The 72,089-nt window shown below is 37.6% G+C and overlaps 1 protein-coding gene across 2 annotated transcripts; it reads left to right on the top strand.

Moving 5' to 3' along the window:
- Positions 1-21,874: 21,874 nt before the first annotated feature.
- On the top strand, positions 21,875-59,506 carry VRK1 (VRK serine/threonine kinase 1). Of its 2 annotated transcripts, XM_059819422.1 has the most exons (13): positions 21,875-21,977; positions 28,595-28,756; positions 30,312-30,367; positions 34,768-34,837; positions 35,238-35,325; positions 36,732-36,840; positions 36,986-37,078; positions 38,045-38,177; positions 39,471-39,591; positions 40,637-40,695; positions 41,880-42,058; positions 47,329-47,422; positions 58,187-59,506. In XM_059819422.1, exons 2-13 carry the CDS (start codon positions 28,600-28,602, stop codon positions 58,267-58,269), a joined length of 1,242 nt encoding a protein of 413 aa, XP_059675405.1. In that variant the 5' UTR covers positions 21,875-21,977; positions 28,595-28,599; the 3' UTR covers positions 58,270-59,506. The 2 variants fall into 2 exon arrangements, with proteins under 2 accessions (XP_059675405.1, XP_059675406.1); XM_059819423.1 differs by lacking the exons at positions 30,312-30,367; positions 34,768-34,837.
- Positions 59,507-72,089: the final 12,583 nt, after the last annotated feature.

Here is a 72,089-nt window from a genome sequence, read left to right as displayed (position 1 = left end):
GCTGGGGGAAACAGGAATTTTCCATTATGCTGTGAATTTTGTTCCTAAAACTTCTTATGTTTCCTAATGCTGTGTAGGACACAGCTGTCTCTCATGTATATATTGGTCATAGTTATCAGTCTGTTTTAATAATGATACAGGAGAAAGGACAACACTCAACTTCTTTCCAGGACTGGTCCTCGTGTTAAAACACCTTACAGTGTTCAGGCTATATACCTGTTTTTTCCTAACTAGAAAGATTATTTCTCACGCTATGTATTTATGTTATTTCTGTGACATTATACGAGTAACACTATTCTTTTGTACTTGTACAACAATTATGGCAACAAACCCCTTACTAAGCACAACCCTCTTTGGAGTAAATTTGCTGTAGCGAACAAAAGGAAATCAAAATAAAAGAAGATATTTATGTAATCAGTGCTAACGTGATCAGATCTGTGCCTCTGTGGTTTTAGGCTTATATTTGACACTTTCTTACGGAACAGTAGGATCACTTGTAATACCATCTTTGCCTAGCCATATTTGTATTGATATGTATAGAACAGCATGTTGAAATTCCCCTCTAAGAAGATCCTTGAGGTCACATAAAACAAACAAACAGACAGACTTTCCTTCCTTAAGCTTGTCTTGTTATGATCATGGAAGGTGGGGCATCCTTCTCCTGTTTGATTATCCTTGTTGACTATTAAAATCAAAAGCTTGATATGAAAGTACACATGGACATTTAAAAACGTGGGTTTTTTCCTTGTAAGCAAGATGCTTTCGGCAAATTATCCTTTTACTGTATACGGTTTTCATTTCCTTGTTAAAAAAATATATTGGGGTGAGGGATGGGGGGGCGGGAGAGAGAGAACCTTTTTGTTAATCCTCTGCAGGAAACAACAACAATCAATCCCCCTTCGGCAGCTGTTTTGTTCTTCAAATATACTATCACTTTTTAAACTGATGGTGAAGGAAAAAATGCATTAATTTTCAACCAGATCGGGCTACAGGAAAAAAGCAAGTTCTAATGCTGAAGAACAACATGGCATAATGTTGTTTTTCAAAACACCCCCAGATTTGTCTGTCTTTTTAATGTTCTTCACTTTGCTTCTTAGAAAAGGGGTTAAAATTAGTAGGCACATTTCATATTAGCGTATTTCATGCAATAAAGCATAAATTATTTAAAATAACACGACCTTTTATCTTGCACCTTTTGAAGGAAGCAAATTAAAAATGTAAATTGGGAGCTAATTAATATGCAAATGTATTCATTCGCAGTTAACAATTAGCAATTAAACCTGCAGTGTCTACAAAGAGCACGGACAAAATTAGTAACTTAATTTATCATTAAAAAATGAAAACGTACACAAAATTTTAATTGACTTTCAAAATATTTCCCCTGCTTTTTCCTTTATTTTTAATACAAAAAATCATATTGAGCCTTAGATATACAGATGAAACTTGCTACCAACAGCTTTCTGGGGAAGTTCATTACAAAAGACCGAGAAGGAATCATGTTAGGAAAAGTTTGTCTTTTACATGAGATGAATTAAAAAGACTACTGATTTGTGTTAGTCACTGTACAAAATGTAGGTATTTCAGGATATATAAACACCTACCCTTAGCATCTAGCTAGCTACGTAAGCATATAGAAAGAGTGTGTGTATGTATTTATTAAACATGCAGAGCCAGTTTGAAGGTTTGTGCTTTGGTGTTTGATGCTTCAATAGAAAAACAGGAACACAGGAAATTAACAGACAATAAATAGCTGAAAAATCTAAATAAGATACTCTAGATAGATAGTCACGCATGTTTATATTTAATGCTTGGTTTATTCCCCTTTTAGCATTTTTTCATTCCTTTTACTTTTAGAGGAGTTAAAAAAACCCTCTGCATGTATTACTGCATTTTATGTCCATTTTCTGTGTTTTCTCATAATTAGCGCTGCTCTTTCTGCAGATGGGAGCCTGTATTTTTAAATATTCTCTTTCTAATGTCATGCAGTGTATTACAAACAAGATGTGGTTAGTTTTATAGAAATACTCACAAACATTTGTTTGCATAAGAACCACGATGCTACGATCACTCGCATTTTTGCCCTCTTCCACACATTTTTCACAAATGCTTTCTCCCAAAATTTTGTTTGAAAATGTTGCTCTAAAATGGATATATTGTGATATCTCTAGAGGTATATGCATGGAAATCTTCAGCTCCAGCAAGTCGAAGTGCACAGATCTTTGTGTGGCCATTTTGGAAGGTCTTTGTGGTCGAGGACGTTATCCAACCGAGGGGCAGAAATAACAGCATATGGCCTAGGTGGCCAAGCACGCAGCGTAGCAGCGCAGCTTCAAAGCCAGGCATTGTTTGCCAGGACCTTGGTTCAGGCTCTTTGTGAAGTACAACTAGCACATAATCAAATCAGCAATTGCAATAACTAGTTTGCAAGCAAGTCAAAAGCTAAAATATGTACATGCAAATTAATCATCATAGCATTTTAAATATCAATCAAAACACAACTTTGAGTTTGTCAATCCGTATACGACAAGGAGGTAAAATAATCCAATAAATTAACTGGGAATGTGTAACTTTTCATTTCTTCCTAATCCCGACAAGATCTGTATTTGCTCCTTGTTTGCAACCTTTTTAAAAAGTTATTTAAATAGCAACTGCTAAATTCCATTTGCAAGTCATTCTGGTTTAATCAGTTTAGAATTAACTTTTTTACTGAACTCTCTCTTTTTTCAGCAAAGCCCTTTGGTTGTTCCCGTCTTCTTGTTCTGTTGTTTCTTTTTAAAATATTCAGATTACAGTGTTTGTACTTCTGTTTGGCCTCTCATTTGATGAAGCCAGATTTTGCTGCCAACAGGACACCTTTGTGTGCCAGTGTAAAGCTGAGAAAGAATTGTTGTTACTGGGGTTTGTTCTGAGGCTGCTTGGTAAGTTCTGCCTCCAGAGCTGGGAAGTGGGGAAGGCAGCAAGTGGGCGAGCTTTGCGAGAACTGCCTAGTAATAAGCATGAGGAGAAATGCCCCTTTTCCTCCTCTCCTCTATACTCCAAAATGCTGCTTATGCAAGTTAATAACAAACTGGTTAATTTGGTTCGATGGGCAAAGGGATGTCTAATTCCACATAGATTTGTGCAGTTCAATGTGCTGAATGTTGTCACAGCTGACTTGAATTCTGAGATTGTTATTTTAACCCTTTACTCATTTCTGTGCTGGGATTTTACACATTAGAAGTTAATCTAAAGGAAATGGTAGCATCTTGTCTAATAATTTATACATACATATATGTATGTATGTATGCTTCTATATATGTATTTGTGAAATAAAAGACTGTCTAGGATGTGTGGGACAACTTTTTGCAGAAGATCTGCTTAACTGATTCCAGTCCTTTCTCATTAAAATGAACAAAACAATGGGAATTGGATATCCAGAAAAATTATTTGTAAGGACAAAATATTTCAAGAACAAAAGAGTTTTTAGCTTGTCTTGATAATTACTGGGGCTTTTAAATCTGTAAAACAAATCTATGTAGACTTCTAAGTTGGAACATTATTAAAATAAGAAACCGAGATTTAGGAATTAAATGAGATGCATTATACACACATGCAGCAATAGTTCAGGCATGCAGCAAGATTCCATGGTTATAGGCACTTCAGAGGCACATATGTGCACACACCTTCCTGTTCATCAGAAATACTACATTTGAATTTCATGTGTTTTCTATTGTCTTCTGAAATTTTTATGTTTCTGTGCTAGAAAAATACGAACAGAGCGGCGTACTGCTCTCTTTTAAAAATATTTAAATATGCCAGTGGACCTCTCCTGGGTCTTTACTTTGCAGCTTCTCTAACTATTAAATTAACAGGGATTTTTTCAGGATGCACTTGTAGGATTTTAACACATTTCTCCACTGAAAAAGTTATTTCATGGAAATAAAACCTGAAGATAGCTGCACCTTTTTATCCAGTGCTGTGTTTTAAAGAACTTAATAGCCTCTCAGTATTTTTAATGCCTCTGATATTACAGAGCTAACAAACAATTTCAGAATTCAGTTACCACAATTAGGAATTTGAAGCAGGTGGCACAATAATGGGGCTTTTTCATTTCATTTATTAGAAGGGGGAGGAAAAAGCCCAGCAACGCAGAGCTTCATTTATTTTCATCAGCTCCACAGTAAGAGCATGGCAATTTGCAACACCAGAATCATTTCAAGTACAGCTTTGCATACATCATTCATTTCTTTAGTTTTAAAAGCTTCTTATTGTTCAACCAAAATTTGAAAAGATAATTTCCTGTCTAAAGTCCAATCTGGTCTGAGCATCCTGCATGCTTTTTAACACTATGTTGGCTTTCTTGGTAAGCAGATGGAGTGTGGATGTTACTGTTGCGTGACCCCCAGGTGAGTGTGACTTTGCCTATGTGTGCCTGCGCGTAAAACACCCGTAGGCAAGGGCTTTGCCTGATCGCCAGTTCCCAGTTGAAAGTTTGCCTCACATTCCCCTCTGCTAGGAAGAGAGCTTTAATTTAATTTCGTTTCAGTCGCAAGCCTCATAGCAGAAGCAGCACAGTCCTGGCAGGAGGATGAAGCGTTTGCAGCAACGCAGCCACGGATTTCAGCCCTCCCGGCTGCCGCCGGCCCCGCACGGGCAGCGTGCCGGCTCGGTGCCGGCTCGCCGGCTGCCCCACAGCCCTGCCGCACGGCGGGCAGCGGCTCGGCAAGGCCGCAGGCAGAGCCGAGGTGTGCACCATTCCTCTTCCTACCGCTTTTTAAGTGCATTTTCTGTTGTGCGTGTGGATGCGAGTGGTTCGCGCCTCGCGGTGAGCCACGCTGCCTTCTCTGGGGACTGGGGCTCCTGGTGCCGGTGCCAGCAGCTCCGGATGCGCTGTTGGCCCAGGAGTCACTTGGCTGGCGTCTCTGCTAACATGACACCTTTATGCTGCTTTTAGAACAACAAAGCTTTGTTGTTCTCATGCCAAAATAAAGGTATTTTGCACTGTGTGAACCTGCCTCGATTTCTGCGTATATGGTGAGGGGTCTTGGCAATGGTGAAGAAAACCACCAAGGAAATGCAGTAGTAGTCTGCGGCCAGGAGACACGTTTTGCTGTGAGTTAGTAGGGTGCACAGGTTTAAGTAAAACAGAGGCTTTGAAACTAGTCCCTGGTGCTACTAGCAGTAGGCTTTGCACCCACAGGGTGTCTCACAATTCAGAAATCAATTCAATACTTCAACAGCAACTGCTGTCACAGAGCGTGAGCGAGCTACCGCTGCCCACCGTCCACTGGGAAATGCGCAGCCCCTTCTACCTGCTGGAAACTCTTGTTAGAAACTTTCCTCTGGTTCACAGTACAGCCAGAAACTTTGTTCGGAAGCAACTTTCTTATCTCAGCCCTTAGAAGCCCTCTCCTGCAAAGGCACAGGAGGACAACTCCTCTGCGCTGTTGTAGCCTTCAGGGTTATTTGTACCAGCAGCCCCAATGCAGCTCCACAAGCCCTTGCAGAAGGAGGGTGCTTCAGCCCCGATCTCAGGTGCTGCAACCCCAGGGAGCAGTTGCCCACCCATGAATCTCCTTCGTGCAGCCACCCCTCCCACTGCTGGCACTAGTATCTGCTTTTTGACATGAGCAAATACTCAATAACCTTTTGCAAAATTGTCCTTTCCTGTGCTGGAGGGAACATAAATCCCCCCGATGTTTCATTTTAGGCTGACACAGTCCACAGTTAACAGTATCCCAGCATACTGCATGCTGTTTCAGTGCAGTTCACTGCAATACTATGGGTTGGATTACACTAAAATGTGAAGTGCGTTTATGAAACTCAGCGACTGGCTCAGTCTGTTTACATTAAGGTATTTCTGTATATCTTATATGCTGAATAGCCTGAATTAACTGAATTAACGTGAAGACAGCAAACCACACCACTCTCTTTCTTCGTAAATCATCTCACTCTGTGAACACCCCACACAAAGGGGTAGGTAGGGAGCCTCAGGTAGGGAGAGATACTGTAGAGGATGAAGGAAAATTGTCCAGTGAGTGGGGCACTATCACAAAACAAATGGACGCTACAGACTTGAGCCCCAACCTGAAGGAGGACCCCAGGCCTCATTTCATTCTCCATGTATAAAATGATTTTATCAGTTGTCCAATGATATGATTTCTGAGTATTATTGAAATAGGGGAATCTGTGTCTATGAGAGATGAATGGACAGATGGTTTACAGTCTCATCCTGCCCACCTGCTGCAGAACACAGCTAAGCCTACTACAACTGTGTTGAATTATTTGCGAAGTATAGAAACTGCTGGACCAACAAACCCCCAGTGAAAAATGCACTGATACCAGTAATGAAGGTAGTTCACACATTTGCACAATAGTACATATTTCCAAGTAGCTAACAATTACTTCAAAAAGCTGTAGCTATGTTTATTTTTTGGTAGATAAAAACTTGAAACGCTGACATGCTCTATGTTGCTGGTCTCCTCCAAACCCTGGTTGCCTTGGTAAGAAAAAACCAGACATCAGGACAGTACATTGTAACACAGAGTACACCTGCTCCATCATCTGGACATTGAATTGACTTGCTGCAATTACTTTAGAGAGGGAAACATTGATTAGAGCTTAGTTTGTCCCCAGAACAGAACTATCAGCTTTTCTTTTGCGCTTTTCATTCTTTATGACACCCTAAATTAGCTGGATACTGCAATGATCTGTCTGACAACACTGCATTGGCAAGGAGTCCCATGAAGTCTACAATGGTTCTTACTGACCTATACGTTTGGGGTTTACAGTGTTGTATATAGAGCTTATAGTAGTTTCCTAGATAAGCTACAAAATTTGGTCAGATGAAGTTGACCCTAATGTTATTCAAAATCAGCTTTTTAAGGCAAAAGTTTTCTCTAAAATTATGGATCACTGTGTTTTACCAAAGAATGGCTCCTTTTCATTATTCTAAAATTAAGTTTACCTTTAATTTTTTGAAAAAAAGAAGTCTTGGGAAGACACGGTTCTACCTCCTTTGAAGAATGTCTCTTCAGAACAAAAAAGCCTACAAGTGTTTTGGGTTAAGCCAAAGCTTTGGTATGCCCTTATATGAATGGGCAGACAAGCAACACGTCGTTAAGGGTGGTCAAGCTATTCTGTAACTACAGCTTTACCTTCTTTTAGAGAAATTTTACTAGAATGATAGGAGGCTTTCACTGCTTTTGTGATCAATGAAGCATTTCCTTATTAACCAGAGATACCAGAGACCTTCAACCCTGTCCTTTGCTAGGTTAGTGCAAAATATTGTTGCTTCATATATACTTATAAAGCCTTGCTATTGCTTCCAGTGCTTCAGTGATGAGTTAAATATTGGTATTAACATTGTTTACTTTTGTTAGATGGTTTGTTAGGTTGCTGGAACCATGGATGACATTTCTGGCTATTCTTCTGTTGTTATTCTTTCCCCTCAAAATTTAGGAAGAGATATGTTGCTACAGCCTCAAATTTATCAGTGAAAGCTGATGCATGTTGACGCTATGCAAAGGGTCTGCTTTTATTTCGGCATTCAGAAATTGGTATCTAACTAAGTTTTGAAATGGAATGTTAAAACCACTGGGTGACAGACTGTCTGTAGGCATGTCCCCTGAGGTGCTCCCTATTTTATTTGTTAATGATCTTTTTCTTTGCCCATGCTAAGCCAAGCTCTACCCACTACTGCTATAGCACCATTATTCAGCATTTAATTTGCACACAATCTTTTAAAACAAAAAACCCACTCACACTATACTTATCGGCTCTTTTAAGCCCTCAATGGTTGGATCTCTGCTTTTGTGTATAATACTTATGTCTTCCTATTTCAAATACGAAAGTATTGTTTCGCAGTCACAAGACTCTAGTATTGACAAAAGCGAGGTGATCCGGGATAAATTAACTTAACTCAAACTATTATGACAAGAATTTGCAGGGGGTCAAAGACTGAGATCTGATGTTAACCACTGTTGTAGAAAAGCATGTATGTGCAAAGAGGTGAGTTCAGGGCAGATGTGCAGCCTAAACACTGAATTTGAAACTCTGCCTTTTGGGAATTTTCCATTGTTTTCTTTCTTTTCTCCCCACCCCTCTCTGCTCTATTAAATCAATGTCGAGAGGCCACTTCTATCTGACCTTAAATGATTAGAAATGTTCATCACCTTCAGTTCTGTTTGCAATAATCACTAAACAGATGTTTTATCACTTTTTTTTTTTGTAGTCACTAATATTTATCTCATGTAAGGAAAGGGACTGGAGAAATGCTACAAGTACATGTAGTAGCTTGTTTCAGGCTGTGCCACTGGATGGCTCAATGTGTTGTAAAAGAAATCTCTGTTAGCAGTAGAAGTTAATTTCAGTTTGTGAGGAAACTGTTCCTCAAGGAGGATCTGAACATATTCTGCTATAGGTACGAAGATCAGAGTGGCCATGATGGTCATGTTACTGAGGACTGTGAAGTTTTCTCTGGCTACAATTCTGTAACACCACTTTCAAAGACTCTCGTAAAAGATGGAAATAAATTCTTCTCTGTGGAAAGCAGAAATAACTTTGGGCAGCAGAGTTTGTTTCTTGATACTGAGAAATCAAGAACAATAGGGAAACACTAACTTGCCAACTCAGAATTTGCCTGCTCATTGACTTGTTAAGAAACAGTTACATGTTGTTGTGGCTACTCCTTACCATTGGCTTAAACAGACCAGGACCAAGGTAGGTGTATGCTGGAGCACGTGTCTCTGCATGAAATTAAACCTGGAAGTAGGTAGATGCTTCAGAATTAGAGACAACCAAACTGTTTGCAGTAGCTTACATAAGTTGGCAACCATTTGTTTCTTACCAGTCTTGACATAGGTCAACAGTTCAAATTCACCCTATGATTAGTAAGGAAAACTATTCACGCACCAGGTCCCTGTGTCCAGTCCTATGCGTTTTGGACAGTAATGATGACAGTAAAAAGCAACCAAGCTTCACCCCCTCCTGTCCTCCCCCATGGACCTTGAAAAACATGATGCAATTTTTTAATAATGCCGCCCTTTATTTAAGATGTAGTTATGTGTACCAGCCTGAAATTTCTACCTGCTCATTGAATGGTGATATATCAAATCATCTGCATTATAAATATGCTTTTCAAGTTGCTACGTTTTGTGTTGATTGCTGTGTTGGATTGTGAGTCATAAAGGTTATAAAACAGATACAATAGACTGTATTCTGCCACAGAGATGGCAGAGTTCAGCATGACTGAGTCACTGCTCTGAAGAGAGGCGGCACTGAAATTTTATACAGGGTATTGCAAGTCAAGCCTGAAGTGCATTGGCAGAGCTGCGTGGTAGCAAGCAAAAAACTGTTCTTCAGTACGAACCTAATTTTACTTGTACAATTCACTTTTTTCCAGATATGCATCTTCATCATATAACCTTCTAAACTACATATCGGGTGCAAGTGTCCCAGGATCATTTCATGCAGTGAAAAGGGAAGAAGTAAAATTCTGAACCATTGCAAATGGTCACTTGGCAGGTGCCAAGTCTAGCATGTGTGGCCACACTAAACAAACTTGGCTGGGAACTTGAAGTTGGCAAGTATCTTCTACCTGCTGCCTTGTCTGCTTCAGTTTCCCTCCTTCCTCAGCTGGAAAATGCTTACTTACTAGAGTAGTGGAAGACCTTTGGGACAGATATGTCTTCCTCTTCCTCCTCCTCCCCACCCCCCCCCGGCTTGTCCTTTTCTTTTCTAATCAGTGCTGATTTGAAAAGGCTTTCCAGGTGGCCAGGTCTTCTCTCCGGTAACTCCAGCTCAGTTCTCCTTGCCCTGTTCTGTCTGGACTCTCTGCCCTCTGTCAGCTTTACCTGCTTCCCAACAACTTTTGTGCCCAGAAACACCAGGTGCAATTCTTTTCTCCCTGCCACCAGACCAAACCCCTCAGCTGCCCACTTCTACCTGCTGTCATCTCTGTCACTCATCTGTTAAATCCCCAGGCCTCCTTTATTCTTAGGCAAATGTCCCTTCTGGTTCTTTCTTGGAACGTCTTCTATGGGTTTTGTGAGTGCTTCTGTCTGTATATTTTTCATGATGGTTTTGATTTTTTTTGTGTTATTTCCTCTGTGGGTACACAATAGGAAGCAAGACTATTTTAATGTTCTGACTGTTGTGTTTATTAGTATTGTGAAGGTTTTTGCAGCTTATTATTGATATGAGAGAGAAATTTGCAATGAATCAAAGTTGAATAAAACACTATTAGATCACACCTTTAATGATTCATGTTCACTCCAGGCTCACATTGCCTTGATAAAAATGACCACATTAGGGCAGACAGGATGATTTTTATTACGCTATGTTGTTAATTTGAAAAAAACTTCGTCTAAAAATGGTGTTTTGCAAGGAACTTTTCAGCTGTTTTATAATAACCTGCATCCCTTATCTTATGCTTGGCTTTCCATTAGGGGAAAAATAAACCAACAACCTTGAGGCTATGAGTTAAATATGTAATTTTACTAAGAAAATTATCCATATGTCCTTGCTGTGTTTTATGCTTTCCATATTTTGAATTTTTGGTAACTAAAGATTATTATACCTAATAAATTAGGATCTCGATAACTAATAAAAATTCAGATATTTCTACCCAAGTATAGTCTACCTGTTAGGTGAATTAATTGTTCACAAACTCTGGCTTGTTTGAAAGACCAGGTACAAATGTTGTTCAGGCTATAGGTACACACCTATACGTACATATTTCTTCCTTCCATGCACTTTTATAAGTCTAGGATGATATAATACAGTTAATATTTCCAGCAGAAGCTCTGGCAACCTAGAGATGTGACAAATAACATTTGCAGGAAAAGGTTATGTATCTTATTTGTCCAATTTCATACAGAGATGACAAACTTCATGCATCTGAATTCCTCTTTCAATTCTTTTTATAAGTGAAAATTTTCTTGCAACTCATTCTGAGCATTCCCAAACACAGCCTTTTCCTCTTCCATATGACACATAAAGTGGTCACTAAACAATTGCATTTTGAGCTTAATCCGCAGTACAGCACAAAGATATCAGTACTGAAGTGGATGAAAGTGTATATTTAGCTGATTATATAGGATATATTGTGATATTGGGGGGGGGGGGGTTGCTTTGTGGAATAGGTGTGTTTGTTTTTTGGGGCCTGGGGTTTGTGTGCTGGTCCTCTGTGCTGAGTACCATGCCATGGTGCCTTCTGATTAAGAATTAGAGGCAATGTAGCATCTATGATGAATAGGCACACAGTCATTGCTGACTACAGGGAGGGAGCATTTCGTCCCAGAACAAATGCTTGAATAACCGTCTATATGAGCAGGAGAGAGAGATGGCGTGTGCACTTTGAGCTAGTTCAGCTCTCTCTGAATGCAGGGTTGAGCAAACAGGACTGATGATTTCATGCCTGAGCCAGGCAGACCTGTCCCTCTGCTTAGAAGGCTGTCTCATGTGCAAACAATGTAAATCCAAGTAAACAGCAAACACTTAGGAAACATTTTCTACTTTAAAGAAATAACTTCATAAAAAGTGTAAAACACCTGATCATGCAATCAAATCCTTTTAAAAGTAGTTGTACCCTCTCGAGTTTTCTGAACTAGAAATGCAGGGAAAGCAGTCTCTATTTTGGGGTTCTGCAGATAAATTATGTATTAAAAATATGCTATTACTTTAATGATCATTCTCAAAAGACTCTTTGAAAACGACGGAAAAGCAACGTTTACATTGGTCAAGGAGATGGGACACAATTCTAAGAAATATTCAAGAATAAGTTATACAAAATTCATGAAACTGGAAGACTTACTCTTTTACCCATCAATTTTGGCCCAGCTCAGTTAATTTCATCAGGAGAGATGGAATGCTTTGTACTTATAGCCTTTCTAGCAGTCAATACAGTATTGACTGTATTGCAGCCAATGTAGACAGTGTGGTGATGAGATACTGTAGTTTTCACAAGGTTTCATTGGGTTTGCTGTGAAATGCCATATTCTCATATTAGTCATCCTCCCTGCTTTATATCTTAGAAGATGCATTTCAAACTGTTTTTAAAGTACATTATTATTCAGCTGTTCACCAAAATAGACCAATATACATTATAATATGTTTACAAGGTGGCAGTCTTACAATCCAACAGTTTAAAACTTGCATTCCATCTGAGATAGCTACAAAATTGTTTCAAATGGCTGTGCTTACTTTTTGGAGCAAGTAGTTCTAAATGAAAAGGTTCATGGCTGCAATTTGATTATTAGCAAGTAAAAGAACACAGATAGAAATATTGCAGTCAGTATGTTGATATTCCATGGAGAATGAAAAATGTTTAGTGGACAATTTAGAATATTGTCAGTATATGGTGTCATAAAAGCTGCTGAACTCGCTTCTTTATTTATATCATTGAGGCAGGTTTAATACCATTTAAATATCTTCAAAGCCATGTCTTTACTGAAAAAATTAGCTGTTTCAACAATAGATGGTAAACACTTTCCCCCTAGCATGTTTCACTTGAATACAAGCTATAGGCAACTGGGGAGGGACAAAGCTTGGCATCTCCTGTCAAAAAGCAGCCAGTCTGCAGGGAATGCAGAACTCATCACCTCCACCGTGAGATATGCAAGGTCGTCTTTTGTATGTGTGGATGGAGCCGGGTTCAAGTCTGTGAAGGGAAAGTAGGAGGTGGTGACATGAAAGGAAAAGGAAGAAATTTAACCTGTTCCCCAAGAACAAATGATAAAACAGAGAGCCCATCAGATTCTACACATCTTCTCTCAGTGCCCTGGTAAGTTCACTGTGAGAGAGGACAAAGCTGATTAACCATGTTTTCTTAGTTGCTACTACTACATTAATTAATTCAATGCTTTCAACAGATGTCTGCATGAAAATACGGCAACTCAACTAGAAAAAACAGATCTTATAAACAGAGGTCTTAGGAGCTGAGATAATACACAAGTAAAACAGTAGTTCTCTGAATAACAGGGCCAGTACCAGATATATGGAAAATAAGCATATGAGACCCTGAGGACAGAATGAAGATGGAGAGAAGGAGCACAGTTACAGTGCATCTCCTCAGGTCGAGGGTGGAAAAGTGCTGGGATTGTGTGTGAAGCTACATGTGTGTTTCTGTAACTTCTTAAAAGCCTTGCATATGTCTCCAGTAAAAAATGTGTCTGCAGTTTTCCTCACCCGCGATTGGAAAGGAAGAAATTAATTATTAATTTGCTATCGGACAAGAGATTGTGTTAAGTGATCCAAACATATTTAGATCAAGTTACTCTAGTGGAATACCTGTCCAGAAATATCCAAGTGGCTTTTAAAGCAAAGAGCATTGGTCACATAAAAGATGCCTGAATTAACAATATTGCACAATGAAAATGCATCACTTTCAGTGGTATTGCAAACATCCCCTGTCTTCACCTGCCTCCTCGTAGTGAGGAGGACACTCTCCTGCCTCCCGTCCATTCATCCTGAGCCTGTGCTGCTGCCAGCACTTTTGACAACTATTGCTAATCGTTGCAGTTGTTTTTGTGACATCTGTTTACATAAAATCAGGCTGGGGTCTGCAAACTCATTCACAGAGGCCATGAAATAGTCATCAGATGGTAAGAATTACCTTCTTAGTTAAAAGACAAACTATAGTCCCAAAAATGAGAAAGACTGTATCTGATAACACTCACCTGAGCCAGGCTGAAGTTTTTATTATATGTGTTCGGGAGAACCCCTGTAATTGCTGACAGATGAGTCTCCATCTAAACAGCCTTCCAACTCTAGATGCATCTCGAATGTTTTGAAGTGTTAACATAAAAATACACCTCTCACCATACACCAAAAAGCAGAAACATGAAATTTTTGAAAAAGATACCAATATGTACTATGGATGTCTCATCATGAGCTGTTTGCAAATGCTAATCAAATGGCCCACTAGTTTTGTGGCTTTCCATAGATGTGAATAACTCAGAGGAGTTTCAACATGAGCCCAACTCTCTCCTTGGCATCCCATTTCTCTGCTGATTGTTTCTCTAAATCTTTTGCTGTAAGCCTAAAAGCAAAAAACTCCTCCATACAGTTGGTTCCAATTAAGCAAATTAAAGCTATAGATTTTTAAACAAAAATAAAAATGACATGGACAACATTTAAGCATTTAAAGCACAACAAGAATGAGTATATTATTCAGTGAATGGGCAGGCTGTTATATTAACTCTTGACATTCTACCTGATGCAACATATTTGCAGGGTAAATGCATTAGCAGTTCAATGTTTCTTTAATTTTTGCACAGAAGCATCAATTTTTTTTTGTCAGATCACATTTTGTAACACAATATCAATCTTGCCATATCCATGTTCTAGATGGGCTGTAGGGATTCTGCTGTAATTATGTCAAAAAATGAAATATTTCAAAATCTGATTGACAGCTTGATTACAATAATGCATGTGATTAAATTCAGGGTGTGCTGGTGTAACAAAGGAGGGAATGTCAGTGGTAATTAACTGTATTTTTGTTAAATTTTGTTGAGCATTTCTTGCTCTTAGGTTGGAGTATATTGAAACTAATGAGACACCTAGTGGTTGCATTTTTTTAGAGTTTCTTAATGCCATTTGGGACTTGGAGAAAACCAGTTCTTATGCATATATTTTGTTACATGTCATGTAAATTTTATGTAGATTAGCATGGTCATGAACAACAAAACTATGTGATAGAGCAGCATGATGGGAAGGATTCCATGCTATGCTTGAGTACGGAAGAGCAGCAGTATTTTTTCTTCTCCAGACAGCTAGTTCTGGATAATAAAGCTTGCCAGAAGACAGAAAAGTGTGGATTATAATGAAATGCCATGGTTTATTTTTAATTTTCATTGTATGATATCTTCTCCCAAGGAAACAGTCAGTGACTTCTGCTCCTTCTACTTCCTCAAAGTTTGTATGAGACAATTAATCCACCAAATACCTATTTATATGAACATGGATTAACTTTTGATATGAAAAAGGATGCAATGTGTGCTGCTTTTCATTAGTGTTTTTTCTTCTCTGAACAATAAACTCCTTAGATAAAAACTGCTGTGTCCAATCTCATAAAAGATCTTAGGTATTTTAGGGTGTTGCTTGGTAATAAAAGAAAAATGTTACCTATATGATAAATTTTTAGTGCTCTCTCTCTGTAGTTCTGCTCTTCCTCCAAGTGTTAGTCAAACTGCTGGATAAAGGCAGAGATGGGAATCTGTTATTTCCTAGATTCAAATAATTCAAGGTGCTTTGCTACACAACATAATAGAGTCGAAATTGTGTTCCTTCACTGGTCTTCCGGTATCTGCTAACCTTGATGTTCTGCTTGCCCATCTCTTCCACAAGTTTTACTGCCCTCTTAAACGTCTCCCTTACAACTGGAACATCCATTCCAGGCCAGTACTCTTCCCCTGACCCAGTTTATATTCCCCTTTAGAAGTCTGCAGCAGCTGACTTGTCAGAAACCAGGTTACCTATATTTGTTCTATTTTTGGGAGTGAGGGGACAGGGTAGAACAACTAACAAACAGAAAGCTTTGGAATTTATTTGGTATTTACTGACTGTAATCTCTTTCAAGAAATGTTATGTTTTCCTCTGTATCTGGGTAACACTCAGTAAACTTTACTTGCTAGCAAGATATAGATGGTAAAAATGCATAAATAAAATGCAACATAATATAATAAAGTTAAATACAAATACATAAAGCTGACATCCTCATTTATTTTCTGCAAAAGGAAACCCCAAAGAGATTAATAGAGAAAGTAACAAATACATGGTAATTCTTTATTTTTCCCACCACATAAATACAGTTTCAAAAAGTGGGAGGAAAGATGCTTTTTTTGCTATTTACGAGCAACAGAGTTAATGCTGCATTGTTTAAAAATCCACTGTGAAACACCTACAACAGCCTGGTGACCTTGGAAGCGATGGTGATGTGTTTCAGCAGTGGGAAATATGGAATTGTAGATAGGCAGTAACTATACAAGGTCTTGCAAGGCACGGAGCTTTGCCTGTTTGTATCAAAAGGGGATTTAAAAATATATAACCTCATTATTCCTTGCATTTTGATAGAGCCTAATCACCTTAAGAAATCACTATTTGATCAGTAAGTCTATTGCTAACAGTAAGGTCACTTCATTCAAGAGATCTGCATCCTCAGAGCTACAAAGGATAGTAAATAAGTTTATAGATTCTTAGTTTCTTATTTTAATAGAGTGTAGTGAGAACGCCATTACTATTTAGCAAAGAAGTGTTTGGAGGTATGCTAATGACCACAAGAAAATTTCAAACCTCCATAATGTGCTTTAATCACCAGCTGGAGATCAAAAGCCACCATGTGATTTTATACAGCATGGGCAGCTTCCAGAACTGCCTTACATGGAAAGAGATCAATGGTAAAATTGGTAGATACAGCAAAGCTTTTGCAATAAAAGCGTTTTATGTATCTTGTTCAAAGCATTAAAGTGCCTTTTAGATCACTGATTGAACCATAGACGTTATAAAGTGGAACCTTTTAATACCAAAATAAATTTGCAGAGTAAAATTCCATTATAGGAAAAAGCATTGCACTGCAACAGGACAGATAATAATTCTTTCACATGTAATGGGATATATGAAATGTTTGATGATAAACAGAAGTTCTTTGTATTGCTATAGTTAGACTCCATGTACTGTTTTTTGTGTGCATGTGGATGTATCATCTACAGCATAGGATATACACTGCTCTCCAGATAAAATGTATGCATACCTATAAATACAGCTTCTAACTAAGATGGGTGAAGACACTTCACATCCAAGACAGTCCAGTCATTTATTTTTATGTAGAAAAAACTGCCCATGCACATGAGTTTGGACCTTGACCAAAGAAAACATACAAACCCTTTAGAAATTCATGAAAGTCCTTTAATTTGGATTAATTTAATGCACTTCAAACAAACTCTAGTCTTAGAAGCTTCAAGTTATTTAAAATGATTCCCTTTAACAGCTTCAAATCACGTCTGTTAGCATCACAAAACTTCCAGAAAAAGTGAAACTTCCAATAGATCTGACCTGTAGCTTTTCTTCCACAGCATTTTCATTAATTCTTCTAATACTCCATACCCGTTCCTTTAAATTATTGTGTACTCTGTAGATTTTGGACCTTTTCTTCCCCATATTCTGTTTCTTCATCTAACTATTTAACTGCTTAGCTTGGGGAATGAATACAGAGGATATTTTCAAAGATTTACAAAGACCTTTCCCGCCTCAGCATCTTGATTTTGAATTTAACATTTTGAACAGTACAATTAATAATGGTTTTGTAATTCATAATATAGAAAAAAGAGTCAAGAAATCCAGGTCTTACTTTGATATTTATTACAAATTTCCTTCATCACATCAAACTAAACAAACATTACTCAGCATCTCTGTGTCTGATTCTTCATTTGTAAAAAGGAGTAAATATTTATTTGCTGAAGTGATTTTTTATTAAGTTCTTTAAGAACTTGATCCTATTATGAAACAATATTGCACCTTCCTTTAGTGAGGAGAACTTAGCTGACAGCCTTATCTCATGAGTCATTTTCTAGACAGAGATGTAATAACTTTATTGAGCAAAAAAGTTGTCTCATCAAATGGATTGAATATTCAAAATAATAGTTGATTCTCTCTGGTTTCTTACTTACTGCATTCTGAAGGAATTAATAAACCAAAATTCAAATTCCTATCTAATCAAACACAAAAATTAGTCTAACTTGTAAAGTCACCTGGGAAGATCTTAAACATGTGGCAAAACCAATTTTGTTCCTAGCTACTGTTTAACTGCACTCAGACACAATATGATGTTGTACTGGTCTCTTAAAATACACACAAGCTCTGAGGTTACCAGGCAGATCATCTTAAATACTCTTAGAATGTGTATTAATGGATGAACAAAGACAACTCCAGAGCACCATGCTGCTATTCTTAGAGAACAGTGATTACCCTTTTAATGTTTAATAAAAATCCATTAGAGGAAAAAACCCACACCCTTCATTTAATTTATACACATCTTTCCACTGAGGAAAATAGTGTGAAATGTGAATGAGAGGAAAAAAAGAAAGAAAGTTTGCAGTAACATTTTTTCCCTAGTGTCAGTATACTCACACTGCAGGATAACACACAGATATGATGGGAAACGTAATTCTTTGTACACCACAGTAGGTACACTGTGGGCGGATGGTAACACAAGGCTACTGAGTCAAGAACTGCTTCTTGGCAGATCATACCACTGTTCCTTCTCAAAATGTTTATGACCTCTGACCACCAGGTTTTTAGCAAAACTTTTTTGGTCTAGCACTTCAGGTGGACTGTAATTTGAAGCAAATACTGTGATGATTTTTAGGAACAATAATCTCTAATTCCTACTCCCGTCTGTGGTCCTCATACCCCAGTTAGGACAGTTGAGTGCAGTGCATACATACTCTTTTATCAGCATTTGTGGCGGCACAGTCTCCCCATTCATTTTGGAATTATCTGTTTGTTCTTTTTTTAATCTTTTTTTTTTTTAATTATTTTTGCTTTTTTAAAGCATTGTGTGTAGTATGGCGAGGTGTTTGTGAAATGTATAGGGACTTTTCACATTTTGCAAAGTAGAAAAATAAAAAAGACTGCAGGAAGGAAATACATGCTGAAATTCTGAGACATTTAATTCAATAATTTTTGGAATAGTGGAAATGTGAAGAACATCATGTAAAAATACCACTGCATCATTTAAAACCAAACTTTTTAAATCCAAAGGTCATTTAATCTTTTTATAAAGAAATAAACAACAATCTTGTGAGGTTTTATGACTATAATTTTCAAGAACAAAACTTACGGGAAATGTATTACTTTTACATTTCTAAATTGTTGCTTGCTTACTTGCATCTGTATGTCGAAAAGCATGTGTGTATCTTTTACTCCAATATTCCCTTCTGATACCTTGCAGACCTTTAGTCCATGAATCGCAGCCTGAAAAACACTATGCTAAAGCAGAAATGAGCTTAACTGAAGTATAACACAGTATCTCACAACCTGCAGATATCTGGCATTCTCTTATTTGGTATTTTTACTGGAATCCTCACATTCATGCATTCCTGTGTTGCATTCTACCCAGCCTTGTGAGAAAGCACTGAACCCGCTTAAGAGATTTGGGCTACATTTCTAACCTTGCCTAATAATCCCTGAAGACCTTAAGCAAATATTTTAATCAATCTATGTCTCAGTTTTCTTACTGTAGAATGAAATTGTGAGGCTAAATAATTTGGAACATTTCATTTTTCTTTCCTTTTTTTTTTTTTTGTGAGGTAGGAGGATTCAAGTGTTCTTTGTGCTATTTTGAGTCTTTTGAGGAACATTCTTAATATTCTCCTAGCAATGAGGATGTAATTTGCAAGTCTTCTGGAATTGATGAGTACACGTAGCTCTCCTGAAAGAATAGCCATTTGTTAAATGGCTAGTCTCCATTTACTCTGGAGATTCACCAGTCTTCTGAAAATTTTCATGGTTAATCTAGGTTATTTTATGAGATGCTGGTTTAGAAGAATTCATACTGTAGTTTGATCACTATCTTTTCAGGCGTTCTTGTCAAGCCACATTAAAAATGTCATACTTATTACTAAATTGAAAGTATGTAACTACTTATATACTACAGTATAGTATATATTGCATATTTACTACTATTTAAAAGTAGCATTTGAACTCTTCTCAACAGCTATATCTGTAGCACACACACATTGATTGGATTGCCCATTTCATTTAAGATTAGAGAACTTTTAAGGAAAATATCTAAAGTCCTTTATCTGGATATGAATCAAACAAAGTTATCAAATATAAAATAATTTTTCAAGCATATTTGAAAGTTGTAGTCAGCACATTCCAGGAACGCTCTTACAGTGAAGGATGATAATAAGAAACCCATCCTATCCTTTTGATTGTTTGGTCAATACTTGCTTTTCTGAGATCTAGTCAAACAATTGACAGTATATAGGGAACATCTGCGAAAAGTTGTGGCCACTTTGGATTTGGTTAATACTTGAAGAAACTCCAGCTGTAGCAGTATTAAAACAAATGCATCCAGACAGGCTAAACAAAAACCCAGTCCTTCAGTGTATGGAAATACAATATATGAAAGTCTCTGCTCTGATACTTTATAGGCAGAATCTTATGGTTTTTTAAATAAGATGTAGGATGGGTATATTGAAACTGTACCTTTGGCTTAAAACAGAACTGATTATTCTGGCTCAACAGAGAAAAATCAGAGGCAGAATGAGGTCTGGGTTTCCCTCTTCATGCAAGAAAGGTAGTATTTTTGGCCAAACTTTTAGATGGGAGAGCAGAATTTACTTTAGGTCTCTATGGCCTCATTCTTAAGGCTGTTTTCAGACTGACAGCCTGAATATCAGCTTTTCACTAAAGGAATGAATGGAATATCTATTAAATTTTTCATTTTATTTTCTATATCAACATCTTAAATGTTTTCATGATCCCAGTAATCTCATATTAAAGGTGATGGTACTTCAAGTGAAATGCTATCACGTGTGGTAGTGTGCTCCACTTCTTTCAAACAATTTTTTGGTCCTTCCTATGAGCAGTAATACCCTAGAACATTCAGAACAGTTCAGATTCTTGAACATCTGTAGGAATACCTAGGATTTCTAGTCTACATATCTATTATTCCTAATGTAGCTCAAGTTTTCAAGGAAACCCTCTATATAAGTACTGTTATGATGAACATACTATGGAATGATAGTTCTTTATTTTAAGCTGTTTAGTACCTCTAAAATTGCAGCATGTGAAGATGGTGGCCATGAAAACATAATGCTTTTTTTAAAGGTTTAAAACCCCCAGCAAATTAACACCACGAAAACATTGTCCTTTTGTTTTCCTGCCTCACTCCCTAAATCCCCTGTTTTGGCATGTCTTTAGTCTTCCATGCCCGTCTCCCACTTCACAGCTTAGCAGAAGCAAGTGTGGGTGTGCATGCATTTGTACCTGACAACAAAAGAAGGAGATGTGGTGATACCGGATGACAAATGTATCAGACCTGCTAGGTGAACCAACACTGTATGATTTGACTCAGACCTGAAGAAAAGGAGATTGGGATGGGGAGGAAAGAGAATCAAAAGAGAAAAGAGTCAGAATCCATACTGACCTTTCAAAGGCATGGGTTCTTTTCCATAAAGCCTTCCCATTATTACTAATTTTGCACAACGTTCTTCAGCACTCAAAACAATTTAAGTATCACAGAACCTGTTAAAAAAAAAAAGTCAGGACTAAAGAAACAGAGGCTTTGTCAAAGCTGAGATAAAAAGCTTCTTCAGAGTAGGGAGAAGCTCCATTGCACAACTGTGTGAGACTGTAGTAGGTAAAACCAGAAGGGGTCTGACGGGTTAGTAGGAAAGTTGGTAAAATCATGAGGTATGTAATGGTATGTAATGCGGTAACGTGCAAGTGCAGGCTCTGGTGCACTGGAGGGGTTGGTTTTGGCTTGGGCATCAGTCATACAAGATGGAGAACTGCTGCATTGCCTTGTCCCCCACACAGCCGGAGACCTGTGTCTTGCCTGTTTCCCTGGACAGCGGTTATTGCCACACGGCATCAGCCTGACAAAGGCCTTTCCAAACTTATTTTGGCTTAAAACGCCTAAATTTCGTACAGCTCCCCCGTAAAACACTTCAGCTCTTGGCCGTGGCGGGCGCGGTGCCTGCTGCGAAGGGCAGTCGGTGACTTTCGCGGGCGGCTGCCCGCCGAGGCCACAGACTACACTTCCCAGCAGGCACCGCGCCCGAGGCGGGGCGAGGGCTGGCAGCCGTTGGACGGCGGTCCAATGGGCGCGGGCGGTGTTGGGAGGTGAACGCCGGAGCGGGCGGGCCGCCCCAGGGCTCCTCGCAGTGTGGGAATTTCGGACGGGGTGGAAGGAGCGGCGGCCGGGCCTGGGCACGGAGGAGGTATTTGAAGCCGGCGTCTGCTTTTTGGGTGTAGTTTTTTTTTAGGAGGTGAGTTTTGGGGCGCTGTTTCGCCTCACCTTTGGCCTGCCGTGCGTCCCCGGCCCTTCTGGCGGTTTGCGGCCGGGTTTTCCCGCTTCCCTCGCTAAGGAGGCTGGTGGTACCGCGGGGGCCCGCTCGAGCCCTGTTCCTCCCTCTCGTCCGCTACCGGTCGTAGGGGAAGGCACCTTTCCTGCCCCCCGCCCCCGTCCCACCCTGGGGCGCCGGAAGCATCTCCCTCGGCCGGCAGGGAGGAGGAGAATGGGGGCAGGTGGGCTCCCTCAGTTTCACCCCTGGGGTTGTGCGGCAACCCCCTTACCCCGCCTTCATGGGCTGTTGGTTCTAAAGCTGCTTTTGGTGCCAGCGGCCTAAGTTGTTTTCCTTCGTGTTGGTTTTTTTTTTTTTTTTTAGTACTAAGGCGAGGTGGGGGAGGCAGACTCAAAGCTATACTCAGTGCCGCTTAGAGGTTTGTCACCTTCAGAAACATCCCGGTGTGGCTAACAAACAAAACATCACCTTGGTTGGGAGGCATTCCTGAGTTTTGCTTTAAAGTAAACATTTTTTTTTATTTTTTAAAATACAAACCTACAAATCACAAATAAAAATCTGCAATTTTAGGATCAGTACAGGCCCGTTGTGTAAGAACTGGGCTAAGCTGGTTTCTGTCTGTCAGTGGTTGTGGTTTTTCTTCACTTCCTATCTCTCTGTTTGACTTCCTTGTTTAAGACTTATGCAGTTGAAGGCAGGGTGAACCCTATTGTTTTCTTTGTTTTTCTATTTGTGCTGAAAGCTTTTATTAATTCATAGGGAATCCATGGGCCCTTTTTATTATTAGCCAAAATATAAAAGCTGTTGTGAAGCTTCCTGTAGCTATTACTGTGTCAAAAGGCTTGTGCCTTCCTCTGCAGGAATAAGCTGTCCACTTAATTCTTGGGGATAATCCCCAAATGAGGTAGGATTTCCAATGAATTTTAGAGCTGTTGATTTTTATACAGTGTGCCAAACTATCAGAAAGCCTTTAAGCTCAGTGTCTCACTCATGTGCATAGGTACTTGCTGTTGGTTTGGTGGTGAGATGGAGTAACAGATGACTTGGCACCTTATAAAGCTTATTGTGTTCTTTATTGCAATAACTATCTGAGTGATGCTTAGGATTTGCAGGAGAACCTTAAATACTGTTCAGAGGAGGAAATGTATTCTTGAAAAGGCAATTTAACATTAGTTAGCAACACAGTAATTCCTCTTGTAAATGACTGTTTCCTATGTCTGAACAAGCTGCATTCTGAAATTTTAAAAAGTCACCTCAGTGTGTTTTTAAAAAAAAAAGGAAAAAAGTGTTCAGTTTGCCCAGTATGGTGCTATTGTGATGAAATGCTTCTCATCAGTTGTGGTCCACCAATGTACGTTTTTATTTCTTTTGTGTAAAAAGATGTTTTCTTATTTTTTGGGGAAAGAACCCTAGCGCCTCTTCCTCCATAAGTACCGTTATTTGTCAGATGTCTAAAGCACCAGGAAATGAAATTACAGTGGTACTCAGAAATGTAACACAATGCTAGATCAGTCACAGAATGTCCAATTTATGCAAGAAAGTCTTTGTTCACTATCTACCTCACTTGGTATTACAAGTCATTGATACTTCAGGTACTTTTTTTTTTTTTGGTGGTCCCTCCTATGAACCAGTTTTACAGTATTCAGAAGTCTTAAAGTGTCATGTTCTTTCCTTCCCAGTCCTTGAGCAAAAACTTGTTTTTTGCTCGTCTTTATTTTCTTTTTTGCAGGCAGACTTAGATGTCTTGCTATGACTGAAGAACAGTATTAATGACACATAGATTTCAGGTCTTGCTGGGTCTGCCTGTTCATGAAGAGGAGCACAGGTCACCAGCATGCCTTCTCTGTGTTGAGAATGAAAATAGGTCTTACTGAGATAAGCAACCATAAAAATGACAATTTCCAGAGAATAAAAGAAGAGGATCAGGAAGAAACCAGTCTGACTTGCCACACAGCAGAAATACTTCCTTCAAAATAAATTTGTTTTATATTAATTTTGGAGTTTTATTGAGAATGGATGCCAACAAAAATTGAGAAGTGGCTATTCATATTTATTCTAAGAGATCAAGTATCGCTGGAGTAGAAACCATTGCAGACAACATTTGTAAAGATAACACCACTAATAGCACTATTGATGCAAAATTGTCTGCATATCTCAAGTACAGTGTATTCAGTTTCTTCCAAGATGTTTTATTTGAGAGAAGCAGGAGAAATAGCCTTTGTAGTACTAAGAGGTTTTGGAGAGAGTTTAGACAAACAGACTTTTGTTATTCATACTTGTTAGTAGCAAAATCTTTGTTTTGAGCGTATTGTAGCCACATAAAATGCTGCTGTTTACAATCAGGCACCTTGAAAATCGTTCTTGTCAGATACGTTAGCTAAGTAGGGTCAGGTCTGTTTGATACTTGAATGATAGTATCGTACTTGACATCTATGACACTCTATTTCCAAGGACTTCAGCATGGTTGCCGGCACTAATGAATTAAGCTTCACGGTACCTGTGGGATAGAAAGTATTTCCATTTACTGATGGGGAGAGGTAATTGAGATGCAGGAAAGTTAAACGTGATTTTTTTTGTGTGTGTGTTTGTTAATTTTTAAAGGTGATTTTAGGGAGAAGTAGATTACTTTATTCCAGTTGTGCAATATATAGTGGGCAGCTCTACATCATATTTGCTGGTTCAGAAGTTTCCTGACAAACTCCTCATGTTTGGTGTATCATTGAGTTGAAAAGCACATAGAACGATACAATTTGCACTACGATGTCATTATCTTTTTTCATTATTTTTGTCTTTTTTTTTTCCCAGTTCAAATATTTTCATGTAGAAAATTTTTGCAGTTTCCAGGTGGTTTTGGTTTCAGTCAATAGAAGATCCTTGAATAGATTTATCCAAATAAATGTGAAAGCATGTACAGACATTGCTTAAATATTTCCATGGATAAAGCTTTTTTGCAAAAGAGTGGGTGCTTAGCATTGTGCATGCTGCCCATTGAAAGCGATCAGTGTTTGGCACCTCTGGCCTACTGATAGTTTGACCAACTTGTAAGTAGGCACAGTGCCATCTTAACAGATGGATATGAATATAGACAGCCAAGAAACCATGTATGTGTATCTAGCGTATTTGTTAAGGGCAGGGTTCCCAGCTGGGGACATTCAAACTTATGTCCATTTTGAATTTTTGCTTTTATGGATAAAGGGAAGTTGTCATTAATTTTTTTTTTTTTAACTAAATACATTCAGGCATACAATTATTGACCATGTTAAACAAAAAAAGGAAAAAAAGAGGGAAACACCAGCTCCTTCTTTAATACTCTTGAGGAGCTATTTTAAGTAAACTTAATTCCCTTTTAAGTGAGGCTACTATCAAGACACTGACTGTGAATGTCAAAGATGTGAAGCATATCAATAGTTTTATTTCACTGGCTTGCTAGCTTTGTTGAAAAAGAGGCTACAAATTTTTCTTTTACTGGACAGCAGTCTATCCAGCATTCAAGCACCTAAGTGTATCTGTCTAAGTCTCGCTGGAATTATTTGTAGTAACTCGGAGGTCAAGGGATGCAGTCCTTCAAGCCCTCTTCATGTCTCTTATGTTGTTCTTAACTTGAGGACAGTATGCTCATTTTGTATATGTTTTTGTACCCTTTAGATGACAGTTAGTGTGATCTTGTCCAACATCTGAGTCATTAGGCAACACTGCTGATTTTTGCGCTTTCTTTTTCTCCTATCTGAGTCAGTCTTGGGGCTCCAGACTTCTGGTTTATTTTCCATTACCACTTCTAATGGTTTCAGTCTGTCCTTTGTTTTAATCGTTTTCTTGATCTGGATGTCTTGAGAAGCTGCTTAAAGGTCTGCTGTGATCTTTTTTGGCCCGCTCTTGTAAGTGATATCAACACATAGCCATTCCTACCACTCTCTCTTCCTTCTGGAGCTTTGACACCATTACATTCTTATTGGTATGGTCTTAGCTAAGCTAGCAGGAATTGCATTTGGTGCTTGGAAGTCTCATTTTTTTTCCTGTAGAAAATCTGGAGGAAGAACCTTCCTCTAAGACAGTCTAGTATGTATCACCTTGAAGATTTAAAGGAAAAAAAAAAAAAATGAAGAGGTCTAAAGAGAGGTGTTTCTTGAAGACAGGGTATGGATAAAGTTGTGGGTAAAGTTAGTCTTAAAATTTAAGTGTAAAATTCCAAAACTGTATCTTGATTATAGGGAAAAGTGTTACTGTATAGAGGTAAGTGGAAATATGGGAAAGTAATGCAGAATTAAAACATCTTGTTTTGTGATAATGAGGAAGCTTGCGTAGTGTAGATATGGCTACATACCAGTCTCTTCCTGTGATGTGGGTATTTCATAATACTGTTTTGCTGAAGTTACTCCTTTAACCACAGTAGGTATTCAGATGCGGTTCTGTGACACAGAGGTACTTATGAGATTAATAAGGACCCTGAAAAAGCAGAACTTTTCTTTGGCATGGAATCATACACCTTCTCTTCTGTGTTTATTCCTAGATTGAATGACTGTGGTGTCTGCAGACTCCTTGGTGCCAGAGTCCCAATATTCTCTGACCCGATTCTTTTAGATCTTCCATGTATGGAGGGCGTAGTATTTAATAACAGATTTACTTACTTGAAGATAGTTGATGCTATATGGAATTTCTGATTTAGGAGAGTGATACAAAATATCCTGAAAACAATACAAATGTAAGTTACACTTGGCAAAATATAGCAATTGCAATACACGGTTCAGTCACAATACTGATGTGATTCCCATGACCGGTCTCTGTAATATGTTCACCATCACGATGCTGGTGTCCCCAGCCACGGGAAATGAATACCTGGGTTGAAACCAGCTCAGGCCCATTGCTCACTTTGAAATTCTTTTGCTGGTTGTTTAGTTTTTATACTCATGTTGGCCTGAGCCTTGTATTCACTCCCCCTGCGCTGGCCTGGCTAACTCGGGAGACATTTACACCACCATTTCATCCGCTCAACAATTTTGAGCTCCGCTCAACTGTTTGTTGTTTAGCTGTTTACCTACAACAAAGGCCACCCACTGGTTCCCTTTGTGTTGAGCTAAAGTGAGCTCCTTTGCATTATCGATGGAGCTCCTTGGGCACCGTTGCCTGTCTTCATGGAGTTTTCCATCCATTGTCTGGCTTTATTTCACCCCTAGGGGTTTGGTCAGTCACAGCTGCAGACTTGAATATTCGTGGACAGAATAACATTTTCAGGAAACTTGGCAGTTATTCTTGCATTTATTAAGTAGAGAAATAGGTATGGGCTGCTCTCTTCGGATGTGAGTTGGGTGACAGACATTATTTGGGGAAGAAAATTTCCTGAAGATGCTACCTAGTCAGAAAAGAGGCTTGCAGAGGGTGGAGCACTTCTGGAGCAGCTGTCATAGTTATGTGGTTTTCCATTTGGGAAATCAAAAAAAGTCCTAGAGGAACATTAGAACTATAAGAGGAAAACTGGTGTTAAGTAACTGCATTTGGCTTAGGTTTATTTTATGGAGTAGCTGGACTAATGGGAAAAAGATATTTTGCTATCCTGAAACTTCCTGTATTCTGTATTAATATTCTTTCCTGCTTCCCCAAGCAAAAAAAAAAAAAAAAAAATCCTACCAGTCAGAACAGTGTCTTTTAGAAAATAACTGTGGCTGTTTGTATGCCTTTTATCTTCATAAGGTAGAGAGAAAGATCAGTTCGTTGTAAAACAAATCATGAAGGCCTTTCATGTAAAGAGATCTAGTGTACTCTTTGCCCTATCATGGCCGCATATTCAGTTAAGTTCTTTTACTGAATCAAAATCTGGCTCTGCTAAAAACTCAAAACATTTATTTGCTCAAAATGAGGCCTGTTCTACAGAAAGATGCACTTATTTGGTTCCAGTGGGCTGTCACGTTATTTCTGGAAATATTGCTTATCCGAGACCTGAGGTTGGGAGAAGGCAAAAGTAATACTTTTACATTTATGATCTCAAAATATGTAGTTATGTACTAGTTTGTTGATCATCTACTAAATGCTGCCCTGTGAACAGTAAGCAGACTTTCATTTTTGTTGCTTGCAGTTATATAGGAGGAAAAATAACTGTTTGAATGGCTTAATTTTTTTGGTATTTTTTACAGCTAAGAGGAGTTCCTCATATTATTACTGAGGACTTGGACTATTTGACACTTCTTCAGTAAGCAAGTTTCACTCCAGGAAAACCAATGAGCTTTATTTCATTAGTTTACTTTTTTCTAAGTTTAGACCTATGATTGGTTGTGATTGATTGAGTAAGATAGATTCCGAGATTTCTCTAGCATGTGTGTAAATACAACGTCTTCTAATAGGTTTCTCATGTGGAGATTTTTGCTGTCAAATTTTTTTGTGGTGCCTGGAAAAAATAGTTGTTTTTCACTTAGAATTCATGCCAATGAAACTACTTCCTGTATTTCTTTTGAAGTATCGTTGTAGTAACAAATTGAAACTTAAACAATCCATACTTTTTCATACTTCTAACAGATTTCTACATAAAATAAATCTGGTCAGCATGTAACCTATGCTTTTTTTTTCTTTTTCCTTCCCTCCTCTCCCTCCAGGGAAAATGCCATATAATAAGACGACTGCTGGAAAAAGAGCCCCTGCAAAAAGGAAACTTGCTGAAGTATTTGCTCTGGGGGAGGTTCTAGCAGATACATCAAGAAAGGAATGGAAATTAGGTGTCCCTATAGGGCAAGGAGGCTTTGGACGCCTATACCTTGGTAAATGTAGTTATTTTTGATAATGCTTTAAAATAGAGAGCGAGATGTTTATCCTTACTCAAAGCAATGAAAAATTGACCCTAAGTTAGAAATGCAGAGCGTCTTCAAGTGATTTTTTTACTAGAACCTTAGCTTGGTTCACGGTGTTGGAAAAAAATGACAAGAGTGGACAAATGGTCATTGTGTAAGCACTGTGGTTCTATGAGATTCCGGTGGTAGTTCATTTATTTTTTATAACCCAAAATCTGTATTACTTTTTAGCAATGAAAGGATAGATTAGTATTTGTTTAAATTTGATTTTTGGTCTGGCTGAAAGAAGGGATTTTTGCATAAGTGTCCTTATATCACAAATTCTGAACTGAAACTGTCTAAGCATATTCTGTGGAGGCTACTGATCAGCCAGTATTTTGACTTTAGTGCTGCTTTTGACTTTTTCGTTGCCTTGTGAACTTCTGACATAAGTCATACACTTTTTTTTTATGTAACCAATGCTGAAAACAAATTGAAGTCTTGGACTTTAAGTTGAAAGCATCAGCAGAGATCTTGTTTTGCAGTGCTGTTTATTGAATTTAAGGAAAACGTCTTTTAGTGGGTAGTGTTCCATACTTAGTATCTCTGTTATCTGTTCAAATAAGAGAGGCCTTGAGGATGCCTCAGGGAATTAAAAAACTTGATTGCCCCTAGTCATTTTCCAGACAGTTTTGAAGGGATGAAAGTTAATATGATCATGATAATAAGGTTTTCTTTTGCTATGCGTTTATGGTCTTCCTGCTCGTGGTGAAAAAGTTGCACTGAATTCATACTGAGTTGAAAAAAAAAAATTAATAATCCGTCCTGCGTTCAAAATGAACAGACTGCAGCATAAGTGGAGTATGAGGAAAAACAGGACCAGTGGGTGGCTTCTTGCCAAAGAAGCGCTCTACTACTTACTCAGCCTTGCTTAGTGAGCTACTAAATTTACTGAGACTGGAGTTCCAGTTCACTCAAATTGCATAGTTCTTCATGTTAAGAATTTCTGCTTTGTTCAAGCCAAAGCTTGTCCTCTGCTTCCCCATCATTTGCACAAAGCTGTGCCTCTGAGTGTTCCTGTACTTCGTGCTTGCCTAACTTGATGTCCATCATACCTGTATCTCCTTCTGTCACAAAAATCAACAGCTTAGTAGCAACAGAAGGTCACTTTTGGATATGTGACATGGCAAGATAGTAGAGAGAATGTGTTTATCATCTTTATGTCCACAACTGTGTATATTCATCACAGTCCTAGAAAAGGAAGAAATACTATTGACTAGGAAAAAGGTACTGAATAATAAAAAAGAACTCCTTTATTTAGTAAACTGCCTGTTCTCCTCAAACAGAAGGGATAATGCAAGACTATATCCATATAGAGTAGTCTTGTCGTATAGAGTAGTTCTCTTACCAAAGTCTAAGGTACTGATACATGTTCACATCAGTACTTAATTGCTTTGTCATTTGTTTGTCCATGCTCTATAGCAAATAAGTGTATGTTCTGTGACAGTTTCCTCTCCTACTACTAATAAATGCTCCTTTTTAACAGCTGATGTTAATTCTTCAAAGTCAGTTGGCAGTGATGCACCTTATGTTGCAAAAGTGGTAAGAGAGCATTTGAATCTTTACTTCACAACTTGAAAATGTTTATTCTAGAATAGCATGTGAAATTTAAAATATCTTCTGACTGAAAATAATACAATTGCATAGTGCTGTTTAAAATAAAAGTAGGTGTGGTGATATAGAGGAACACTGCTGAGAGTTGGGACTCATATGTATGAAGGTGGATATTGGAACATCAGCAGAGTTGAAAAAGGTTCATGAAATGGATCAGATTCTGTTTCATTTGCCGCTTCCCGTAAACAGCCCAAATATCACAAAATGAATTAAATCTGGCTAGCTTTTGGCGAATTCCTGTGATTCAACAGTGAGTCTGTGTGAACTATAGCTCACCACTGGATGTTGGTAAGCTGACAGATGGGTTGGGAGTAGAAACAGCAAAACTTTGATTCCTGAGGTCCCTACAGATACAATGTCCTTTAAATGTTTTCTCATAAAACACATACGTATTCTAATTTCTATTGAATTAAAATGGCATTGACACATAATTTTTTTAACCTAATTATTGCAGGGAAGAAAAAGCATTGTTGATTGCTCATTTTTAGCCCATTGTAGCAAATCAGTGAATTCTTTTTATTAATTGAAATTTTCTTATGTTTTTAATCTTAAAAAAGATTTATTTAACTTAATTTGGCTGTAATGTTCTCTTCCTAAGGTATAAAGTATTTTTTCTTAAATTTTGCTAGATTATTTTGTATAGATCCTACTATTATATGTGATTCCCTGGTAAAGTCTTAGTAAAAAACCTAGGAATATGGTAACAGCCGTAGTAGATCCAGACCATTCATTATCTTGGTGGTACTTCTGGTCCTGTGACAAAAGCAAATACCAGAAAACTGTACAAGAACTTCACGATGTAAAAAAAAAAAGTTCTTTAGCACAGTTCAGAACTGCAATGTTTTAATCTTTTATTTATTAAATTATATGGCGATACTGAAATGCTTTACCACAATAGTTGGTCACTTATGTAAATACGTTAATACTTTTAACATTAGTTGCTGCAACTAAAAGATCAGGTTAATTTAGAACAAAATACATTTTAGTTAGTATATGCCTTTAATCTTGATATTTATCTCTGCTGACTACAGGGAAATTTTAGAGTACTGGTTTTGATACTGTTCAGACACCCCAAGGTGCTGTTGATGATGACCCTTTTTCCAAAATTGTCACTTGCTGAAAAAAGCACTGCTTACGATGCAAATGTCAAATTACCACACTTTCAGCATCAGCGTACTGCTGCTGCCTTAGGTGTTTGTGGGTAGGAATTCCACATAGACCAAGAGCCCTAGCCTGCAGCTGTTGCATGGTGGCAGCCTGCTTTTGCATGCCCAACCTGTGCCATCGAGGGCAGGGGGTGTCCATTATGCAGGAGCTGTGGCCTGTTTTAGAGGCAGATAACAGACATTCATAGGCAAGCCACTGCTGATAACATGAGAGGCATTAGCTCCTCATTACTGGCTCCTGCCGAGTTTGGACTGATCAGGAGCAGATCGCCATTTGACTTTTGTGGGAGAATCCACTCTGACTTGCTTGGAAAATCGTCAGGTGTGCATTATTTTATGCTGTGCGTAATTGCTATCCTCCTCTTTCCCTGAGGTTGAAACCTGTCCATCTGCTTCTCTTCTCCACTTTGGGCTCTGAATATAAGAAGAGTTGTCAAAACTTTTGGGTTGCTTTTATGCTGAATTCACTTTGTTGCAGCAATTTGGAAATACCCCCATTGCTAATCTCCCAGATGACTACTCACTTTCAATTTGTCTTTTATAATTTTGTCTTTATGGCAATAAAGAGTAGCCCTAGTCTTTGCTGCCCTCACAAATTGACCTATAACCTATTAGGCCTGTATGGTTTAGTGTAATACAGCTACGGATAAGGGCCTATTTTCTGATGCCTGGGTGATTCCTAGTTGATCCATCAGCCGAAGCAAAGTGGTTAACAGCTTTGAACAATTATTAGCATTTAACAAAATATGTGCTTCTATAGTAATGTTCTTCAAATTAAGCTATTAAAGTGGGATGGAAATTGGCTTAGTCTTTGACATATCCTCATAGTATTGATGTCTGAGCAGTACAAAATGAATCACAGTTTTTATTAAAAAAAGAAATGCTTTTTAACATGTGGACCTTTCAGATGTCATTGTTCAGGAGTGGATGCAGAGTTTAATAACACTTCATTAAATGGCTGGCTGAAAAAGATCACAGTTCTTAAAATATTACTTGAAGAAATTTGTTGGATTACGACACATTCTCCATACTATCTTTCATTATGATATCTTTTCTAATTAGACTTTAATTTCAGTTTTGCAAATCATCTGTTTATAATGACCCTGGGCATAAAGTTGTAGAAGTTTGTGTTTGAAGTCTTTCTGGTTTTAGCGTATTGTAAGATGTCTAGTATGGCAAATATTGGACATCATTACATGAGCCTTTTTAACACAGTGTATGCATTTATTTATCTGTATGTAGAATTAATGGTATTATGGGGAAACAGCTTCATAGTCAACATGAAGATCTGTTTTATGGTTAAATCATTTATCCATCCCCCCAAGTATGAAAAGATACCAGATTTTCAGTATTTGCTCTGACTAGAGAAAGAAATATCTTTTTTTCAGTGCTGAGACATATTTTTTTGTGGAATAATTTATTTAAAGATAAATATTTTAAGAATTTTTAACACCTACAGTTTTTCAATGTATTTTGGTAACAAATAATGTTCTTCAAACCTATGTAAATTGAATCAAAATAGTATGTATTATTTATATTCTAATTAAGTTAGAGTATTAATGGATTATGCTACACAGAAACGAGTGAATAGGTCAAGTAACGTCTGTTCAAGATAGCTGAATTCTTATATTGCAGTTATTTAACCCTTCTCCTCTGTATATATAATCTATATCACTAATTTGTTGTCTGTAGTGGATAAATAAACTAACTGAAAGTAAATATGCATGTGCCAGAGTTTATGTGCATTGATCAGTTGGTCTAGTTGTGTGTTTTTGGTTTTGTTTTGTTTTTTTTTTTTTGTTCTGGTTCACGGCTTAAGTCTGAACGTTGATCTCACAAGGAAGGGCCAGAAAACCGTTGTCTTGGCTCCACTGTTTATCAGGGCAGTGCTGCTGGGGAAAGTGAGGTGGAGATAGGCGGTATCTTTGTAATCGAGCATCCAGGCCTAGGAGTGGTGCCTAAGCTGGTATCTGCTCTCATTCTGACTGGTCTTCCTACTCTGAGCCAATACATCCGATGCACATGAGAGCCCACGTTCATTAGTGTGTTTGATCTCTTTACATTGCTTCGTTAATGTCGGACAGCAGTAAGCCTCTATTAGCTGAGTGGTACAGTCTGACCTTTAGCAATTTTCAACATCTGCATTTAAAAGTGACAATTAAAACCATTTAAAATTGATGTTACATATCTTGGAACTTTTGCTAATACGATGTGATTGTATCCTTTCTGGGTTTCTTTGCCAGTAATCGCATATTTCTTTTTGGTTAGATTTTTAAGTGTAGGATATTCTAAACCAGGTAATTTCACTGAGATAGAATTAATTTGGACATGTATGAGTAACTAGACTAAAATAAATTGCTTAAGCTTATCTCAAAATCAATCACTTAAAAATTGCAAGAGTTGAAATCACTTTTTTCTGTGCTAAATTCTGGAAATGTAGAGTCAAGGTACTTGCCTATTTGCAATTCTTGCAGTATTTCAAAGCTTTGGTGTTTTCAAACCAATTTCTCTCTTGCACTTTACTTGTAATACGTGGCTTACCATAGATTTGTCCCTAGAAAATGGAACTGAAATACCTTATGTTAGCTTAAATACAAGACTCTGAAGTCAAAATAGGTGTAGTTCTTATAATTTAGCTTAAGAGAAATTGTGAAATCCTGTGTAATTTTTACCTTGATCAACTAATGTATGAAGGGAACAAAATACCTTATGTTCAGCAAGAATTTAACTTTCATTAAGATATTTCCATCAAATAATTTCAGATGTTATTTTAGGCTCACTAATGGCTATTGCAGCTGATGCAATCCAGCTTTAATCTGAAAAATCTGAGTTAATAAATGTTGTTTAATGTTCTCTGCTAAACTTTTGCTGCCAATTATTGGTGGTAATTCTATGCATTTCAGTTAATTTGTTATTCTTTAATCTTTTTTTATGGGAAAGGATTCTTTGATACCCTTAATGTTAAGCAATTTATAATAAAAATAACCTTTTAGACCCAACCTTCTTTTATAAAAAGAACATATGCTATTGAATTTATCAGCACTGGATAGAGCATTTAAGGGAAAATATGCTTTTATAGGGCGAATGTTACATTTTGTGAGCTTTTAATAATTATTAGGCACTAACACAGCAGTTTTTAACTAATTTTAAATTGTCTTGAAGGAACCCAGCCAGAATGGACCTCTTTTTACTGAGTTAAAGTTCTACATGCGAGCTGCTAAGCCAGATGAAAGTAAGCAGTCTATTAAAATGTTTTTGATGAACTACAAGCATTTAGGAAAATAGAGCCTACAGGAGTAAGGTCTTTATTACTTTAAGAGAATCCTTTTCAGGTCATTTTCAAAATTATTTTTAAATTATTGAAATCTAATTCAGACATATAGTAAAATTAGGATTTTTTGGTAAGATATTCTTTATAGTTGTGTTGATGGTATTGTCTAAATCGAAACTTTAGTTGCATCTTTGTCCCTGCAATGGATGCGTCATTAACTTTCCAGTATACTTTGCATACAAGTTTCCATGAAATAAGCAGCTCACATGTATGCAGAAACTGTAAGTGATGCGAGTACTCCCTTTTTATGTAAGTCTCTGCTGATGTGAATTCATGAACTTACCTTTATTTGTATTTTCAGTTCAGAAGTGGACTAAGTCCCATAAACTGAAATATTTAGGTGTACCAAGATACTGGGGTTCTGGCTTGCATGAAAAAAATGGAAACAGGTGAATATATCTTTTGTTGGCATATACGGGGATTTATTTCATCCACAACCACTATCCCTTTTAAACTAATTTACTTTACAAGATGTATTTTCCACCTATCTTCATGTTGTTCATTTCTGCTACAAAGTTTCATGTTCATAACAGAGTGTGTTTAAGGAATAGATGAATAGATACATCTTATCTGTGTTCTGTGTCTCTTCCATTCTTAGTGATTTAGTTTTCATTTGTCTCGAACATTGCTGTAATACAGTGATGCTATATAGATGTGGTTTAGAAGCTTTTCGTATTTGAATTAAAATGAAGTTGACTTCTAATGTATAAGTCCTTGAATAGTATGACTACCTTTAAAGTTTTTCTTCTGGTGTGGTGTGCACTTAAAAGAGTATTTTCACTTATAAAAGACTTAGTGCTCTCTCTAAATCTTTTATTTTCCCTATGGATAGGGGTTTTTTGACTTAATTTGTGAGCTAGAATAATTGCTAGTCTCATGTTAAATTTGTCTTAAGTCTAGGGTTAGTTTTGAGTATTGTTCCATGTCATGAAGGATTTTTGTTACTTGGTCTTGAATTGTATGCCTGTTTATATAACAGTCCTTGTTTCCTAGTGGGCTTTCTCTATACAGCTATGCTGCAAGAAGTTTTAGTAGTTCTCTGGCAGCTTATAGTAGGTCAGGCTTCTGTGTGTGGACCACAACATAGGGCTGTTGGGATGTACGCTCTAATATGTCAGAAATATCACTGTTTTACTAGGTCCTCAACTTTAAAACTAATCTGATGTAAAAATAACATTAATTTTGAGAGGCAAAAGTAAATATAACAATTTTTTTTTTCCCAAATTTTTCTTTGCATTCGGTGTTTAATGCATGAGATTCTTTCATATAGCTACTATGAGCTCTTACAGTAATAGAACCAGTTTGGCTATAGCGGTGAATATCAGAACACCTTTGGCAAGTGAGAGATTTTTGTTTTTAATAAGAGGATAAAAAAAGGTTATAATAGATTTCAAAAACCTAAGTTTTATAAGTAACCATGTTAAGTCACTTAGTCATTTCTAAAGTAAAAAATGTATTTCTGTAAGTAATGGATGCTTGCTTTACCTATAGTGAATTACAATACAGATATTTTCCTCTGTGGGTACTTGTTATTGTATTGCATAACTAGCCAGGAATAAAGAACAGTTCTTTTGATGGACAGTCTTTTGACTAGCTGATGTAAAAAAATTAAGAATTGATGTACAACATTAAAAAAGTCAAGTATTTCCCATATATTTGTTTTCTGTGTACCTGCAATTTATCTTTTGAGAGAGATGTTTTCAATCAGTAATTTGTACAATTAACACATAGGTAAAATACTTTGCTAAATACGATTCAGTAACTTTGCTGTTGGGTTTTTTTTCCTTGAGTTTAGTTATCGATTTATGATAATGGACCGATTTGGCAGAGATCTTCAGAAGACGTATGAAGAGAATGCAAAGCGATTTTCCCATAAAACTGTACTACAATTAGGCCTGAGAATAGTAAGTTTAAAAAATACAATATATTTTTACAGTCTGGCTTCCCTGTGTAAGTCTTTCGGTTAGATCACACTTTTGTGCTGAGTACAGGTCCTCTGCTGGGTGGAGCTGGGTACTGCATTTATATGACTGTATTTTGTTTTGTTAGCTTGATATTCTGGAATATGTCCATGAGCATGAATATGTGCATGGAGACATCAAGGCCTCAAATCTTCTTATGAGTTACAAGAACCCTAATCAGGTATTTCTGATGCATTTTATTCCTCATGTTTTAAACCTTATATTTGACAGCACATGGAAGGGCTTTGAACCTGTGAAATCTAGCAGAAGCTCATTTTTAAGAATGTATATAGTAACATTATTTCTGCTTGACATTTATGTCTAGTTAATATTCTATGAAATTTTTTATGCATTTTGCTGGATAGTTATCAAATTGACTATTTGCCCTAAATAACATTCTAGAGAAATTCTCAAGATTAAAAAAAAATTGACTCACAAATAGGTATTTGCAGGTGTAAGCTTAAAATTATATAGGACACTGGTAAATTATGTTTGCCTGTCTGCTTTGTTACCTCATTCCTTTGTTCAAGAAATCCATCAGATAAGTGTTCTGTTACTTGGAAAAATTGGTCTTTAAAGTGTTGATTGTTCCACTTGATTTATGGAAGTCTTTCATTTTTCTGCATTTTAACTCTCTCTACTATTCAAACAATGCATATTAGAGTTTCAGAATTATGTGTGTTGTCTTGCCCAAATGTTTTAGCTCATGAAATAAGTAAAATAATCTGAGTTCTTTTAAAGTAACTGGTGTAAATGAGAAGTAATAGTATGTACTAGTGTTCAAATGGGACAGCTGACTTTAAAGAGGGTAGGACAGTAAGTGTATTTATAACTCTATGAACATTACATCTTTTTTTTCTTACTGGTAATAACAGACTATTTTACTGTACTTGTCCTCTGCATCAGGAAGAAATGACTTCCAGATCAGACTGCTATATCGCAAGCAACAAAACCTGCCTGACACATTGTTTTCAAATCACATGTAATCTCAATGAAGCACTGAGAAAGGATCATTTAAAGTCAAAAAAATTACCATTTTTAATACTTTTTAAGAAGTTCTGAGAATGGTTGGGAGTTACGGTTATGATTTGCATATTTTCTGTATTTATAGTTCTTTAATCTTAGAATTCTTTGTGGAAATTACTAGGTGTACTTGGTGGATTATGGACTTGCCTACCGATACTGTCCTGAAGGAGTTCACAAAGTGTATAAAGAAGATCCTAAAAGGTGTCATGATGGAACTATTGAATATACCAGTATTGATGCACACAAGGGCGTGGGTAAGGATGTAAAACTTTGTTCTTGGCAATAGGCATTTCTGCATCCTTTTCATAAAGACAAAAGACTTCGTTTGCTGCACTGAGTTTTGTAAACAATCAGGTTTCTGAATCTATAAAAATATTTTTTTTCTTCTCTACAGACTATGCTGGCATTTTTCTTTTTTTCCATTTACTAACTTCTACTTTGATATTTATTTACTATATTTTTAATGTAACTTTCTCAAACAGATTTCCTTAATTTATAAAGATTGTTAAGATGTTTAGTGTATCGCTTTTTATTAACTAAGTAGAAATGGAATAGTGTTTATGAGATCTTAATAAAAAAACTGGCCCTGTTTTCAGGAGAAAAATAGTTTGTTATCAGTGTGAACATTCTTCCTTCATAGTTGGCAAAGATGCACGATATTCCTTATCTTGTTTATGGCTTAATATTTAGAAGGTTTTTTTAACAAAACTTCATTTAATTATGAAATGTTATTTCATAATTATGCCTATAGTCACTGAATATCAAAAGGCAAGAAGTGAGAAAAGGTTGAACATGAAAAGGACAGGTCTATGTCTGATTAAGCATTGAGGATTTATAGTGAACACCACCTTTATTTTCTTCGTTCTTAAATTTTGGTTTATAAGCATAGAAGTGTGTCCTGCAAAAATATCAGTTGAAAATTATTATTTACTTCAGGATGAACTGTTGCACCTATGCTTAAAACTGAACGTGAACAAAGATGATTTGATTTGCCCATTTATACTTCTAATGTAGTCTGTGGTCAATGTATATGTGGGTGGGTTTTTTTTTTGGCAAGGCTTAGGGATCTGATCTATTATTGTCCTCTGTTCAGTTTTCAGGCCACCTAAAATATTTCAGCATCGTGGAATATTTTTTCAGGAGCTGGGGTTTTAGCACTATTACCTTGTTATAGAAGAAGGGAAGAAAAACTGTTTTGAACAGAAAGTCAATCACTTCACTAACTTGCTCAATTTTTTCCACAATCGGAGTACTTAAAAAGCTTCCCAAATTGTGATAACTGCAGCATGTCATATCCTTGAGTAGAAGAAAGAGATTGATAAAGGACTTGAAAATGAAGTTACCCTTCCAAATGTAGGAACAGTATTTTTTTCCTTCCTTGCTTTCATGCTAAAATAAAGAAATAAGTAACAGATACAGTAGTGTTACATTGTTAGCATTGGCTTTCTATTGTTTTAACATATTTACAGATTTTAACTGTTGTTAAACTGTGTGCGCTTTATTAGCTGCTCTTATGGTTCTTTTTTTATGTGTGCATATATATTTAGCACCATCGAGACGTGGTGATCTGGAGATCTTGGGTTACTGTATGATTCATTGGCTTAGTGGCCATCTACCATGGGAGGATAATTTGAAAGATCCAAACTTTGTCAGAGACTCAAAAATCAGGTGAGAAACTACTTGTTTTCTTTCTCTTTTGAAATTGAAAATAGGAATGAAAATGTCTTACTGTAGAAATGCTTTGTACTTTCAGTATGTTCCCTTTTGGTGTGTAGCCTGTTGTTTTGTATACAACCCCCCCCCCCCCCCCCCCCTTCATTGTGTCTCATGTATCTTTTGGCTTGTCATTAAACTTTGCTTGTACTGTTCTACTCTGTCTTCTTTTGCATATGAGAGATGCTTGTTTATCCACCACGGTACTGTCGCTTTAGAACACTGCCATGGTTAAGCCAAAAAGCACTCTTATCTGTATGCAGGTAACCATTAGTCCTGCTTTACAGAAAGAGAACTGAAGCATGGAGTATGAGTAGCCTTTATAACACCATGCTCTGAAGTCAGTGGCAGAAATGAGAGCTAAAGGTGGATCTTAAATGTCTTTGAGCATCATTCCAGATAGAGAGCTAGTAATGTGGGATTTTTAAATTTTTTTTTTTTGTCCCTCTCCCTCACTGTTATGTTCCTTTGTCTTCCCCCCACCCCCACTCAACCTTCTCTTGTCAGATATTTAATATGAAGAAACCTGTCCCAGCACAGCAGTTTCTGTCTTATTAACAAGTATTTGTATCTGGCTTCCTTATCTGTACTTTTAACACTTTGGTTTCTGTCAATGTTAGTGAAGCTCCCCCCCAGTTATTATTTTGGCAGGGGATCTGCTCTGAATAATACCAGCTAGAGTCCTCTAGCAGGAAGAGGTGAGAGCATTGGTATATGAGGGATTGAAATGGACCAGTTCTTTTCCTTCAGTCTTCTACTTGCTTGCTTTTGTAGGAATCAAAAACTGTTGAACAGAAATGTACATATTTCAGATAGCCTGTCAGGTTCTCAAACGTGCTGCACTCCTAAAAATGGCTGTACTAAGTTGTACCAAAGGTTCATCTAGTAGTGTTTCATGTCTCTGACAGTGGCCCAAGCTAGGTACTAAGGAAGTCTGTCAGAACAGGGCAAGATTCAAACTTTGAAAGAAACAATAGTTTTGAATAATTTTGTTTTTCAGGTGTAGAGATAATATTTCAGTTTTGATGGACAAATGCTTTCCTGGGAAAAGTAAACCAGGTAAGAGGAGCTATTTTAAGTTAAAATACTTCAGTTTGTACCATGTGGTAAGCATTCGCTAATAATTTGTTTTAATGCCCTTTTTATTTAAAAAAAAAAAAAAATCCATCAGTCTGTTTGGGTGCTATCACCAAATTGTAGGCAACTTTAGGGTAGAAGCTCTGAAATTCGTATTTACATAGGGTACGTTGAGTGTCTACAAGGGAAGGCTGTGCTTCTCTGTATTCAAATAAAAACAGATCAATTGAGTTGCTGCAAAAGGTGAGGAGTTGACAGACTGTCAGCAGCTTTTTTCCTGGGAGGTGTGTCTCAGGCATTGTACTCTAATCTGTTGCTTCTTTAAGTCTTCTTTGTTTACTTAAGTTTGTACCTGTTTTTCTTCTTACTTTTATCAGCAACAATAAAGTGGCATGAATTAGATTGTTGATTAGGAGAAGTTTAGACTTTTCCTTTTGGCTGCAGTTCTATGAACTGCAGATAATGTATTGCTTCTGACTAAAGACAGTATTAAGTATTTGCAAACATGAGATGTGTAAGTTGGTTTTTCACAACTGAATTTTAGAGATTCAAAATACCAAGTAATGCGAACTTGAAGTCTAGATTGTTTCTATTTTGGGATTGGTGATTTGCTGAGTAGATCTATTTTTTTTTAAACCTGAGTCTGTTAGAAATACACTTTCTTGGGATCTTATACTTAAATATTTAGCTATTTCCAGCTACTCCTGGTGATCAGAAGAGAGTTTTCTCTGTCAAGAGTGACTTGTCTGGTTTTTCACTAGTCAAGTGTTTAATGTATTTTTTTAATACACGTTTCAGTCTTGAACTGATGAAGTTCTGAGATAACATTGAGTTTCCTTTTCAACATTTTTAAATATAGACATAAGGAATATCATGTAAACAAGCATTCACTGGTGAAGGTTGGCCTATTACATGTTTTACTACTGACTGTTTTCTTCATTGCAATGAATGTGTAAAAAACAGTGATGCTGTCATCACTGGGTAATGAACCTTGGTGTAATTTTTTTCTAAAATGTGTTGTAGTAAAGTCATAATTATGAGTTTATAAATAACCATTTCAAAAAATAGCATAAGTAGTGCATGCATAATTTCTGACTCTTTTGTGGTGAAAGTGAATGATTACAATGTTTTCAAATAGAAATTAATCAGAGGTACCATTTCTTTAGATGAAATAGCCAAATACATGGAAAAGGTGAAGCTACTGAGCTATGAAGAGAAACCTGTTTATCAGCATTTCCGAGAAATACTTCTGCAAGGTCTTAAGGCCATTGGGCAAAAAGATGATGGAGTACTTGACTTTGCCTTGTCAGAGAATGGAGACTTGCAAACAAATCCCATGCAAAAGGTTTTTACTCTAAAAATTTATGGCAGCTTTTAATGCTTTATTTTTCAGCTAAATAAGAGTTAAAGTGGTATTGGAAGTAGGTGTCATAACTGCATCCAGTAGGAAATAAGCAAATAGTGAAATGTTTGTTTTATTAAGTCCTACTTTTATGCATTATTTCTCTAATTTAACTTCACTAATTGTTATGAAAACTATACAAAATGATGTTTATAGGTGTACTTTCATAATAGATAGTATCTTGGGTAACAGAATGTGTATATATAGTTGCAATGACATTTGAACAGATAAACATTCAGTTAATTTACTTATTTTCCTTAAATTGGTGATACTCCAGATGTGTCAAAATACATGGAAGGTAGAATAAGTCTAGTTTTTGTTTCATATTAGTTTCCTTTCTATGACTAGTTCAAAGCTTAGTTTTAAGTATACATCTTTATGCCAACTGTTTGATTCTGGAATTCACATGTTGAATTCACTGTGATCTAATATGTTATTTATGAGTCTTAACTTTAGTGGTAGGCTAGGGGTATTTTATTCCTTATATTTAAGAAGCCTTAAATGCTAAATTTGGACTCCCATTTGAATACAGCATAAAAAAATTTTAAGCCTTAGGGAAATCATATGTTGAAAATGTTTGTAATAACAATAAAAAATGGTCAAACAATGGAACAATAAATCATAGAATCATAGAATGGTTTGGGTTGGAAGGGACCTTTAAAGGTTGAGCCAGCAGTGCGCCCAGGTGGCCAAGAAGGCCAATGGCATCCTGGCCTGTATCAGACATAGTGTGGCCAGCAGGAGTAGGGAGGTGATCGTGCCCCTGTACTTGGCATTGGTGAGGCCACACCTCGAATACTGTGTTCAGTTTTGGGCCCTTCACTACAAGAAGGACATTGAGGTGCTGGAGTGTCTCCAGAGAAGGGCGACAAAGCTGGTGAGGGGTCTGGAGCACAAGTCTTATGAGGAGCAGCTGAGGGAGCTGGGGTTGTTCAGTCTGGAGAAGAGGAGGCTGAGGGAAGACCTTATCACTCTCTACAATTACCTGAAAGGAGGTTGTAGAGAGGTGGGTGTTGGCCTCTTCTCCCAAGTGACTAGTGATAGAACGAGAGGAAATGGTCTCAGGTTGCTCCAGCGGAGGTTCAGGCTGGATATTAGGAAAAATTTCTTTACTGAGAGAGTGGTGAAACACTAGAATAAGCTGTCCAGGGAAGTGGTGGAGCCACCATCACTGGAGGTGTTTAAGGAACGTGTGGACAAGACATTGTGGGACATGGTTTAGTGGGCATGGGGGTGTTAGTTGATGGTTGGACTTGATGATCATACCTTAGTGATTCTGTGAAGGTCATCTAGTCCAACCCCCCCTGCAATAAGCAGGGACATCTTCAACTAGATCAGGTTTCTCAAAGCCCCATCCAACCTGACCTTGAATGTTGCCAGGGATTGGGGCTTCTACCACCTCTTTGGGCAACCTGTTCCAGTGTTTCAGCACCCTCATTGTAAAAAATTTCTGCTTTATATCTAGTCTAAATCTACCCTCTTTTAGTTGAAAACCATTACCCCTTGCCCTATCACAACAGGCTGGTGGTGGTGGGTGCTAGTGGTTGTTGTTACCATCCCATACTTCAAACTGCATTTATTACTTGTTTATTTGCATTTGTTAATAACAGGTGGGCAGTTTATTGGTTCCTTTAGCATGAATCAGGGAACTGAGAATTATGATACAGGATAATGGTACAAGAATTCTGCCTGCTTACTGACATGATCAGCAGTGTCTTAAAGATGGACAAAAAGCACAAAAGAAAAAAAGCTGTAGGATTTTAAAGTCTTCTGAGGATATGTGTCCAGCTTTTCTTACTACTTTTTGCCCAGTAAATAGTCCTTTGGCTAAAATTGTACAGCCGTGATCTTCATACTAATATGTTCTGCTGAACTGAGTGTAAAGAGCTGTCCAAAAGGAGAGTTCATTAGCATGAATTCTTCTGTTCCCCCTGTGGATCGACATGGCTTGAGACCTGTGTTTTGGGGGGGGAAAAAATCGTTTTTAATGGTTGGCTGGTTTCTTTGCTGAGTAAGTTGGCCTGCTGCAGAGCCAACAGCTGTGACCTTCAATGTCCTTGTCCAGCAGAGATGGCTAGTGCATATTTCCAATGGAATAAAACTTCAAAAATCTTATTTCTTTAGCCAGTATCAGTCAAGACCATTCCCAAAGGGTGTGATAATACTTTTCCATAGATTCTTACCTACTTGCATCAATTAGGAGTTAGCTTTTACATTGGGTTTGTGGCAGGGGTGGGTAGGTTTGTGGGGTTTTTTGTGTTTTGTTGGTTTTTTTTTTTTTTTTTACTTTGAGGAACTGTATGCATGGTCAGCTTGCTCAGTTGTCAGAAGTATGTGCAAGCACTTACATAAAAAAATGAGTGTTAGTGGCCCATTTGAACAAGTGTTTTCAGCTGTCTGCTTCATATTGCGGTGGACTTCATGCTAGCTGCTTCATGCCAGCTGCTGCTAGAGTGTCCAAACAGAGTAAGATTGCCTGAGATCAGGTTGATATAGCCTCCTTGCTTTTGAGCAAATACCAGACAGATCTTCTCTGTTGGATTTTCTAGGCCATGTAACAGCTGTGGTGGAGGCTACGGTAGAAGAATAGATTGTGTCAGTCCTCCTTCCAAGGTCATATTTTGCACTTTTCTTCAAGAATGAATGGAAAGAGGGTCTTCAGCAGGATGTCTTCCTTCCCAGAATATATGTTTGGGAACTCATGCTACTAGGTTTTTCTTCCAAGGGGTATCAGACATTAATGAGAGGCTAGGAGAACAACAAGATGATTTGTGCTGGTTGAGAATAGCTGGACATTTAGGTACACAGAGGAAGAAAGGAAGAACAAAGAATGCTAATTAAAATTATATGTATTTTCAGCATTGAAAGGGAGCTGAACTTGATGACTGAGTGTTTTAAAGTTAAGCTCCAAATTCCAAACTGTTAGGAACTGCTTTCCATAAAGATAACTTACCGCTGGTCAGTAGCATCTTGCTTCTGAGATCCAGTATCTTCTAGCACATGCTGAATTTCTTTTGGCATGCTTAATGTCTAATTTGGAAAAGAAAAATGCCGTCTGGCCTCCACCCTTGAGAAGGTGGTGACCTCTAATATAGGGTATTTATGGCATTTTGTCTGTACTGATCTTTTAATCACAACAGGTCTTAAGACACGTACTCTTCAATTCCTTTGGGGCAATCTACCATACTACTTTCTTAAAACAGTGTTATTCGGTGTTCTGAAGTTATGCAATTTCATAAGCAGGAGACAATATTTCTAGCTTCTGTGTAAATAAATTCTTAGAATGTAGGATTCTCCTGTGCTTTCAGCTTGTATAGCTAATTGAGCCATGATGTGCATTATATGTTGCATATAAGCATGGTTGTTCTGGAATCTGAGTCATTCTCCAGTATTGGTATCTGGCTAAAACTCACAGATGTCTGCTATAGTAAAAGTTAACATTTTATTTTCTGTATCATAACTCAAGTTTCCCCAGATGTATAAGTAAATGAAAGACAGTCCACGGTTCTGCTGGAGGTTGGGTTTTTTTGGGGTTGTTTGTTTTTTTTTTTCTGTATAGTAAATGCATGTTGATTTGTGTGTGTGATATTTTATAATAGTTCTAGAAAAACAAGAAGCTAAGAGGACCATGTGTTGAAGGAAGTATCTGGAACTCTTGACTAAATTATTTAGGGCAAGAACCACATCTTACTTTTATGTGTGCTGAAGAGTTGCTGGGAAATATTGGGAGTAAACTAAACTGGAAAAATATGGATCTTAGTGATTTGTGGTTCCTTCTAATGTTCAGTTTCGGATGCACAGGTGTTGCTTTTATCAGATGAATGCTGCCTGATTTCTACTGCTATGTAATTCACCTGCATCAAGATTAAGAAACCACTTTTTATTAAATAAGCTTGGAAACAAGATAAATGTATTTTGCTTTTGCGTAGCATGTATTGGATATCTGTTTTTCTGATGAGCATTTAAAATGTTTTCTAGTACAATTGGGAGGAATGCATTATCTCTCATATAAAAGCAGTACAGTGCTGAAATAGTCCTCCTTAATTTTGGTCAGAATGAACAAAAGTGTCTGTGTTTATTCCTGCCTAATGCATCACAAATCTGCTGACATGCTAACCTTGGAGTCTTGGCTGGCGGTAATCAGGCCTGTGCACCGGCAGGAAAGATGTACCTAATGCACTCCATCAGTGCAGTTTGCATATGGAAGTTCTCACAGGGGAGCTGCCCTGTGCCAGCTGAGGGTTACCTGCCCACTGCAGTTATTGTATGTAATTATCGAACCAATCTGTTCAGCCCAGCAGGGTTTAGATGGTAATCATGAAGCAACACTTCGGAAAGGAAAGATGTAATGCACTCTCCCCTTTTCTCACAAGCTATGTGAAGTTGTAGTCACTTCTAAAGCTATGTTAGTAAGGCTCTAGTCTCACACAATTAAAAAAAAAAATTAAAAAAGGAAAAGATAAACTCTTCCAGTGTTCATCAAAGTTATCATCTATGTCTGATACAGATACAGGTCAACTCATCCTTTGCAAAAATCATGTGGCTTTAAAAAAACAATCTTTCCATAACCACCTTAAGAATATTTTGCAATAGTAAGATTAATTGTAATACACAGATAAAAACAGTTCTATCCATTTAGAGGTTTTAAGATAATGTACCTTGAATAGAGTTCAGATTTCCCAAGTACCTCTCTTTGGAACAGAACCCATAGTTGCTATTAGAAAAAAATAATAATGTACTGTCAGTGGGTGTTAGCTACTTTTAAGCTGTGCAAAGAAAGCCTTAAGAAGCAAGGATCCAGATAAACTGAATTTAATAAGGTGTAATTGCTTTTAAAAAAGCAATTAACATCAACTTTGGGTAAAATGTTTTTCTGTGTTCTTAAAGATTTTTCAGATTGCTCCTTTTGTAACAGTTATTCAATGTAAATAAAAAAACAGGTTTTGATCATAAAAACTTGTGTTTTCATACATTAAAATTTCAATGTGATCTGCAGATAGGGGAACTGAACTTTCAAATAGTCTATTGCCTAGTACTAGTATTCTTGCATTAATATATGAATAAATTTTTCTCTACAACTGTAGATGTTTTATAATATATGAAGAAATAATGCTTAAAATTGGGGCATACCTTGTGAGAAAAAGATATTTTCTACTTCGTGTGGTCTTTCCTGCTCTTGAGTTCAGTTGCCTTTTTCCTCCCCCCCCCCCAAGAAAAAAAGAAAGGCAGCAGCTGCAACCAATGGGAGGACTGAAGCAGAAATGGAAGATACAGGAAGTCCAGAAAAAAAGAAACCTACTTGTTCTGGTAAGTCAAAAGATCATTCTCAGTCACATGTACTGGTGTGGTAGGTTAACCCTGGCTAAGGGCCAGACTGCCACCTAGCCACTCCCCTCCTCAATGGGACAGAAGGAGAAAAGAGGATGAGAAAACTCATCGTCGATGGGTTGGTACAAAGATGGGGAGATTGCTTACCACTTACTGTTGTGGGCAAAACAGACTCAACTTTGGGAAAATTAATTTGATTGATTGCCAATTAAAATAAATTTGGGTAGTGACAAAGGCAAACATTAAAACAACATCTTTCCTTCCCCTTCTCCCAAGCTCAACTTAACTTCCTCACTCTAGACTCCTCTACCCCACTCCCTGAATGGTGCAGGGGGTGTGGAGTGGAAGTGTGGTATGATCAGTACATAGCATTTTCTCTCTGCTGCTCCTTCCTCCTCACATTTTTGCCTGGCTCCGGTGTGGGCTCACTCTCTTGGGCTGCAGTCCTTCAGGGGAAAAAAAAAAAAGTGCTCCCATTCCTTCAGGAAATATCTATCTGGTCCAATGTGGGCTCTCCCACGAGTTGCTGGGGCTATCTGCTTCATGCTGGGTCCTCCATGAGCTACAGGGAGTATCTGTTGCAGTGCTCTGGAGCATGACCTCCTCCTCTGGCCTTGGTGTTCCCTGTGCTGTTTTTCACTCTCTTCCCTGCGCCATCACCCTCCACCCGTCCAGTGTTTTTTGCCCTCTTAAATGTTTTCACAGATGTGCCACAAACAAATTAGGCTCAACTTTGGCCTACAGGGTTGTTTTGGAGCCAGCTGGCATGGGCTGTGTCAGACACAGGACAGCACCTGGCCTCTTCTCACAGAGACCAGCCCTGTAGCTGACCCCAGCTTACCAAAACCCTGCCCCATGGCCACATACACCCAATACAACCGTTTACCTTTAGCAGTGCTTTTTATTTGTCAAAATTTCTTTTTAGATTAACTCTAAAATAGAAATATTTAAACTTTCTGTGTAAGAGGGGTATACTCTCCAATTATATGCTGCCTAAAGCTGGAAGAAATGCTAGGTGATTAAAAATTGGTGATTGCACCCTGTTCTTTTGCCATCATTCGTTCTCTCCTCCATTCTCATTTTTGTCCTTCCGTCTTGTCCAAGTCACTGTCAGAATATGCTGACTCCTTCGGACTTCTTCATCGCAGTGTATTAAAGCCAGGGACTAGGGGCAGCAGCTTCCAAAAGCGAGTGTATTCAAAATCGAGGAAAGGATCAGCTGTAAGGATAGAAAATGCTGAAGCTACATTTCAGATAATTTGGCGTAGTTTCAGTGTTGTCTGGAAACAGTCATGGACAGATAAAGTAGGATTATTGCAAGTCCAAGATCAGAAATTTTCAGTAGACCTGTATAGGGTAAGCTTATGGTAAGTGTCCAGTCAAACTGTTTTCTGGATCTAACCTAACTCCTGCATGTAGATGTGAACGGAATTCAACTAATTACAAAAATATTTTTCCTAAAGAATTCTTGCTTCAGATTTTTTAACTAAAAGACCGGATGTTGTCTGGGTCAAGTAGTCTAAAAATAATAAAGTAGGAGCACTAAAGTCTACCCCAAAACAAATGCGCTTGTTTGAAAAAGGTTTGATGAAGCAGTATGGCAGGATGGGAAAATGTAACATTTCAAAGACTAATACTATTGGTAAGTTCTGGATTTACCCTAGTATATTTACTCAAATAGTATGGTACAAAGTACAAGTAATTAAGCTCATGTTATTCCAGAAGGTGACACTGCTCTGTTTATTTTCAGCTGTTCACATTATAGGATTCTCATCGTTAAAATCAGTGTTTATTTCTCTTACTTGAATGCCTTTTGAATTGTTGGCTTCAATAGATTATGAATTTTCTAGTCTGTCAGTGGCTGAAAAAATGTTAATTAGATTATACTTTCTTTCAAGGAAATACAATTATTTGATACGATGCTGATGTTTATTCAGATTTTCAGCATTTTAGATTTTATTTAAGACCTTATAACAAAATATTTAATACAGCTGACTATTTTCTGGTTGTGATTTTATAGACATGAGCAGAACATACTTTCATTTTATATTATATACTATACTACTTTTTTCCTGGGCTTGTAGATTGAAATTCTCGTAGATAGAGATGAAAAGGAACTTGAGGAATTGCAGTCCACGTGGTAGCATTAGCTTTTTGTAAATGCTAAGTTTTTTCAGACTAAGTAAAGGTATTTAGAAGGCTATATATATTTTCAGCATCCAGTGGTTATGGACATAAGCGTAAATTTAAACCTCCTCTTGCCAATTCAATAGAGTTACAGGTGAAATGGTTCTAATTTCACCTTTTTATACTACCCAATTTAATGAATACCAAGTGGGGGGAGTATAGCAAATTATTTCAGGTGAAAAGTGATACATGTACTTAATCATTTTGTTCTCTCCAGATTTGGAATTAAAAACTTTACCACTTATTACGTGATTCATAAATCTGTGTTGAAGGAAAGCGCAACTGTTTCATAATCTTATGATTTTGATGCTTTTGATAAATTGAAAACAGCCAATTATTGTAGAAATACTTAATACTGTGTTTCCAAATCTGACTAGTTTTCTGTTACCACAGACTTGTTTCTCTGTTATGTGATTAGTCCTGTGACTAAAAAATATCCTTAGGTTTACTGTCCAGTAAAATGGATAATTTCTTAATATCTCTTAATTGTAGAAATTGAAGTTTAGTCACACAGGAACATTTTAAAATTTCTTGAAATGCTATTTTATTGGTTTCTAAAAGGGGATAAATATGTCCAGACAAGGGTTTACTCTTCAGGTGTTCAAACATCTCATGAGTATTTGGACTTAAAACAGTGGCAAGAAGAGCCATGCAACCTCTTACTGTTCAGCTAATCAGCATTAACCGCATCTGACTATGCAGTTTGTCTAATCCAGTCCAAAAGATTAGTCAGCCCAAAAAGATCCTGATCAGCTGTGCAGCAGTTTGAGTACACCAGGGTGCTCAATGGCTGCAGGGACTCTGCCAGTTAAGAAATCTGCTACCGCTGAGGCTGGAGAGCCACCAGGCTTGGCGGAGGAGGAAGAAAGAATGGCACTGAGAAAGCACGGGCATCTTGAAATTATTGCTTCTTCCGTCTGCTCCCCCTGGTTGTTCTCAGCGTAAGAGTGGCTACTTCACATAAGTTCAGTAAAGGCCATCTCTTTCAATCATGTCAGCCGTCAGTGTTTCTGGAGCTGTCAAGCAAGAGTGTTAGACTCTTCTTTTTAGAAACAGAATTTCAGAAAGCCCTCAAGAAACAAGCTGTGTACTTCCAAAAGAAGATGCACAAAATTTTGTGGAATTCTTAAATTGTTTTTTATTTAAGTTAGCATTTTATCAGTTTCCTCTTTTTTTCCTGTGATAACTGGAACCTATATGCTTTTCTGAAAGCTGGAATTCTAAGAGGTATCCTTTTTAAGGTAATATGGATGAAGTTGAAATACTATATTAGTCAATGTCTCTCCACCAGGAAAAATGCTATCAGAAGAGATGATTTCTATTTAAATGAAAAGTTTTTTTCACACTCTGTTACAGCTCTGTTTTCAGTATCTGCTGCCTTCATGTATGGTAGTAAAATATACAGGCTTAGAAGTGATGATACTGTTAAAGCAGAATACCAGATTTTGGCATACACTGTATGTATCCACCAGTGCTTCTGAAAGGGTGTATTGTATAATATTCATAGGACTAATATGCTTATTTATAATCAGTTTGTATGGAATAGGCAGCTAGTATAGGGAACTTTGAAAATTGCATAAATGCTGGAAAAATAAGAGTTTCATGAGAATTTGTAAATAATCCTAGGTTCAAAGCTACCAATAGAGATAAAACCTCTACCACTGGCGGTTTTTTTTAATCTTGAGGTTGATGAAGATGGGTTTATAGATATAGAGAATTTTTTTAGGATAGAATTTTTTTACACTATCCTTTTTTTATCTTCTGTTGTGAATTTTTTTAAACAATTTTGGCGTTTATTAATTGGGACAGTAGAGAGAGAAATAGTAAAGTAGACATGATGATCGAAGTACTGTATTTTTTAATGTATTTTTTTAATAGTCAATACTGTTAGGGGTACGAATTGTGCACATCTGTATTGCTGGATAGCATCTAGCTTGGTAAGACCTTAACTGGGGTCTTTGGTTACTCTTGCGCTATAAAGAACGAACTATGTGAACAGCTTCGATATGACAATAGTTACCCTGATGGATTGGTTAGAAAGCATTCCAAAATGGAGGTTTAGTAGTATTTCTCAGTTCATAGGTACTTAGCTTTATGTTTATTTACATTGCATGGCTTTGCATAAATCAGTATCTGGGTTATTGTCTTAGAAATATTTTTTTCTTCATTCAAGCAAGATTTATTACTTAATGTTGGAGTAAATCTACACTTAGGCTCATTTTTATATTTACAGAATTATTGGCTTTGTCATCAAGCTTTAGGAGAAAGCAAATCATACAGGGTTTTTTGAGCTTGTTTATGGTGCCACTTGTTACTTGTCTTTCTACTCCACACCAATGCCCACATTATAGGTGGATTTTTACCTCTTGATTTTATACCCTAATACAAACATTTTCAGCAAAACCTGTACTGTACAATAGTTCTATTTGTCTGTTATTCATCTGTTCTTCTTGTGAAGGATTTGGTATTGACTAGTATCTGTAACAGACTCCAGGAGTAATTGGGTATTAGTCTTAAAACAGCATATCCATCACTGTGACTAGTCACCAGAAGATCTGTCCTTTTCTGCACCATTCTTAGCATTCCCTTACTTGTCTCAGGAATGTTGCAAGTTAAATGTTCTAGTATGAGAGTTACGTAGTCTGGTTTTAGAAGTTAAAAGCATGTGCTGCTATGTTGTATCTAGAAATTAACAGGAAGATTCAGGTTTTAGAGCAGAGAAATACTGACAAATTCACTTTTGTATTTTGTGTTAAGTATATTCAAACACAATATGAAGTGATCTGTCTTTTTATGGCCTGCCCCAAAGTTGTTTGAGGATCTTCAAAAGCTATTTAAATTAGAAGAGGTGTGGTATGAGGTGATTTTTAAGTATAAAGATCCTCAAATGTTCTGAGTAGGAAGGCTAAAGTAAATTAGATATAAAACAAATATATCTTTGTGGTTCTTCCTGGATAATGGTTTTCGTTGACAATTTGCAAGTGACAAATTCACTGAAAAGCACCTTGAACATGTGACACTTATAATAATAAAGAAACAAAATTAATGTCCAAGATGTAAAGTATGGGAGTGTTCCTGTTTGCTCCTGTCTCTGCTTGGAACACAGTTTTCTACTTAGTCTTCCTTTATATTTTAAGCTTATTTCTGTACAATCTCTTCAGACCACTTCTAGCACTTAAACACATTTAAAATGTAAATACATTTAAGTTCCTTGTTACACTTCATGGGACTTTCTTGTGTTTGCTGCTAATAAAGAGTATTAAATTAAAACAAAACAACAAAACCTTCTGAGGAAAATTTTCCATGGGGTAAGGTTTTCTATAATGACTTTACACGTAGAGCTAAATATTTTAAGAATAAAAGTGATGTCTGCTTTTTTGTTGTTTTTCTGTGACCTGAAGATGTTCAGCATACTGCAATACAAGTGTTGCAATTCAAACTCAGATATAAAATTTGTAAGTGAAATTTTTCTACAGGAAAGAAAAAAAACCCCTGTACTGCAGTGACTCAGATTTTTACATGGAACTAACCTTTTTCAAGATTGCAAGTAATATGTTTGAATTAAACTGTTCCTCCTGCAAATCACTGTGTGGTGGAGAGGAGGGCTATTTTTAAAAACATGCTGCGTGTGACTACTGATTTATATGTGTATGTACAATTGTGTTTTAGAATGCTTTCAGTAAAACAATTTTTACAACTAGAAGTAAATCAGTTTCAGTTTTATCTGGAACAATTTTATATTAAAATTTTTAAAAGAACACTCATAGATTCGATGTTATCTTTAGGAAATACACAGGCATAAAGTGATCAAATAATACATTCTTGTGTCCTGATGTTTTTCTGTGTTATCATATGGAAATGTATTGGCTTCATTTGTTGCAGGAAACAGAGGACTTCGAAGAACAGAGTACCTAACCATAACTCTACAAACTTCCTTTCTTCTCTCATCCCCACCCCACAATCATATATTTCCTGGAATTCAAGTCTGTATTTGCATTCTTCTGGCCTATCTGTTCTTTTTTCTGAATCGTATTTCTGAATTTTTGTAGAGAAAAGGACTGCTGAGAAAAGAGAACAACCGACTAACCAAAACTGCTCTTTGTTGCCCTTGCAGTTGCTTCAGCAGTTCCCTGGCCAAGCTGGGAAAGGGCTTGTCAGAGGACTGCATACTCTTCCTTATTTCATCATCTTAAAAGAATAGTAGCTCTTCCTTGGCACCATATTCAACCTGCCCAAACTGATTTGAGAATGGTAGATTAGTGTGATTCTTAACTCATTAAATGCTGCACAGTCTGGCTTCAGTTCCCATTTGATGTTTGGAGCTGGATGTTGAGTGTAGTCTTTTAGCTTCCAGTGCCTTTTTTTTTTTCCCTTATTCTTCCCATATGTAAATACAAATTGTATGGGTTCCATTCTCTTGTTTTCCCTTTTCAGTTTGATGATTTTAGAACCCTTTTAAGGAACAGTTGAAAGAAAAAGGTCTCCTAGGAAGCCATCCAGCAAAATGACTTGGTTGTTTGATATGATCAAAGACACCTGAAATATGACTGAAGCACATTTTGCAAGACAAAAGTGATACTGTGGTCAGCGGAAGAATTTTGAAGAACTGACAGTCCTAAATTTGTCTCCTTTGGAAATTACAAATCCACAATATCTAGTTGACTAGGGAGAGCTGTGTCAGGTTGGTGGCCCTCTCCTTCCTACTCCATCGCTTTTCAGCTTAACTGTGACAATTCAGTATACATGACATGAAGTTGCCAGTATTAAAGAAATGTCAGTTTTGTCATAAGACTGTCCTGCTGTGGCGCAGTGGGAGTCTATATAGAAATGATGATTAAGCTCCATCTATGTGGAGACTAGTCTGAGAACACGTCTTCCAGAAACTACTTGAGAACGCTCCACCACGTGGTCCAACACTCCAGATTTATTGACCTCTGTTCCTTAGACATAAACATAGAGAAAAGTGTGTGTGTGTGAGATTTATGCACATGTGTGTACACATGTGAGATTTATTTTTTTAAGAAAGTAAACCTTGCAGTGTCTGATCAACGGACTTGACTGCATGTGCTTCTTTTGAGGGCGAAATGTTTAATAATGATTACTACAAGTCTAGTTTAAGAGATTGCATAGACTAGAATTTCTGGAACTCTTCAGCCATTATACAGAGACAGGCATGTACTCAGTCTTTGTCAGGTGTAAATTCAGCATGTGCAAGTCATGCAGTTGCTAACCTCCAGCATGCCTGCTGCTAGATGTTTTTCACTGACCTGATGTTTGCCTAGAATCTAAAATCTGTATGTGGTTCTGTTTTCAAATATTCTAGCCTATAATGTAACCTAGAAGTCACCATTAACACCTAAATCATACCTGATTTCATCTGCTCAGTAGCTGTGTTTTCATGCTCAGAATCTCTCACTGTCCTCATTTCCATCAAAGCAATTAAGTGGGAAACTTGGGACTCGGGTGTCTGCTTATTTTTACCAAAGGAATCTCATTTTATAAAAACTTTAATTTTTTGACTCAAGTACAGTTTTATTTCTCTTGTTCATAAGACTTACATGTGTTTCTAAAATGGTGTATGTAGAATTGGAAAACAAGATGAGAAGGGACATCAAGAGGTGATCTGCTCTATACACAAGTCTAAGGACAAGATTATGTATATACATCTATGTTAATCTTGATACATACCAATATTTTCTCTTAAAACCTGTATGATTAAGATTCTAAGACATCCCTGGTCAATACTACTTGTAATACTTAACTATCCTTACTACTAAAAAGTGTTTGATAAGGTGGAGTATTTTCTTTTGATATTTTTAGTACCTAATATGAATTTCCCTTAAGCTTATTAGTGTCCTATCCACTGTGGACATGAAAGTTGCTCTCATCTTATGCAGCAACCTTTACCACATTTGATGAGTACAAAAGGCTGCACCATCACATCTCCCTCCCATTTTTTCCTTTCTTCAGATAAACTAGTTAAATTCAATTCCTTTTCTTTTTTTTTTGTTAGTGAGCTAGAAACCATCTTCACCACTCCTGATTTTTTTTTTTTTTTCCCATTTTTATGAGAACTTTCTTGAAGGATAGAGCCCAAGTCTGTACACGGTACTGCTGGGTTTCTTTTGTAAAGTTGCTTTATATACTGTTTACACAGAGAGGATCAGATATCACAGTCAACTTGTCTAATAATTCCTCTAGAGCCTGTGGGACTCTTTATGCCTCTGCTGAACTTTGCTCCAGTCTCAAAACAAGCTGTGCAGTGACACCATCTGGTTTATTTTTGCCTATATAATTCTTCCTCATTTAAATTGCTGTTTCAACCTAATTCAGTTTAATCTGCATTATAAAACCCCTCTCCTTTGCTTGTAATAGCTTTGTTTGTGTCCTCATTTGCTGCTGCCCACACAGGACTTCTCCTGTTTTCAGAAACAGAATTGACGTTTCTTCCACAAGAAGCGTTTGTGGGGAGAGGGCAATATATGTTATCAAGATTTCATATGGACAGTCTTTCTGATAATAGAACGTGAATTTGACCTGTCTTTGTAGCACTTGATTAGACAGTCTATGATTGGATGAGAAGAAAAATCATAGTTATCTCAGTGAAAAACAGTGAGGATTAATGAAAGGGAAAAAAAAATCAGGTTATTGTTTTTTCTTGAAGAGAAAACTTTGGTCATTCTCTGCTTTCTGTTGCAATACAAAGATTCCAGGGAAGAATCTCAGGAGGGATGGAGAGAGGAAAACCGGTACAGTTCATGCAGTTGATAGGGTAACTTGGCCTACCACTAAGACTACTCAGTTTGAAAACTCGGAAGACATGTCTGTTGCTAGAATTCACAGTTGTAGTGGCTGAAATGATTTACCTAGTTAAGTTACTACCTTAGTTTTATGATACCTGCTTGTATAGCTTTTAGCTACCAGTACTTGTAAGGGTACTAGAATGGATTGATTTTTACATAGCGGTTGCAGAGTCTGTGTGTGTGTGTGTTTCGCCAGAACAGATCTTTCATTGATAAAGCTGCTCTGCTTAATGACAGACTATCACCAGAGCTGTCCGTTGTTTTTTTTTTTAAAGTGATTTATTAATATAAGATGTATTGTCTCACAAAATCTATTTATAGTTTTATATTGAATGCAGCAAGTGCTTTTGGACAAAAAGGGAACAAGAATATTTTTTCATTCTCCATTTTCAAGAATGGAAAAATTCTTCAAAGTTAATTTTGGTATTTTTAATTTCAAATCAACATTTTAAGAGCAAATTAAGTTATGTAAAGTTAAACAAGCATGAAAGCAAAACTGTTTGCAGTAGTACGTTGCTTTTCTTGGTGTGGTTTTGGTTGGACTCAAGACTGTTTTGGTTTGTTTTGCATTGTTCTCTGTCTCCTTGCTTTTCCCAGATTTACTCATTGAGCTTGAAAGATCAGTGACTCATACTTCTCAAAGGCTGTTGTCTTATGCACGCAGCCTCTTTCTTAAGGACTTCCATGAAACTCAATTTTACCTTTTTTTTCTTTGTCAGTAATGCAGATTAAGAATTTGACAGGAACTGTAGAGTTATATATAGTTTTACAAGCAAAAACTTAGATAGTTAGGCATATTGACTTCAAGGAGGAAGTCAGGATTAAAAAAAAAGTGACTAGGAGATGAAAAACACTTCATTCTTACTGCGTTTGTGAAAATGGTAGCAATTTTTGTTATATGTAGTATTTTTTCTCGAAGTTACTACAGTTGAATGTGATTCACAGAAATGAGCTGTGGTGGTTTGTTTTTTTGTTTTTTTCCTTTTCCCTGCTAGTGGGCGGGAAAGAATCTAAGTACAGGGAGTTTTTTATTGTTGCATTTAAGTATGGTCTCTTTGAACAACCTGCCTGCCAGGTTTGTTAGGAATCTTATATAGATAGCACTGTTCGTTACCTTTGTTAATAAAATATCTTCAAATAATAGCTTGAAATCTGCATGTAAAGTTGCACTGATAGCTGAGCTGATTTAACAGCTCAACACTGCCAAACAAAAACCTTCCTGTTTTCTACCTGTGCACCTTCCACCTCCCCTTGTATAAGCTCCATTCAGAACACTCTAAGCTGCTGCAACTCACTAAACTATGAGAATACTAGACCACAAAAAAGTTCTTTGCCAGGTTAAGGAGCTGAATCAGCTTAGCACAAGGTTCAAAGAGCACCAAAAATGGCTTAATACTGGGAGGGATCATAGAACTGAAAGTCAGCGCATGGAGAGGAAGGAGGGGTTTAGGTTTTGAAAAGTATCTGATTCTTCATCTTCGGTGGAAGTGAGCTATTAAATTGGCTCAACTGTATGTAATGCTACTGTTTGAGAAGTTGAATTGTACAATGTGTTTTTCAGGAGAAAATCGGTGCCCAGAAATTGTGGTAAATTCTTCTGAGACCATGTCATGTGTCCCCTGTTCCCCTATACAAAACTAAATGAATGATTTGAGTTGATCTATCCTCTTAAAGACCACAGGTATTTTCTTGTGATCCATTTCTGTTATTTTATATTATAGAAAGTCTTGTTTCTTTTTTGTTTGAATTGCAGACGCAGTAGCTACCAGAACCCGGAAGATAACCTCACCAAAACCCAAGAAAGGCACAGCAACCAGAAAGAGAGTCCAGAAGTAAATAATAGATGGAGCAACAAACTAAGTTGCTCTTTGGCACATCTCTGGGGTTTTTTCAGTTACTGTAGCACTGGAACCTTTTTATTTCCTTTTTAAATGATGAATCCTGTGAAAACGTGGGCTACTGTTTGTACCTGTTTTTGAAGAATAAATGTTTTATTAAAATATTTGTGTCATTTATGTAGACTTAAATACTAACGCAAAATTTTGCCAACTTTGAAGTGAGGATGCATTTTCATTCTTTATATACACGAATTCATATCTTAAAGGCAAACTAAAAGAAGGTGCTTTTTTTCTGCTTTATAATGTAGAAATAAAGCCTTATTTAGTTTCATTATGGGAACTTTATAAGGAACAGCGGTGTTACATCTGATTTCTTCTGATTTTGAGTGAAGTTTTATTGGAAGTCACTTAGATGTACACCGAGGTGAACTCTGAAATGGTAGAGACATCTTTTAAGTATTTCTCAAGTGTTTAAATTAAAAAAAAAAGAACATAAGACAAAAATCACATCCTTCCATTCCAGTTTGTTATAAAATGTGTTTCAACAATTCTCTGGAGGACAGGTAGTGAATTTTAGTTATTTTTTTGCATAGTAGTTGGTTTTGTATCACTTTTCAAATTATTCAGAGTTTCTCTGGAAAGGAGACCAGAATTTCAGACATAGGGCCCAGGGCAAAGAGAAGAACCAACCAATGCCTTTTCTTACTGCTCCCCGCCCCCCTGCCGGGTTTTCTCTTTATATTAGTGAAAAGGCTATAAAAGTTATAATAATGAAGAATAACTTTGTAAAGTATCTAGTTCCAGTGAAAGCTTCACTCACATGTGCTTCTCATAACAAAATAATGGTTTACCTTTTTTTAGTAGTTGAGAAGCATGTAACCTTTCTTAAAAGAACGTTCTTGCTTTGCTTTGAGTCTTCTGTTCAGAGTTGTAAGTCAAAAAATGCAGTGCTTCATTTCAGTGTGAAATACCACTACTTTTCATTTAGATACTGCAAAAATACATACAATTTGGGCATGAACATTCTTATCAGGGAGACTGCTTTATGAAGTTTGGCAAACCAAAAGGAATCCTTACGAGCCAATGGGTGGTGTATTTGTGTGGATGTCCAGCGCTCTGCTTGCTTGAGTATGTAATGTCTGAGTAGCTACTCACTGAAATAAATGTTGTAGCATAAAATGTTGAATGAATGATGAGGTTATGTTTTGAAAACAATGGAGTCCATTGTTTTGAAATAAAACTGGAATAACATATTTAAAAGGTCTAGTGCCTTCTCATTTCTGTTCTGACTGCTATACAGACTCATTTTCCTGGGTATTAGCAAAACGTGACTGACAACTTTAAGCATAGCATTTTCTTTGTTTCAGATGTAAAAATAGGACTGTTAAAGCCTCTCTCATATTTAAAACTCTTCAAACTATCATTTTAATGACTTCATTTAATAATTTTGTTCAAAAAGTATGTTACACTATTCTGAAGAACTATTGTCAGGAAAGCATATTATATTCTCTTGTTTGTCTTGCATACTCAAAGTTAATGTCATTCTTTTGTACTTTAGTTGTTTGACCTTTTAATTTTTTTAGTAACTTATTTACTGGTAAAGTCCTTCCTTTACATTCCAAGTTTTCAAGGAGTGTGTTTTCTTTTGACACTACCAAAGCCAAATGCAACAAATACATTTCCATGTATTTGAAAAGAGTGTTTTGAGGTGCAGATTTCATAAGCCACCCCTACCTCTTCCCATCCCAAAAATGTCCTGGCAAAAGTTTGTACTCGCAAGTGTTCTGTGAAGAAAAAGGGTGCTTTCCATTCTAGTTGAATGTTGTTTCAGGGCTTGTCTCTGCTTACAAGAGACTGTGCAAAAACTACAGTCTTCACAGGCAAGAATGTCTCTGGCTCATTGTAAACTGCAGTGATGTTTAAAGTGTGGGATGGTCAGGATGAGCCAAGTGGAAGGCTGTGATAATACCTGCAGTACTACTGGATGTATTGCATACAGTATGTGCTTGCACACGTGTTTTTGCTGTTTTGCAAAACAGTGATGGGGAAATACACCACTTTGTAAGAGGCAGAGGGTGTAGGTAGGTTTTTGTTGACATCCCCATTTGAAAGTAAAGCCCCTAACACAAAAGAAGCAAGCTGCCTTTAGACTGCATTTACTGCTCTTGATGACTCCAGTTGTGTGTAAATATTAGAAAACAGCAGGGTCCTGCATTCCAAGAATCACTTGAGCAGTGCCATGAAGACAAGTGTCCTTACTGGTATTGTAGTCATACTCCCAAGCTCTCCTGCTGTTTCTAATCTGTGCGCACAGCCGTGAAAAAACTGGACTGACATTTACAGGCACAGCAGGGAGACACTTGAGTGGGGAATGCTAAAGACTCCACTACCTATGTTTCAAAGTGGCCACCATACATGATAAATCTTCACAGGAGAACTAGTCGGCACTTCAGCTGATGGTGTAATGAGGATATTGATAATGAAGCACAGAATGCTTCTTTTAGTGCTTGAACATTTTCCAGACAGATTGTTTGTATTTTTTCCCCTAATCTAAAATATCTGGAAGGAGAATCGAATTCAGGATGGGTATAAGATATTTTTTAGATGGTGCTGATTTGATAATTTTTATAGGAATATTTCCCAATAAGTTAATATAAAATAATAACGTAATTCCCAATATCTGTTGCAGGTAGCATTAAGAAGGGGGTCAGTTGCTTTCCTGAGTAGTTTGACAGACTTTACTCACTGTTTTGTCCCAGTGAGCTGCCAGATTTGGGATGCCATAATACCAGTAATGCAATTAGGTTTTCTGCACGTTGTCTGGTTGACTTCTCAGTTAAGAGTTTCTTTCCCTTTGGGAATAAGACTAGACAGACTGTCATTTGCTATTACTAATTCTGCTTAGCATTATCACTGGAGCTTTTTTGTAATTAGCTATCTTAGTTGGCTCTTAAATTTTAATAGCCAATTGAAGCTACATTTTAGCCAAGTTCCATATCTAAATTGCATTCAGTCCATTAACAAAGTTGGTTAAAAGGCTATTAAAACAAAAGCCAATATATGGTGGTTAGCACTTACATGTTTGCAGCAGTAGCAGTACCAGCCTCCAATGAATATTCTCAAGAAATGGCACTTCCTTCTAGCAAAGGAAGTGCACAAAGAATGACCAAAGTTTGTTTTGGGAACAAAGGCTAATTATGCAGAATAGTTGTAGGAAAAAAAAAAAAAATTGAAGTGTGTCTTTTCTGGAAGAAGGTGGGAGAGATGGGGGGTGGGGGGGGCGGCGAGAAATGCAGAAGGGGGCAATTAATGGTTCTGCTCAGATTTGACAGGTTCTGGAAAAGCCAAATAAATGAAGTGATGTTTTTCTCCATTTCAGCTGATCAAAATTATTAGCAAAACCATCTGAAGCACCTTCTGGTGGAATTGTCATCTTGCTGAGTTTAGTTTGTAAAACATCCTGCCAGACATTAAAAAAACTGTAAGCATGCCAGCACATAGGCTCAGAGCACCGCTTCTCTAATTGATAGACCCTATAATTTTCTTTTTTACTGAAGACCATGGCTGGATACCTCAGCCTCCCAAGTAATTTAACGTAGCATCCGTCTGAATTTTTTATCCCTAGTAGCACTTGTTTAAATTAGATTTTTCTCCTCTTTTCTTTCTTAAGGTGTAGACAGGAGATTAACAGCTTTTGGATCATCCTGTGACAAATAATGGCTTTCTCAGACTTTCCTGCTTTTAAAAAAATAATCTTTACTGTTGTGAAGACATCAGATATTAATACTGCTACAGTTTTAATAGAGAGTCTACCAGTTGCTGATGAGTTGTTTAAAGATGGTTTGCAGTGCCCTGTATGGGTGATGATAGATAAGTATCAGTAGCTTCATTGTAAGAGGTGCGAGGCAAACCCCAGATTATGTCTGAATAACCAGTATATATGCTTTTACCAGCCTATATAGTAGGACATCTGGATTAGAGTTTCCATAGTACATCAGTTCAATTATTAAACATGACGTAGAGCTGGTGATCACTGAACGAGTCAGATCCCATTGCTTGTAGCTGCACTGCAACATCAAACTGACTGGAAAAGCTCTGTGGCAATGTGTCAATTCCTTCACCTCCCATGCTGTTTTGGGGGTGCTGCGCTCTTTGCAATGATGCAGTATGCAAAGGGAGAAGGAATCTGTTTTACCTGCCTGAGGATTGATTTTCATGCTGTCCCTTCTCATAGGCACGGACAAAGCAGGTGTGGTGGGATCAACTTCTTTGGAAATTCATGGAGTCCTGGTTGGGATCTCATGGAGACCTTTATGCAACTGCATGCTAACTCACATGCATTTTGGTTTTCTTCCCTGATATTTTCAAGATTGAGCAGCTGAAGATTTAGGAAGGTGATTCCGTGAATTCTTTGCTTCATTTTAGGCTTTCTTTATCTCTGTGGATGATATCTCTATAGCAACAGTTTTGGGGTTTGGTTTTTTTCCTTTTCTCCTGAAGGGATATATAGAAAAGGGAATATACTGTTTCTGTGAACTGAGTTTTGCCTGGATGCAGAGTAAGCCAGACAGCTTAGAAAAATGCAGCAGCTCGAATTGGATGTTACAGACTAGTTTTCTCTACAGTGATGTGCCATGTTTTCAAACATGAAGTCACCAGCAGTATTACACTTGTACTTTCTAGTTGTCTGTGTTCCATCTTGTCCCAACCAAAACCTGTCTTCTTTCAGACTGGAGCATATCCTGCCCATGTAGTCTTCCATGCCAGATTTTAATGCCCTTGTGTTTAGGTCTACTGCAGGTCTACAAATACCTGAAGTATTTTCCAATGGACCTCAAGTTCCACAACTGCCTAAGCTGCTGACAAGTGAATCCTAACAGCTTTTTCTTTGCCATTGTGAATGCTGCAACAAGCCAAACCTGAGGTTTTGCATTTTCTCAGCAACTAAAACTGTTGCTATAGAGGTATCATCCAAAGGGTAAGAGAGTTGTGGAGGAACTGTCATTTGATGGGAGGAAGATTGCCTCCTGTATTTCTACCCCTTGTCTTGGAAGGTCAGCTTTCCAACCCTGCAGATCTTAGCTGCTGTGATGGGTTTTCTTAAGTATACTCGAAAGAAAAGTCATGAGAACACAATGAGACAGCTGTGGATTACAGTAGAAGTGAAAAGAAAATATACATTTTTATGAACTTTCCTGAACTAATTCCTTTTGCCAGACCACTCCAGACAGGAAGAAGCTGGCACAGTAGTAAGCTGCATCTGCAGCTTCTGAGAGAAGAAAAATGCTTCCTTGGCAAATGAAGCAAGAAACCTAGAAAATTAAGGATTAATATGTTCATTTGTACAGAAGCAGTGAGAACACAATAACATGAAATACAACCAAAGAGGATGCATTTAGAAGACAAAAGAGCCCTGGAAGGGAAGGTACTTAGCTTTGTTCAGAATGCAAACTATAACATGCAGTTCTGGGAATTGGTGAATTGCACAGCTGAATGTTAAAAGAAATTACTTCATACCACAAGAAATACACGATCTGTGCCTTGGAAACCTGAAGGTACTTTCCTTTTCCTTTCTGCCAGGAGAGGAGTGGAACACTGGATCTACTTGAAAGTAAGTAACCCTCCAGCTAATTTTGTCTATTTGCTGCTAAACCTGAACAAAAATAGTTTTCCTAATAAACTGAATTCCTTTCTGAAAACAGATATATCTATAAAAAATAAAAATACCTTTGTTCTTACATTCTCACTAATCTCTCATTATGGAGCTGTTTCCTTTGGAATGGTGAGGGTGGATCTGCACTAGCAAATGGGCAATCCCTTACTCACTTCTAATAACGCTTGGCGATAGCCATAGTGGAAGGTATACAGTAAACAGCACCGTATTTAAAAGACAATATGGTGCTGAAAATATCTGAATGTAGTCTAACAACTAGTTCCCTCTGTCACTGACAGAGCTGATCATCAGTAATTTATAGGCTTTGGGGTTTTTTTAATCAGTGTTGTCAAACCTGGAAGGAGGTGGAATTTAAAACTCATCTCTTATCCAGACCAGGTGTCACTTGATATATGACTTTAGAGACTGGCAACATTTTTTGCCTCTGTTATCTTCATACATTAGCGGGTTCCATGTGTGGCAGAGAGTTATCTCACTGATTGCTTGTTTCCCTTCCTCAAGTCAAAGCCTTCCTAAAAACAATTTTGAAACTCATCATCCATTTCTGGTATAAATGCAGCACAAGGTTTCCTCTAAATCTGACCAGAATACCTTTTTCTCTGTGTGGAAACTATCCTGTTTTGGGGGTGAATTCCAGTTGTTTAGATGGAAAGCCTGGTTTTCTGAGGTGGTACTGCCCAAAATTTCATTTGAAGCCACTTAGAGCTGCAGGTATCCAGTATCTCTGAAAATCAAGTTTATGTTCCTCTAAAAATGTACCCCTTGCCTGCAAGAAAGATAATGATATTTTTGGCTCTTTAGCACACTGCTGAATTATCTGTTAAGAGTAGTGATAGGAGCAAAATCACAAGAAAGGCCCTAACAAGGAATGAGTAATTCATAAGTGAAATTGCACGCTGCAACGCAGTAACTGTTAAGCTAACCCACAGAACTTAGGCTTGAACTTGACATTCCTTGATTAACTAAGGGTACAATGACTGAGGTGATGAGGAACCACAGGAGTGAGAAACAAATGTATTGAAATGTGTTTGTGTTTTTGCTACCTTCTTCACAGTTTTTGCATGTTGGCTTTGTGTTAAGCTCTTTCAAGAGGTGGTTGTCTTCTTACCCATCTGCATAGCACCTGGTGTACTAGAACGTGAGATGTTGAGTGCCTATGGTAAAATGAATTTTCTTTTATTAGTTATTTTGCTTACTTCACGTCAGTATGCTTCTTCCTTTTGCCTTCCAAGGGAATTTTTGGGTTATTCCAACAAGTAGTTTAGCTTTATTAGACTAATTATTTAGCCTCATCAGGCTAATTATTAGCCTTATTTAAATTTACATTGCACTGAAGAGCACTGAAAATGAGGGGAGCCATAGCAGACCTGAGGCATTGGCAGGCATTTGAGCAGGCCAGGGCACAACAGACCGTTGTGCTTATAGCTGAGGAAATGGGATTGCTGTTCTGGACAGGCTCTCTGCTTCTTGCCTAGGGTTGAAGATTCAAGGTGTGGGCCTTTCCTACAACAGTGGTTGCCTTGCTGCTTCCTCTTCATCGTATCTGCCTGGCAAAAGCAAGACGGAGCCATCCACCTTGGGTCTTTCCTTCACCTGTCTCTTTCAGTCCTATTCAATCTGTTTTCTTCCCCCTTTAAGTGTAGACAACGTTAATTGCTATTTGATGCACTATTCTAATCAGAGCCATGCTTGCAAAGTTCAAAGCCCTGGGACCAGAAGTATGAGTCCTGCACGGGTACTGGGGACCTGCTAGATCACTGCAGGTCCACTGGGTCTCACAGCTTGTCAGGGGCTGTGATATTACAGGGAGCCTTCAAGGGGACACAAATAGTGGAGAATGGTTTGCTCTCTGCTCTCCCCTAAATTGTCTCCTTTTATTCCTCTTTTCCACCATAGCATCTCCTCAAATCTTTACAGGATCTACAGACATTGTTCTTCCCCTTCCATCCATTTTCCCTCTACTTCTCCCCTACAGACACATCTGACAACTCATCAGAGAAACCTACAGTTCACTGTGTTTCCACATTATGGTGTTGCCTTTGACAATCCTATTAGTTTTTCTGAAACACCATCAAACTGGGAATGAAAAAATTGTACCGAAGAAGTGATTTCTTCTGGAAAACAGTTCAATCCAGATGTATGATGTTCAACCACCAGAGTATTCCTTTACTTCATAGGCATGCTAGTTTTCTGTGTATGCTTATTGTGTTGGTATGGTTTCTCAGTAGTGTTTGAGTTTCTTACTATATTAATGGTCCCCAAGGGAGAGACAGCATAGATTATAAGCCCCTAATTATCTCATGAGTTCTCAAGTATCTAGATTGGAAGACAGACAAAAATTTTTGTATATCATATCACATTCCACTGGGAGCTTGTTTACTGTGGAAACCTGCCTGATGCATGGATAGCCCATGTAGGTCAGCAGCAAGCAATAGACAGTGTCCAACTTCTTAAAACTGCAAGTTTTATTTCTAACTGCAAGCCTTCTTTAGAGAAGTGCCAGGGGATATTATGTGCCCAACAGTTGATCAGTGTAGTAGAACAACAGCCAAACAGGGATCGGAATCTCTGGTGGCAAAGGGACTTGCATCATTTTTTGTCTTAAGAATGACTGCCTATTCATAAAGTCGAGCTTTAACTGAGAAACAACCTTCATTAAATAGGTTGTTCATAAAGAAAAAAATTAATGTCTACTAAGATATTTCCATTCTTTTGTTGCCTTTGTCACAACCTGAAAAAGATACATTTGTCTGAACCGGTAAATTTCAAACTCTGTCTTAGTAAGTGCATTCCAGTTATGGGCAAGAACATGCCTGCCGTTGTATCACAAGCAGTGACATGTTTCTAGTATATGATCTGCTGGCAAGTTACTTAAGCCATCAGCCCACAAAAGACTATTAGACTTGCATACTGACATATATTATAGCAGAATTTATGGGCATTGCCAGTTACTTATGTTTGTACCAGCTATGATGCAGATGTGATCTGTTCTTCCCCAGTTCCTGGTGACACCCCAATGTCTGAAGAAGACATTCATCAAGAGAAGCGGTGAGGAACATTCTGGTGGGTGGATGGGAAAGAGGGATTTCAGGATATCTGCTCCACAGACACTTGCCTCCAGGAAGTCACAACTCCCAACAGCTCCGTGTACGCTTGCTAATCATCACCTCTTCCTTTGATACTGGTCTACTACCCAATTTACTGTCACCAGCACTGTTGTAGGATGTACTAGAAATTTTTTCAATCCTGTTATAAGTTCTTCCAGGTCTTATAACAGGATCTGGATTTCGTGCTTCATGTTTCTCTGGAGGAATCAATGAAACATATGTGATCACTGCTGAATTTTCTGCATCAGATTTTAGTGGTGGATTAATCCTGATAATTAATGAAGCATTAGCAAATGTAGTAAGAGAGACTTTTCTAACCTTTCCAACAGGAAGGTTGCAAAGAATTAGTGAATTTCTGAATGGAGCACTTCCTTCCTCTCCAGAAGCTTGGGGTTTCTTTTTGTCTTTGTGAAGTATCAGCCCAGTCTAAGCACTGAAACAAGGTGGGGGAATAAAATTTCAATATATCTTTGATCATTCAGACTCTGCAGAAACTCAGTGCAAATCAATGCTGCTTCTCTCTGTTTTTCAGAACAAGGTTTTTGAGAGCAGTCAGGTTCAGCAATTACTATTTTGGAAATTTAAATGGATCACTAAAGTACATTTATCTTTTTGCTTCCTCCTCATCAAAGTATTTGATTACCATTTGATTGTTGGAGGACATCACAGTCAGAAACCCTTTGCCTCTCACTGTTGTATCCTTTGCAAAGAAGCAGCTGAGTTCAAGACCTGCCCCAGAATTCATGTCTACTTTCTACCTTCTTTTGAGAGGTTGAAGGGTGTTAAAAGTTGTACATAGCTTACAGAGGGCATACACATAAGTGATACGAAATGGAATTGAACTATTTCTGAAATGTCTAAGAGTACCTCTGATGCAGAGCACAGTTCTTTTAAGAATTAGGGCATACTATTCCTCTACAGTTCTTTGCTGTGGCAAAAATGGACAAGTCAGTGGATTAATTATGTAAAACTTGTATTTAGTTTTGCTTCACGTTAATGATGAGGATAGCATGCGTAGAAATCTATTTTTACATTCAGGATTTCTTACAGTTGGCCTATCTTACCAAAGTTAAGATTCATTCCATTCTCCGTCTGAATTTTGTGTCCTTATCAACAATCCTGACATTTTATTGATGAGATATAAATATGAAAGGGAAGACTCTACAAGCTCAAACTCAGAAAAAGAGCTTTTTATTAAGGCTTTTTTCCCCCCTTAAGCTGTTCTGTCCTCCCTACCCTACAAAACATAAGCAAGCACTAGAAGAGAAGAAACAACCAACAGCAAACCAAATGATACAACAAGAGACATCATTATTTTTCACCTGTCCTTTTTAGAAGGGTAATTGAAAGAGACAGAAGTCAAATAAATTTAGTACACTAAAACAATGTACAGTACTGTGAGTTCCTCAACCTAACGAATCAAATATAGTTCTTTGAATCCTTCCCATTGCAAATCCAAGGAGAGACAATAAAAAGAGGCTTTATTTTCAGAGTTGTTATTCAGTTAACTGTAAAATAATCTCCAAAGATAAAAAGATGTCCTTAATGCTTTACACAGTGCAGATTCAGGTTGGAATGTTTTTGTTCTGCAAAAAGTTTTCATCACCAGAATCTTTTTCCTTCCTTGTTCAGGCATTTAAAACACACATTCAGACCTGTCAAGTCTTACGCTTGGAGAATGAGACTCATTTGGTTGATTCCTGTCTCACACGTTTCTATAGATAGGCTGGATATCAGTCAGAGAGTAGATTCAGATTACAACTAAGCCAATCTAATGGCTACATGGGGTCAGTAGCACAGTCCCGTTTCCTTTTGCTCTTCCCTAATTACGTGTTCCTGCCCCCTTTGCTGTGCCAGTAGTGTTGCTCGTTCGAGCCTGCGGTGAGCTAGCTAAACCTGCTGTATGTACAACCCTTTTGTTAAAACAGAGGTTGGGTTTTTTTGTTTGTTGTTTTCAGAAGGAAATTTTAAAGTCCCTTTTTAGCTAAGAAATAATTCTTTTTCCCTGGCCCATAATACTTTAATGTCATCTGTTACTGGGCTGGATGTAAATCATTCAGGCACTGGCCAAAAAGAGTTGTTGGGCAGCTCTGAATACCTGTCCTAAGAGTCCTACACTCCCTTCTCAGAAATTCCCTTCTGCCTTCAAACAGTGCAGAATCAGCCAAGTATCTGATCAAGCTGCATCATTGTGTCTCATCACTGATATTTTCCTGTTGAGAAATACACATAATAAGTTGCATGTGAAAGTCAATTATGGAAAGCAAACTTTTGCAGGACAAAAGAAGAAATTAAAAACCTCCAATTGCCTCCATTTTCCAGCATTGCACGTGCTAGCCCTATGACTCCAAGAGACATGCAGTGGAAGCTGAATGATTGGAAGGGACGAGTTGGAACTGTTTTGCTCCTAGGCCATCCTGTATGGGCTCTTGTATTATTATAAAGCTATGCTTACACAATAGGTGGATTTGATTTTTCATGAAATGGATTACCAGTAAGTGTATGAGGTGGTCATGACATTATCTTTCACTGTAACATCGAAAGGAAACAAAATACATATCCTTTCATGCGAAAGCAGTGGTCCCCAGAAAGTCTCTTTGTGTTGGAAGGATAATGAGAGCCTTCAAAATTTTAGGCCTTCACCTGAAATGTGCATGTCTGAAGCTTTGTGTGTTGTAATTATGAAGGGAAGGCATTCTTCCCACAAGTATACTACCTGTTTGAGAGAAAGAGAAATTACAAAGAATGTGGAGTGTAAAATCAGTCTCGATGTTTTAAATAGTATTGACTGGGGACTCTAAAGATTTCCATGGGCTGCTTGATAAAGCAGAAAGAGACAATAGAGAATTTTCTACATGCTCGCTTTGCAGAAACATGTTCTATATTTGATTGTTTTATTGAGTGCAGCAACAGAGTATAAAAAGCATTTGGGATCAATAATGATTTCGTACATCTTTCTTCCAAAGATCCCAAGCTATTCTACAAACGTTGAGCCTTACAGTCTCAGTAGGAGGAGCTTATATCTAGCAACTAGGTACCCTCTTTCTTTTAATGACAGGGAAACAGGGGACCAGAAACACTGTTCAGCTTGTTCAGCATCACATGCCAAGTCAGGTGCTAAACTGCAGCCAGCACATGTCACTTCATCTCCTGGTCCTCCATACAAGTCCTGAAAAGCATTTGTTCTTGATTCACTGTCCAGCTAAATTATTCAAGTACAATGTTAATATCCTATGGAGGCCTTGTGGAGTAAAACAGCCTTAGTCCATTCAGTCAAATCTAAGGAGCTATCTGTAGTGGAAGTTATACAGGTTCTTCTCTAAACTCCTTTATCTGCCACAAGAGAAGAGTAGTGTGGGTATGGCCTGGATTATTTCTCTTGGTCAGTTGCTTTTAAATACCACAGGTTGCACTGAACTCATCATCTGGCCTCTCCTAGACTGGGAATTACACTAATCACCTTAAGATGGCAAATGTATGCGCTGCACCAACCAAGCATTCACGTGGCTGCCGATTTCCCAAAGCCCTTTAACAGTTAAAATATAATTACCTGGGCTGACATCAGATGTTTGACTGACTAGGTTGTGTTGTCACCTTAATTATAATGCTAGGACTCCGCTGGTGATATGGAGGGCGGAAGTTAGCACATTTCTGCCTCTTTATCTGAGGGAAACTTCCTAATGCTTACAGCAGGGTGCTGGGAGTCAGCATGCTGCTGGGTTCAGTGTCTGTCTCTGTTGCTGAGACTGGATTAATTTCATCCCTCTTCAAGAAATGGGGAAAACTCATAGCCTGCTTCTAAGAAGTTCTTTGCACTTTATAGACAAAGAACCCTATGCAAAAGCAAATTCTGATTGCTTAATTATTTGCAACAATTAGGGCAATATCTCCTATTACATTCCTGAAACCTTACACTTTGTACAACTAGGGACATTGAACTGGTATATATTTTCTTTGCATTTTGAGGATCTGGTCTTTTCAAAATGATAGCTATTATTTCATAGGAAGCTGCTAGTACATCATTAGTAAAAGATCAGGTATATTTGCCTTTTGAAATAATTATTTACAATTTGTCAGTTTTCTAGTAATTCTGTGATTGCAATCAGTTCATCAGTTTGTGGGAAGAATTCTAAATATATGTTCATAGAGGGTGTTTTCTCAAAAAGGGAAATAATGCTCAGCATAATGTATAAAAGCAGAAGAAGTCTTTCATTGTTTATGCAAGTTTGGTTTAAATGGAAGGTGTTTTGTAATGCTAGTAAAAATAGCTGTGCTTCACTTTCTGAGGGTAGTGATGGGAAACAAAACTGGTGCCTACATCTTCTGAAATTTCAAGGGGGAAATCAGGTTGTCAGGAAATGGTTTGAAACAGATGCTCAGGTATTGTAAGGAATGCAAACTACAGTGTCCAGCACTTCTAGATCCATCAGTGTTGAATACAGCCTCTCTGAAAGTAGACATCCCATGCTCTTTTGTATTAAGTGTAATTAGCTCATTACAAAAATGTAATCTGTGTTTATCTTCTCACTGCTTGCTGTAGCAGCATGGAAAGAAGTCGACCCTTTATGTTACCTTGTGTTTTAATAGCTTTATATGCAAAATCTCCACTGCTTGTACTATGGCCTACCATCAAAAGATATTTATCAGGTTTCAAGAGCATGTCATAGTGGGGTGGTAAAACCAGTAGAGCCACAATATTACTGAATGTGGTAGCCCCTATAAGGGCTAGTGTACGATCATGCAAGGTGAGGGTTTTTTTTCAGAAATGGACTTCTAAGATCCAATTGCCAGGTACTCATAGAGTGGAGGGTATCACTGCGTATGGCTTTGCTCAAGGACAGAGCAAGGGTGGGAGCAGGAGGACCTACTGAGGAGGAGCCCAGGGTTGTGGGACCAAAGCCTGAGTCTAAAGGTAAATTCTGCATCTGAGAGTAGACGGGCACTTGCTGATGCTCCCTTCTCCCACTCCCCAGTGGGGTCTGCTGTGATTCAGGCACAGCAAGGCTGGGGTTAAGTCATGCAAAGGGCTTTCCCGCC

This window comes from Gavia stellata, chromosome 7 (genome assembly GCF_030936135.1).
Source record: "Gavia stellata isolate bGavSte3 chromosome 7, bGavSte3.hap2, whole genome shotgun sequence".
In the NCBI taxonomy this organism is placed as follows: domain Eukaryota; kingdom Metazoa; phylum Chordata; class Aves; order Gaviiformes; family Gaviidae; genus Gavia; species Gavia stellata.
The sequence above is the reverse complement of the archived record's forward strand: the minus strand, read 5'-3'. Positions and strand labels throughout refer to the sequence as shown.

Bases quoted from the DNA above. Each gene is read 5' to 3' on its own strand.
- VRK1 (XM_059819422.1), top strand. From the start codon at position 28,600: ATGCCATATAATAAGACGACTGCTGGAAAAAGAGCCCCTGCAAAAAGG. The intron at 30,368-34,767 runs GTAAGAGAGCAT...ATTGTCTTGAAG, and splicing joins CACCTTATGTTGCAAAAGTG to GAACCCAGCCAGAATGGACC. The intron at 35,326-36,731 runs GTGAATATATCT...CCTTGAGTTTAG, and splicing joins CATGAAAAAAATGGAAACAG to TTATCGATTTATGATAATGG.